The 72,089-nt window shown below is 43.6% G+C and overlaps 1 protein-coding gene across 5 annotated transcripts; it reads left to right on the top strand.

Moving 5' to 3' along the window:
* Positions 1–21,085: 21,085 nt before the first annotated feature.
* On the top strand, positions 21,086–68,629 carry OPN4 (opsin 4). 5 transcript variants are annotated; one of them, XR_012803431.1, is made up of 13 exons: positions 21,089–21,197; positions 22,608–23,204; positions 37,676–37,887; positions 38,933–39,066; positions 41,398–41,601; positions 42,413–42,584; positions 42,724–42,885; positions 44,567–44,674; positions 50,139–50,328; positions 51,541–51,693; positions 52,608–52,676; positions 63,821–65,857; positions 65,947–68,629. XR_012803431.1 is itself a non-coding variant. In XM_075610560.1 (12 exons), the coding sequence occupies exons 2-12, from the start codon at positions 23,061–23,063 to the stop codon at positions 64,097–64,099; spliced, it is 1,770 nt and encodes a 589-aa protein (XP_075466675.1). In that variant the 5' UTR covers positions 21,086–21,197; positions 22,608–23,060; the 3' UTR covers positions 64,100–68,629. The 5 variants fall into 5 exon arrangements, 4 of the variants coding, with proteins under 4 accessions (XP_075466675.1, XP_075466677.1, XP_075466674.1 ...); XM_075610560.1 differs by having other exon boundaries at positions 21,086–21,197; positions 50,139–50,271; positions 63,821–68,629; XM_075610559.1 differs by having other exon boundaries at positions 63,821–68,629.
* The last annotated feature ends 3,460 nt before the right edge of the window (positions 68,630–72,089 follow it).

Raw genomic sequence — 72,089 nt, 5'->3', positions numbered from 1 at the left:
CATGGCGTGCGGGTGAGTACATTTGTTGTGTGTGCGTCTATCTATCTATCTATTTAACTATATATATATATATATATATATATATATATATAACATTTATATACATACACTCACACACACACACTGTATATACAGAATGTATATGAAACCAGGGCAAGGTAGAAGCTGGTGGAGATAATACATGAATAGAAGCACCTTTATAAATAAACATATATTCTATTTGAAATGTCAGGCTTGTGATCTATTTTCTCTGTTATTTTTGCGGCATCTTCTTTCCACTGCCTGGTCATCTCATGGTGTTTTAAAGCGTGTGACCTTTGAGAATAAATTCAGTGGTTTTTTTTCCTGTGTGCCCTGGATCACCTTGGTCTGTTTGCTGGGAGTTTCACACTTCTCATATCTGAAAGTGTTCTCCCACTATCCATGTAGGGGAAGACGTTTTATTTATTTTTAAATTGAGTTTCTTTCCAAGTCGCCTGGTGTTTCTCCTTCAACTCAAGTTTTATGTCATTTGAAAAAATGTCACCACCTTTCTGCACGCTCAACTCCCATAATATTGAGTGACTGCAAAATCCACCTCTTATCAAATGTCTTAAAAGCAACTTGTAAGGCCTGGGCCATAGAGGGGGGGAGCCGTGCTGAGGCGCGCGGACGCTGAGGCTCGCCTGCAGAAGCTGGGCGATTTCATGCCCATACAGGCGAGCCAGCATCCGCGATCATAGGGGGGGGGGAGACTTAGGGAGGCGGGGCAGTGACATCGCTGGGCCAATCGCCCGCGACGCACTGACGTCGACATCACGGCGCCGACGTCACGCCGCCGTGACGTTGACGCAGCCCCACTCTCGTTGGAGGTTTTCAGCCGACAGCGCGCTGAAAAACAGCTTGGCGCTCGGCTGAAAACTCCAACTCCTCCGCACGCCTGCGGACGCTCGCGCGAGCCCCCTCTCAAGTCATCCTCATTGAGGATGCAGGGGCTCAGCGCGGAGCATCCGCACGCCTCAGCACGGCCTGTCCATCTATGTACATGGCCTAAGACCTTTGTGCATCTGTAGGGGTTATGTAGGGTTGCATGACTTTAGTTTTGATTTGGATAAACAGTCTTAGCACATCCTAAGCCCTAATGAGTAGTGTAACGTTATATCAAGATGTATAAAATCCTATTATTTACCTATGCCCTCTCAGGACATACAATCTCCTTTGTATCGCAATACAGGAGTGCTCAACTCCAATGCCCAAGCCCCCATAGCAGGTAAGCTTTTCAGGATATTCCTGATTCAACACAGGTGGCTCAATCAGTCCCTGCTTCAGCACAGATGACTCAGCCTCTGATTGAACCACCTGTGCTGAAGCTGGGATAACCTGAAAACCAGACCTGTTGGGGGGGAAGTGGAGTTGAGCACCCCTGTCTGAATACAGGAGTCCTAGGGAACTCTCTTGATTTAACCATACTTTGCTTAAAAATCATAACACTATACAGTAGGCAGTTCACACCCAGAATTGAAATACTTCTTTTTATTTATATAAATGTACAACTTCAGTTCCTTTCTGTTTAGTTTTTTTTAGCAGCATCAATGACATTATACTTTCTGGGACTGCCCAGCTTGTCCCACTGTTTCAATATTTATTGATCTTTCTATTTAACGTGAGACAGTGTCACTACTTTTGCTAAATCCCTTTAACTACTGATTGTTTTGCTGAATACTGTTGTTCTGTGGTGAAAACATTGGCATTAAATGACATACCTGACTTCATTAAAAACTAATAGCAGTAAAGTGTTGTTCCATCCTTTCGATGAGCTGGTTAAGGTAACTAATGCTTGTACAATATAAATAAACCACGCTGCTTAAAATGTTTTGTTTCTCTCTGGCAATTTAACCTTTCCACATAATCTGTTCATTTACTGTTAATTGGCAAACCCTAATTTAATTATTCTAATCCAAATTCTCTCCATTTTATAATACTGAGCAGTTTCCGGTGTTGCATGACACCTTGTGGCCTCTTCGGTATACTGCAAAGTGGATGCCTATGGACGATGTTTTAGTTTTTATGGCTTTTCTGGCCAATATGTCAAAGCTACTAACAAGGAGATGTCTTCCTGGTGCATTGGCTTGCATTGGGATGGGAGATTCTTTTACTGGGAAAGAGGATGGTACCCTGTAATCCCGTATCCCGTAGCGTAGACAGAATGAAAGTAAGGTAGAAGTAATACTTTTTATTGGCTAACTACAAAAGAGTGTAAGCTTTCAGGACCAATCATGTCTCTTCTCTAGGCGGATTATTTACCTGATACTTTAATTGGCTAACTAATGGTTAAAACAAGGGCAAGCTTTTGGGACCACTCAGAAGATGCCTGAGCAGTGCTAAATACTTGCACTCTTTTTAAAAATTATATAGGAAATAAAGTTATTTTTTCTACCTAGGGTTGACAGGTGTCCAGTATTGAACTGGGCTGACCTGTATTTGGACATAGTATGGCATGGGGGGCCGCGGGATTTCCCCGAGCAGGGAGAGAGCAAGGCTGTTGTTAGGGAGCTGGGCAGCTTCCTCCATCCTTATTGGCTGCTATTGGGTAATGCAACCAATCAGCATGGAGAGATGTTTGTGTGTCTCGAGTGCGCTCGCCTTTCACCATTGTGTCCACTATTTTTGGAGAAGCCGTCTGGCAACCCTACTTCTTCTACCTAACTTTTATCCTGGGGGGGGAAGAAAAACATGCTATGGTATCATCTAAATATCAGGAATTTCTTTCATGTGAAAAAAAGGAAGCGGAACAAATAGGTAGTATAATACCTTTCATTGAGCCAATGATAGTTTACAGTGTACAAGCTTTCCAATCTCACAGGGTTCTTCTTCAGGGGTGTAGCAGTAGTACAGCAAGTCAGAGATTGTATACAGTTTGTAGCCTGATGAATTGCTGTGGGAGTTGGGAGAGGACATGGAATTATCACACATCTGCTGTTAGTAGTTATGTGAAGAGTGTCAGAGGAGGAATAAGTGACCAATCCTATTGCAATTTAATTAAAATACAGACAAACTGGAGTCAGGATAGACAGAAATTAAGAAGTCTGAAACATCAACATCCAGAAGTATACATACCAGATACACCCACACAAACCCATACATATATATGCCCATACATACACACCAATAAATATGCACATACATATATACACATATACAAATGTGTCCATATATACACACATACTGTATATATGCACATAGATCTATTTCTCTTCTGACACTTCCCACACATATAAATACTGGTAACAAATATACATCAATTCCATATCCTCTCCCAACCCCCACTATAAACCATCATAATGCTAACGGTATACAATCTCTGACTTGTCATATACAGTAACTGCTACACCTGAAGAAGAACCCTGTGAGATTGGAAAGTTTGTACACTTTAATAAACTATTGATGGTCCCATAAAAGCCATCATGCTATCTAGTTTCTCCTTTAACTGTTTTCACATAAAATAAAGGACCAATATCCATACAATTATTTTTTGTCTGCAGTGGAGTGGCTTTCATGTAAAGGAAGAGTAGCGATAATGACCTAATGGTGAACATTGAGAGCACGGCTTCTTTTATAGGTAGCGATTGTGCAATGTCAAACTTCTGGATTCACTGCTCACTCCTGAAGACTCTCTTGGAACCTCTTGCACATTCTTTCAGGTTATACTACCCTTTTGGGGCAATGATTGGGAGAGGAGAATTGGCATTAATAGGATCTTTGGAGTGGGAGAGCTTGGTTTGTGTAAGTCACTTTGGGTGAAATATTGGGACCTGCACAACCCTCAGACGCACAAGTGAAACTGTTGCCTGCAAAATTCCTTAGTGCTATATTCCTGGACCCTGCGATACAATACTACGCCACCCCATAGCACCTGACATAAGTCTACAAAGCAATGTATTGCTGGCGCTCCTGGCAGTAAAGTGGTTAATACAGTCTTTTTACTTTTCCTGCCCTAGTGTACTTATAGCAGCTTTAAATGAAGCATGGAACAGCATGTAGATGGCAAAGTTAACATTTTAAGATGGAAAAAAACACCTCCAATTCTCAGAAAGCCTCATCTTGAGTGCTCCATAGATTAACAAACGTGTCATTAGGGAACGGTTCCATATGATTTACAGCGGTGCAATGTTCCATTCTGTGCCTTGACCTGAGAACGGCACTAGCACAGCCAATTATACGTCTGAGCACAATGTACGGCTCATGCTAAGCACGTGTAAAGACCGAGCGAGCAGTGACTGCGAACCTTTTTTGTCCGGTAAAACCTACAAAATGAACACACCTTACATTAGAAGACTTAAAGGAATAGTAATTGCTTGACCATATGTAGGGCTGATCAGATGTAGGGATTCCGATCATTCCGGCTTTAGGGGTTCATTTATTTTTTGTAAAGCAGTGCTTATTTTTTTGTTTTTCCCGGTGTTTCATTTTCTTGATTGAAATCTGTGTTTATTAGTGTTAACGACTGGGAAAAAATGGACACATTTGAATTTGGTGTGTATCCGGCAAGGTGTTTGTTTCCATGCTTGCGTTGCCTTTGTATCCTATGAGTGGTTGGGTTGTCACAAGAGATCTAATTCAATAACAAAAATGATGCTTCATTTCCAGTTAAAACCAATAAAAACTGGAAGTGTGAGAGGATCCGTGTGACAGGGTGAATGAACGTCACAGCCATATACCTGGCAAACCTATGTTTAGGCTTGCAGTGCAGCAGTGACGAGGTTAAGTTTCAGTTGAGAAGGGCTGCTTAATTAGTCTGACCCTAGCTGCATAATCAAGGTGTTTTAAAAACCCCAGGCTGTACACACATGCAAGCTAGCTGGTCAGTAGACAGGACTGAAATACTGAAGAGATTACTGCTATAAGGTCTGTTTTTCAAAGTACATGGGTGATGAACTGTCTGTGTCCTGCATGCTGAAGAGAAGCTGCCTTGTTTTCTATGCTGAAGTGAAGCTATTTTGTTTTTGTCTGCTGAAGAGAAGCTATTTTGTTTTTGTATGCTGAAGAGAAGCTATTTTGTTTTTGTATGCTGAAGAGAAGCTATTTTGTTTTGTGTGCTGTATGTTTTTAAGGCTCAATAAAGAAGCCTTATCAAGAGAACCCGTGTGTGGTTGCATGTACCCTGCAACAATCCGTCTGTGGGGTTTTTCTATTTTTCGGTTAAAACCTAAAACCAGAATCCCTAATCGTTTTATTGCATTGGGAATGTCCTTGACAAAATCAGAGTAATTCCATTTAAAAACAGTCCCCTGATAATGAGATATCGTGGAACCTACTTCTGTATAATGTCATTAATATCAGAGTTTCTTAAAGCAGCAATGCCCAACCTCCCATTTGTTTTTAACAAAATGGGATCCCGGAGAGTTCCCCAGAACTGAACCGTGCTATTTATAACTCCATGGACCCCGCTTCCCAAAATACTTACCGAAGAAGTTTCAGGTACTTCCTGGGTTCGTGGAGGGGAATTTAAATGGCCGTCCAACAGGAAGCTGTAACCAATGACATTGCGGCTTCCTATTGGCCCACATTTTACCGGCCATTTTGCGTCCCCTGGATTGAGCTTTAAACCCGGTAACTTCAACACCAAGTATGTCTGGAAACGAGGAATCCCCGGAGCTCAAAATAGCGTGGTTCAGTTCCTGGGGCCTCCCACCCATTCCAAACCTGTATAAAATAAGGGGGTAAAAACCACAAATACCAGCACAGTGAGGGCCAAATTTATTACGCCTCCTGATTTAGTTTAGTTTATTGCAGTAAAACGGATTTGGGCCTCACATGCTGTGACCCTGAGTGGAGTCTGCTCTGCCTAGTGTTAGCATGAGGGCGTTATACATACATTTTCATGCTCCCATAATGGTTGTTCTGAAGGAATAGCTCAGTGCTAATGTTACCGCCTTTGTGACTGAGGGGACCCTTTTGGAATCTCAGTGTCCTCTCTCCTCGTGACTTTGTGCAAGTAACTTTGTCACCAAAATTAGATTGGGAGCTCTTCGGGCCAGGGAGTCATATGGCTGGCAAAATGCTATGTACAGTACTGCATACACTGCAAAACATATTGTTATTAATTATTATATAACACCTGCAATTTTCTACATATTGTCTTTTTCCACCCCAGAAACAGTACAGATTCGCATTGCTATGGTAAAATAGTGGAAAATAATAATAATAATAATAATAATAATAATAATAATAATAAGTAATAGCTTTAGTTGTATGCACTTGGACAGGTTGTGATATTGTGTCTGAGAAAGGGACATATATGGTATTGAAAGCCCCTGAATAGCAATGTCTATGCATAACTTTCATGTTGGTCCAAGTAAGTAAAACCTGCAAATAATCCAGCTTTAGCTAGAAACAATACTACATAAACTATGTACTACACCCGACTTCAACTGAGCCTCTGATTGAGCCACATGTGCTGAAGCAGGGACTGACAGCCATCCGTGCTGAAGCAGGGACTGATTGAGCCACATGTGCTGGAGGAGGGAAAAATTGAGGCACCTGTGCTGAAGCAGGGACTGAGCCATCTGTGCTGAAGCAGGGACTGATTGAACCACCTGTGTCAAAGCAGAAACTGATTGAGGCACCTGTGCTGAAGCAGGGATATCCTTAAAACCTGACCTGTTGGGGGCCTTGAGGACTGAAGTTGAGCACCCCTGTATTACAGAGCTGAGACAGGCAAGAGTCTTCCAGTGTGTTTCTCGGAGGGAGCGTTTCACTAAGCGCTGATGCTGTTATGGCAGCGCAGTCCGGCGATCGGGATGCAATATGAATCCCGACCAGTGTGTCACCATTTAGGTATAGGGGAAATGGGATGTCGGAAAAGTCAAAGGGATGAAATAGTTGGCATTTTTCTCTCTTAAAAAAAGCCAATAAGGTAGATGAACTTTTAAATATAGACGCTCTTTTTAAGCAATGCTCATCATAATTGGTTAAACAGCTGAGTGAATGGGGGTTAGGGTCCATATTTACTAAACTATGCTTTGCCATAAGGCACCTTCTGGCACTGGCAAACACCTGACTGCCCATTCAATTGAATGAGCTGTAAGATGTCTTTATGTATAACTCCACTTAGTAAACATGGGCCACAGTGTACCGTCCCATTTCTGCCAGTGATTATATGTAGTAAGTGATAAATTCCTGTTACTGTAACAACTCCTTACTGTTGTGGTGGGTAATATTCAGATATAACACACGATAAGTATACAAGAGCTTTCTTTACAACCAGAACATCTACTGCTAAATATCCCTTGAAACGCTTCTAGGAACAAGACTTCCTCTTCATGAGTCATCAGCAGAAAATGATGAAAAGATATTCACATGGCAGAATAATACGGCTCTTTGGAAATGTTTCTTTATGTGTGTCAGAAGGGACAGGACAGGTCCTGGATTCTCACAGGCAGCAACAGCCATAAAATATTAATCGGTTAAGAATTAGAACTGCAGAACTGTACAGAACACGTGTTCAGCCCATTGGTGGTCCGTGTTCTGTCACGCACATGGACCTTTTATAGCACTTGAACTGTAACTAGCTCTATGGCTGCTTTCGGAGTCACTGAGCACGGCTAGATTTGAATAATCCCTTTGCTGCCTAGGGTGTTAGAAAAGCGTTGGGTAATAATAAGCCACAAGTGGGCAATAAAGAAGCGCACCTTACTATGCAAATCTAAAGGCAAAGTCATTTCTGATTGGTTCATCCCTGGTCATCCTGGTCATGTGCACACACACTGACACTGCGGCTTCAGAAATATCAAGATACAGGCACACAGAACTGTAAATACTTCAAAATAATGAGCAGATCACAAAGATCCAGGAAATCCCAGCACAATTTAATATAAAACGCAAAGCTCTTCACACAATCGGGATTGAGAATTCCCAGATGTGACCCTGTGACCCACGAGAGCCGTACTGCTCTCCAACGACAAGATATGGAAGAGCCAGGAGGCAGAGTCTTCACTGCCCACAACATAGTGTTTGCATCAAGTTTCTTTCAGGTTTCAAAGGCTCTTAGGCTGCTTATAGTGGGCAATAAAGCCTTAAAGCATATTCCCCACTTATCCTAAAATATATAACATCAATCTATAGAACTATAGGCAATCACTTTATTTATATAGCACTTTTCTCCCAATGGGACTCAAAGCACTTCACAGTTGCAAAAGGAAAAAAGAAGAAAAGACAGCAGTGAGCGGGTATTTGCGCCCGAGGTAAAACTTCAGCTGTGCGCCCTCCCCCCCCTCTCCTGCCCTTTGCCAAAAATGTCTGAATCTTTTCTTTTCTATGTTGTCTGGACTTGTCCCGACCAACACAATCCTCTATCTCCCCCCCCCCCCACCCCCTCATTTTCATTCCCTCACTTCCCTTCCATCCTCTTACCCCTGTTAATCCCCCTTTCCTCCTCTCTCTCCCCCTTTTCCCCTCCTTGCCTGGCTCTGGAGGTCCTCCCCGGCACCGTATGTTCTCACTTTCTTCCAGGTCGCCGAGGTCGGAGCGCTGGAGCGATCTCTGCCACAGATGTGTGACGGGTCAGGGGATTCCTTCCCCTTTTTTCACTCCCTCTGTCCCTTCCCTGGCCAACCTCCCTGCGCTTACCCACTCCTGTCCCGCTCTGGCTACCTCTGATGCTGTCCCTTTGCCTCAGCGCACACCCCGCAAGTCTCGCGCACCTCCGCGCGGTCCCCGAGCCCCTGCGGCAACACTCCCCGCTCCCAGACCTCCTCAGTGCCCACTACCATTCCCTCACCTCCGGTGGCGGTCCCCTCCGTCCCTCCGTTTCCCTCCGCTGGTGTGTCCGCGGCGCTCCGCGCGTCTCGTGACGCAACCTGTGCGCACGCACTCTCAGTTTACAGAGGGCGCGCGCACACGCTCCTCTTCTAAGGCCTGTCAGTCTCTTGACTCCTCCCATGCCCTGCAAGCTATCTCTCTGTCTGACCCCTCTGTCTCCTCCTCTTCTCCTCCTGACCTATCCCTGTTGTCTCCCACTTCTCTCTCTGCTCCTCCTCTCTCTCCCATTGGTGTTCCCTCCTTTATAATCCCTGTCTGTCCTCTCTATCATCGCTCTGCATAGTTCCTGTTATCCCTGTGTGTGCAGTCCTATGCTTTGCTCTCTCTGTGTTCCAGCCTGTACCTGCTCCTGTGTATCTTTGGATTTCCCTGGCTTTGACCCATGCTCGTCCTGGCCTACCCTGCTCTCTGTACCCCTGGCTCCTTGCTACGAACTCTACTTTGCTGACCTCTGGAACCCTTGGACTTGGCTTACGAACTTTGACTACTCTGCTTTCTGTACCCCTGGACTTTCTTTGGCGCACGGACACGACCATTCTTACGTTTACCATCAAGGACGTTGCAAGTATAATACTATTTTTCTACAGGCCCAGCAACACATACCACACTCCGGGCTTGCCCCCACTGCTGTGGGTGTGTGGTAATACCATTCCCACCTCAGTATTGGGGTATTGCCAGGTCTGCGGGCATACAGGCGTGACAAGATGCCGCTGCCCTCCTCCTCTGCAGTGCACACTCCCTCCTTCGTTCTGCGACTGGTCCCGGCCTCCAGCGAGTCACACTGCCCCCATCACCCACCTCACCCTCTGCCTCCCAAAAAATGTGCCACCCCAGGCCGCCTTGTGGTTGCACCGGCCCTGCCTCTCCCCAGCATCTCTCTAACTTCCCACCCAACCCTCTCTCTCTTACTCCCTCCCATCCCTCTCTCTCTTGTGCCCCCCACCCCTCTCTCTTACTCCCCCATCCCTCTCTCTCTTACTCCCCATCCCTCTCTCTTTTACTCCCCCCCCACCCCTCTCTTTCTTACTCCCCCCCACCCCTCTCTCTCTTACTCCCCCCACCCCTCTCTTCTCTTACTCCCCCCCACCCCTCTCTCTCTTACTCCCCCCCACCCCTCTCTCTCTTACTCCCCCCCACCCCTCTCTCTCTTACTCCCCCCCACCCCTCTCTCTCTTACTCCCCCCCACCCCTCTCTCTCTTACTCCCCCCCAACCCTCTCTCTCTTACTCCCCCATCCCTCTCTCTTTTACTCCCCCCACCCCTCTCTCTCTTACTCCCCCCACCCCTCTCTCTCTTACTCCCCCCCACCACTCTCTCTCTTACTCCCCCCTCCCCTCTCTCTTTTACTCCCCCCTTTCTCTTTACTCCCTCCTCCCTCTCTCTTTTACTCCCCCCCTCCCTCTCTCTTTTACTCCCCCCTCCCCTCTCTCTCTTACTCCCCCCCCCACCCCTCTCTCTCTTACTCCCCCCCACCCCTCTCTCTCTTACTCCCCCCCCACCCCTCTCTCTCTTAGCTCCCCCCCACAGCCTCTCTCTCTTACTACCCCCCACCCCTCTCTCTCTTACTCCCCCCTACCCCTCTCTCTCTTACTCCCCCTACCCCTCTCTCACCACTCTCTCACTCCCCCAATCCCCTCCGTTTGGGCCCCCCCCTACCATTTTTCACCCCTTTGCCCTGTTTTTGCACCCCCCCCCCCCCCTTACCCTGAATAGCACAAAAAGCATGTTGTAGCTGCTCAGCAGTGGGGTATGACAGCAGCATGGGAAAGCAGCCTGCTCAGCTCCTGGCCTACCACACTCTGCTGCCTCCCCCCGCCCCCCCCCCCCCAAAATGTGCCGCCACTGAAAAGAGACCAAACACAAGGAAAGGTACAATACAGAATGGGACATTACTGTAGCTATTAAATACAGGTAATTATTTAAATACCTGGATAAACAGGTAAATATTGAGCTTGTTTTAATGCTCATTCAAAGATTTCTCAAACTGTACGAGACAGACTGTTCCAGAGAGTGGAACCAGCGCGGCTAAAAGCTCGGACCACAGACGAAAAGGAGATTCTGGGAACGTGAGCGAATGGGAGCGCAGGGAACTAGAAGCTCTCAGATAACTGGGACCCTGGGCATGCAGGGCTTTGAATGTCAACAAGCCAGTCTTCAAATAAATTCGACATTTTGCAGGCAAGCCAGTGCAGAGAGGTACCAAATTATTAAAAGGTCTTTCAAATGTATTATCAAAGTCTCCTAGTTTAAAAACTAGAGCAAAACAAGTGTCAAAAATCTACACTAGATTTTTCAAAGATTACTTTATATCAAATTTATAAACATTTTAAAAATGGGAATGTTAAAAATGCACGTGCCATATGTTTTTCCCTGTTATAGAGCCGGGAGCTACAGTGTGTGTGCGTGCGTGCGTGCGTGCGTGCGTGCGTGCGTGCGTGTGTGCGTGTGTGTGTGTGTGTGTGTGAAAAAAGTCCTAAATAAGATTTTTTAAAGAAAAAAAAAGTTTAATAAATATTTTTTTGTTTTTATTTGTGCAATCATTGACACACAGACGCACACACACACACACACATCCATACAAACACACATCCACACACACATCCACACATACACACATACACACATACACACACACACACATACATTTGAGCGGTAGCGGCGCAAAATCATCCTTCCACCGTCTTCGCCGCTGTCCGTCGGCTCCCCGCTCCCTGCCGTGCGCGCGCGCGGCCCTTGTATAGAAGGGCTGGCTAACCTCAGCCATCTATAACTGCCGTGCTCGCGCACTATAGAACCAGCCTAAGAGAACTAATGAACAAACTTATTATATTTGACTCTTTAATGCATCAAAAAGCATTTGTGTGAGTTTATACATAGACTATATATGGACATTATTTAATAAACGGCAATACAGACGTAACATGCTTTATTTTACCGGCTGGTAGCGCAGAATATCACAAAGTTTCCATAGGCTTCAATGGCAGGAATATCAGAATATCTAATGCACCAGCAGGAGTCATAGCCTTTGCTACATCTGTACTTCTCATTGTAAAGCGAACGCAAGATAATCGCCATGGCAGATTTCCTGTGATCTCGCTGCAATAACACAGATTAGGCCCAGATCCACACAACGGTGCTAAACTTTAGCCCGCCTTTACTCCCATGCAGACAAATGCGAGCTGAGGGGTGCAACAGCTTAGCACCCTTTTGTAGACCTGAGCTTATAGAAGAATTATGCCAATACAATTATTTTTAAAGAAAACACATATTTTTGGGGTGACCTCTGGGCATTGGTCTTCATGAATAAGCTGTGCATTTCCAGCTATTTCTACTGCATTCACATAGAAAAGAAAACGATGAACAATTCTGAGGAAATGCAGAGGTTTCAGTCCGTCATACCCAGCACTGATACTTTGTATTTGCTGCGCACAGACCGAATTTGACATTGATTACTGTCCTGCTTTGTGGCAGCTGTCTCGTGGCTGACTGGCTGGCCGGTAATGTGTATCACATGGAGAGAGATATGGGTCACGGCTGGTTTGTTGTTCATAAAGAAGGTCTTTATTGGGATTGTACAGAAGCTAAATAAAAAGGATTGCTTCAGTCATTAGGACCAACGAGAGGGCAATATCAATGTAATCAGGATTCATGCGGAAGGACATCCCTTATAGTACATTTCATGTGTTTCTTTTCCTAATGGATTGATCCAGGGGTTCTCAACCCTAGTCCTCAAGACAACCCCCCCCCCAACCCTAACAGGTCAGGTTTTTAAAGTTATCCCAGCTTCAGCACAGGTGGCTCAATCCGTCCCTGCTTCAGCACAGGTGACTCAATCAGTAGCTCAGTCTTTGACTTTGAGCCACCTGTAATGAAGCAGGGATATCCTGGAAACTTGACCTGAGAGGGGGGTCTTGAGGACGAGTTCAGCACCCCTGGATTAAGCACAGGCTACATACCACATTGTGTGGGGAAATTAGAGATTTACGAATATCTTGAATTTTGCTTTGCAACATTTTTCTTACATTCTGTCTTTTCACAAAAGTGCACCGTATTCCAAATGTTGCCAATTTCACTGATTTCACCAGATTTTAGAGACAAACGGGCGTATATAAAGGGCCATGTGACTTTGCACATTGACGTTTATTGTAGAGCAATATTTTTGTTTTTGTAAAGTTGTGTTTGCTGCATTTTCTGAGAGGAAAAGAAAATGGCAGATTTTGCCTAATTCTTGAATTTCAGCTACAAATTCCCACATCTTTAATGACAAAATGAAACATGCTGAGTGTTCTGAACGGTCTCGCAGGATTCCAAATAGCTTTAAAGATCATTGAGGCAAGGTTCATTTTTAGATGTGTACTTTTAAAATTATCAATGCAACTATTGTATTACAGACCCTTTTATTTGTTATGCCTCTACTTTAATGCTCAATGTGGTTTGCACTACATGAATATAATAATAATAATAATAATATATATATATCCATGTAGAGGTATCAGTACCGTGTTAGCCGAGCTTCAATAATCAAAAAATAAATAAATAGATGATACCGTTCTGTGGCTAACGAAATGCTTTTATTTGTGCGAGCTTTCGAGATACACTGATCACTTCTTCTGGCGATGTTACAATGCCGGAAGAAGAGATCAGTGTATCTCGAAAGCTCGCACAAATAAAAGCATTTCGTTAGCCACAGAACGGTATCATCTATTTATTTATTTTTTGATTTTATATATATATATATATATATATATATATATATATATATATATATATATATATATATATATATATATATATATATATATATATACACACAGCAAAACCAACAAGAATCTTTTATCAGCATTGTGACTTTTTACAGATCAATCTATTATTTTAAGTCTTCTTGCTATTACTATAAAATAGTAATAATATAATAAATTAATAATCAGAATAACATTTGTAGTAATACAGTAGTATTTTTTTTACTGATGGATTTGTTCCTTGTGATACATTTGAGGGTATTAACATGAGAGTTCTTCATAGATAAAGTTATTGTGTACAGAGCCTTAAAACATTCTCTGCTACAGGTGTAGTTTGAGAAAAGTAGATTGTTGTTGTTGTTGCACAGACTACTGTATAAGGTTTCACAATCTGAACCAGAACTTTAAACAACATCATATTGTAAAATGCATGCAGCCAATTGGGGTGGGGAGTCCTGGCACTCAATTACAACAAGATAAACTGAGGTGGAGGCCCATGGGGAGGTGGAGGAGGAGTTACTATAGGATGGACTAATTCTTTGCATATGTTTTAAGCTTAGGACCGTAGCCCTGGGGCTTAGGGAAGTGGCACATTAGATCGAGGTCAGAGTTGGCCCTGGGGGGAGTAGAAAGAAAACCACCTGTAGGTGAGGTAGAGGAGGGTTTAGGTAAATGTGGGTAGAGTATTTAGGGTATTCGGAAGGAAGGTAGGGTGGAATATTAGGAGGATATTTTGGGTTAGATTTGGGGAATTTAAAAAAAATACAAAAAAGGATGAACTGACAAAGAAAAAGCAGAGGTTCATATTGTCGCATTGGCCTGTGGTAGGGGATTGATGGTCACTATATCAGCCATGGTTTCTTGTGGGCCAGGTTTTGGTGATCGCTGGTGGAATGTTGATGGCATGTTTGGCCAGGACAGCAGTCATGTTGGGTGGAGGCAGTGCCGGATTGAGTCTTTGGGAGGCCCTTAAGCAGGGGTGGCTAACTCCTGTCCTCAAGGGCCAGGTTGACTGAGTCACTGATTGAGCCACCTGTGCTGGAGCAGGGATATCCTTAAAACCTGACCTGTTGATGGACCGTGCGGACTGGAGTTGCCCACCCCTGCCCTAAGCTATGATAAACATGAGGCCCCTAGAAAACCTTTAAACAAATATTGTAAAAAGAATGATGAATAAAACGTAAGATTTTTATTTGGAATAATTACATGAGCAGGCTTTTTCAAGACAGAAAATAATTTGATTGTAAACTTACTAAAAAAAACTGATTTTAAAATATAACACATTTTTGGAAAGCAAATGTATCGATGATATAATGAAATGATCGGCTAAGAGGCTCGTCGCTTCCTATGCACAGAACGCTAAGGGCATTAATCTTTTCTTGCTGCATGGTCCTCCTTAGCTCATTTTTTATCCTCAAAAAAAAGCCCTGTTCTGAGCAATTGGCCATCATCAAACTTAAAAATAGATGCAGTATTGGTTCAGTACTGGGGAAAGCGGAGTCAATCTTCTCCCGGGCAATAATATTGATGATGTTTATATTGAGCCACTTGTGCTGAAGCAGGGATATCCTGAAAACCTGACCTGTTGATGGCCCTTGAGGACTGAAGTTGACCACTCCTGATTTAGCTCATACGTAAGGCTTAAGAGCAGCTGAATGCCCTATGAAGACAGATCATGGGGGAACCGATGATCTGAACAGGTGGTGGAATCAGGTATTCTTGGTGTCTTGTACCTACCTTTGCCAATAAAGCCACAACCTCTGTAAGGCAGAAGTTGCTTTGGTTATTCTATCGAAGAACGTCTGCAATAACAGAATTCCTAAATGAACCTGCTTTTTCTAATCCACATGTGTTCCTAAAAGAAAGGCCGAGGCTGTGTTGTAAAAGAACTAAACATAGACACTTTAGTGAATTGAGCTTAGAAACGCTAGATGAAGACGACTTGGCTATTTAAAATATTCATGTTAGTGGTGGCGGTTTATGGAGATCAGTGACTGAGACTCCGTAAGCTGGACCATCATCCTCTATCATTCTTTCCATGGCATGGAAAATGTGATTGCTTCGGCCCTGCGTGTCATGAAATGCAATAACTTCCAAGTAAATCAGATGGGCAAGCAGTAAGAATGAAAAGTAAACTTGTATCTGCGTTAAAGGGAAATTACTTGTCTAAGTGGAAGAGCCTGATCTGTTTTTAATAACTTTAAAAATGTTGGAACAATGTCGCTAGTGAACAGCAAAATAGCAAAGGCCAGGGAAGTCTCCAACTCCGGCAATTTCTTCCCAAACACCAGAGCAGGAGTGGCCAACAGGTCCGGTTTTTAGGATATCCCTGCTTCAGCACAGGTGGCTCAATCAGTTGCTCAGTCGAAGTTATCAAGAGGTTCTGCTTGATGAAAATAATGCCAACACATTTTTATTTTACATAATTTCCCCAAAAAGTAATCATTGTTTGTAAAATAATATACTTTTTACTTTAAGTTCCCAGTTTCATTGTCTTAGATGTTATCTTATTTAAACCCCTCCCCCTGTTATAGGTGCAAACAGGCCCCCCTAGCAGCAAAGGGGTTAACCCTTTGTTTTACAATGCATTGCAATTCGCTCCGACTGGGAATGGGTTGCTAAACAATGCGACAGGAATGCATAGTTTGCTGCAACTTAACTATAACACCCACAGTCCTGTATTTGTATTCATTATCTGACGGCTTATAAACATTATTTATTTCCCATATGATAATCGTGACTTTAAAAAAAAAAAGGTAAAAATTGTAGTTTTTAGATGATTCCTCACATTCCTGAAAAACAAGAAAAAAAAAACATACATTTGGCATTCACAGCAGTGTGAGAAGGAAGAGTCATTACATACTGTATTAAATCAGTTTATTTTGCCTCATCGTCAATACAGTATGAATAGAACAATGATACTTAGTTGCATACAGCAATAGTTTTGTAAGCTACTCAATGGTAGAACCAGGCACACAGTTTCACCCTCGCTGAATCCAGGCACGAGGTAAATTACTTGGTGAGGGTCCCCCTGCTGCTCCAAATCCTCCCGCGATTAACGGGGGCAATACTTAGAGCAGGGGAGCGCAAACTTTTGGAGCTGCGCCCCCCTGCCAGCTCGCCCTCGCGGCCCCCCCTTCGCTTGTGTGCAGCATCAAATCACGCCGCAGGGTCATGTGATCCCGTTTCCACGGAGACGGCCTTGCGACGTCACCCCACATGATACCGCGGCGTCATTTGATGCCGCGTTGCCATGGCGACGTGTCACAGCGTCTGAATCAAGGTAAGATTTATTGTTGCAGAGGCCTCTAGTGAAACCCCGGCATTTAATTGAAATGCCTCAGGGAAGAGCACGGGGTCTCTGCAAGCGTCCGCACCCCCCATCCCCAAAAAAAATCCTGCGCCCCCCACTTTGCACACCGCTGACTTAGAGAACAAAAACAAGAAGGTAGAACTACATTGATTTATTTTATTGTTGCAGAAGCTCATGTGTAGCACTGTACTATAATCAATGTTATATTCAGTTATTTATAAGACTTATATAACTTATACAGGTTTACGTGACCAACTTGATAGCTCCAGAGTTATTAAAGAACAACATTGTCCCTTTTTGCTTGAATTTTGGACCAGTTTTATGCTGTGAGACAGATTAGCTCCCATTGTTTTACAGAGCTTAATGTAAGTCCATTTTCAGCCAAAATTACCAAGGTGGCTCAAAATGATGATGATACAAATATAGTATCTTGTAATATGTTTTGTTATAATAGTCAGCAGACATTGCATTGAATTATAGGCAATATGTATATGACGTATATATGTAGCAGAACCAGCACAGTAATAGTGAAACACTGCACATCTATATTATTAGCTGAAAACATGCAGAAGAAACTGATCTATGGTTTTGTTGCAAATAGCTGGATGAACTTGTTGCCCTTAGACCATAATTGGTCTAATTATATACTGCTCGCGGCAAGAATCCATTTGCCTGGATTTCACCATACATACTAATACTGTGATAAAGAAAGGAAAGCAATAGTTATGTCAATTATCAATACAAATGGAAACATTCTGAAAGTAAAACCTGTTATTGTTTTTAATAAAGGATGAAATACTGAAGAAAGACCTGATACACAGACAGCTGTTCTTCCTTAGTGACAGTGTTATCCCCTCTGAAGTTTTACTTAATGTGCCAGGTGGTCATACAGTACGATATCTGTATTTGTTGCAGGTTACACAGGAGGTGATGTTGTTTGTTCAATAACTGTCCAGGGCATGATATCCCTGCCCACAATCTGCTTGATACGGCCAGTCTGCCGTTCATTTATCAGTCTTTGCGGGTCAGACCAATTATCATGAGATGAGAAGAATTGTCAATATAATTATAATGCTGGAAATGACTTCCAGCAGTGGTCACCAACAGGACAGGTTTTAAGGATACTCCTGCTTCAGCACAGGGGGCTCAATCAATGGCACCATGTTAGCCAGAAGCAAGAGCTATATTCCATCAGCTGGTTTAGCTAAGATACTTCCATAATTGGCTAACGAACGGCCTTACCTATATCTCATCTTTTTACTTTCACAAGTTGTCATACAGACAAAAAGCATATTATTTGTGTACCTTTCGTGCCACTGTATTCAATTGTTTTCAATGAATCACTCGTTTGTAACCATAAATTATCATTCATATTTAATATTAACTGCGCAGTTCTACCCTGGACCAGATGTCAGCTAAACACATCATATGAGAAAGTGGTCCATGGTAAATACTACCAGAATTTTCTTCTGAAAAAACCCTCAAAATCTATCATTTACTTTTAAGTATTGTCACAGTGTCACTGAGAATGAGCTATTTCCTCTCCCAGAACCCCCTGCTTCTCTTATGGTTTATTCGCTTCTCTCACCCAAGTGAGAGCACTGACATTATCAGACTTAATTGAAGCTTCATCTGATTATTTCTTCCATGTTGTTCTATCGCAGGAACAGGGGATTTTAGAGACAACTTCTGCCACTTAAGCAAGATCCAAGAAAACGTAGAAGGATCCTGCAGGGATGTGGAGTGATGCTGTGACAAAACGCCCACGACTACTGGCATACAACATGGCAGGTAACCGGTGAACTGAGCCTTTACATGGACTTTGCCCGTGTGATAGCATCCCTGTTCTGGCTGCACACAAAAAAACAACATACAAAAGTTAACGTGCCACCACCCAGCATGGCCTACAAGGATTCCCAAGAGCTTAGACCTCTGCTGTAGTAGTAGTAGTGCCTGCTCCGATCACAGGCTATTTCATCAGTAACGGACTCTCCAGGAGATGTGACTGAATACAAAGATATACAGCGGTCCCTGGGGACGATGGGTCCTGCTGGCCAAAAAAGTACACACCAAGCAAAACCTTACAATGAAAATGCAGTACAGCGAGAGCCATTTAACCAAAGGGTTTCATATTACAAGGTGCAGTACGGAAAAGCATAGCATACAAACAGTTACAGGTAAATAAAGAGGAAGGCACTAAGAAATCCTAACCTTACTGGGAGGCTACGTGACAGAAAGCACACCTCGTTGTGCTACGTAGTATCTTGCCTCTCCTATTTTTAAGTTTGTCTATATATCCTCAAGTCATCAGCCTATGAGCTTCATCAATTCATCAGTCTGGAATGGAATGGGATGGCACAGTACAGCCAGTGCTCATGAGGTAAGGAGACACATGATTTGCAAGTTTGTTTGGATGACCTTTGAGGATTACTCCTGCATTTGATCATTCTGCCAATCATATCATAGGCATCCTCAAAGGGAGACATCATAGGTGCTTCGTTGACTTTAAAGAACAAACTGTTGAACTGGGAATGAACCAACAGTAATCCCATGAAATGAATGTGGAAATGCAAGCAGATATCGTAACAGTGATCACTGTCACACAATCGTTCTTGTAGGTTTACGGGGCACAAAATAGAAGACAATGAAAACCCAGGCAGATTTAGGATCATTTTTTGGAGATGTTAATAAAATACTGTCATTTTTGTACTGTAACTGCTGCACTGGATCTGCTATATAGTGAGAGACACTCACCCGCTTCTATTCTTATTTTTATATGTGGAATATGGGGAGATATCACATTTTTAAGGTCAGCAACTTCAATAGTAAAATGACATAATTAAATAACTTAAATATTACCTATATAGTTGATACATTCATTAATTAATTACTACAAGGACAGATAAAAAGGAGGGATGGGTGGCCTGTTTTGATCCGGTCCGTGGATTTCCGCTGCTCATTTTACCGAAGAGGAAGAGGAGGAGGAGGAGTTCCATTTAGTAGTATCTCCAGTTGTATACATCCCCTCAAACCTGCCTCCAAATAAATTAGGGAGAGATGGCTGTGGTAAAAAAGGAGCACACCTGAGGTACACTGGGAGATACGCTATTGGCTATGCAAAGTATATTTAAATAAGTCACATCCCACACTTCCTAAAAGGATTTCCATAATAACTATATAAGCCTAAAGCACATAGTGACTGGAATGGTGTACTGGTGTCAGGCCCAACACAACTAGGACCCGCAACCACTGCTTTTCAGGCAGCCGCTCTAGGAGTGTGAGCTAAACCAGCTGCTGGGTAGCAGCATTGTAACTGTCTAATAGCATATCTCTAAGGGATATTTATTTTGTTGATTGTAACCTTGAAAGGACTTCAAGCACATAATAGTATGTACTGAGGGCTATGAGTTACTGAGGCCAGGGGAGATTACATTAAACACAGGTTTTCTGACACACAAGTAAAAACAAGGTGTAGCACAGCAAATAAATCAGGTTAGAGAGAAAATTACCTGTTGACTTGAGTTAGTACTTCTAATCTTATAAAGGATAAAGACTGGGCCATATTTACTAAGCAGTGTTCTGCCATCAGGCACCTTCGGTGCTGGAATACATTACAGGCTATTCAAATCAATGGACTGTACGGTGTCTTCCCGCGACAGGTTGTCTCGTGGCAGAAGACTGCTTATTAGATATGCTTCTCTGTCCTGGAAGAGGGCCAAGTGCTTTGCACAGGTCTGTGCACTCTGAAAATTCTCCTACCTCCACTAAAGATCTGCCGTTGTAGTTATGATTGTATATATTCATACATCCACCTCTGTATATATCTGCCTATTTTGTATTTGCATGTATTCGTACATCTGCCTATAGTGTACATTTTATTTACTTGGCAAGGCTTGAATTCCAATCCCCTTTCTTACCCCTGTTTTGAAATTCATTGATAGGAATAAAAAGGCACTGTTTCATCGGTATAGGTATACTTGTGTTGAAGCTAGTGACTGGCACATTAAGTGCTTGCTAGGGCTTCTAGTGTGAAGGTCACTGCTCATTCAGGGCATGTTTAGTAACACACATCTGAGTTTGTATTGTGTGCATTGATTGTTGAAAGAACGAGCTGGATATGTGATGTATAAACATGGTAATGCAGCTATTTCTCTGCATAATGAGCTCAAGTGGCGGTCCCATAAAAAGTATCACAACATACTGTACAATGCATCATTAATAGAAACATGTTACAGGGACACAGAGCTGCAGCAGCGACTTGCAGCGGTGCCGCTGTTTCTGGGTTAAACATCTGGGAATTCACCCAACTACAGGAAAGTTTCCTCTTGCCCTGAAAGATCTGCAGGGTACGTTCTCTCGCTATGATCATACCATGCGAGACCAACACCGGGTAACCTGCCCCCTTCTTATATACATTGCCAGTTTTTTACTTATGTCTTGTAAGTGGGCATTTGTCACTTCTGTTATCTTTTTACACTATGGAGCGTGCGCTTCTCATTTTTGTCTTTTAGGATGTCTCCTGGATGTGGTCCATCTTAGGGAAAGCAGCCATAGACTCCTCAACATACGATGGCTTTTCCCTACAGACTCTGAATTGTTTAAAGCAGGGGGGCTTAACTCCACGCCCCTGAACCCCCCCCCCCCCCACCACCCCTTCAACCTCCCCCACAGGTCAGTTTTTCAGGATATTCCAGTTTCAGCACAGGTGGCTCAATCAGTCTCTGCTTCAGCACTGTTGGCCCAATCAGTCCCTGCTTCGGCACATGTGGCTATATCAGTTCCTGCTTCAGCACAGGTGCCTCAATCTTCAACTGAGCCTCTGATTGTGCCACCTGTGCTGAAGCTTGGATATCCTGAAAACCTGACCTGTTGGGGGTGGGGTGGGGGGGCTTGATGACTGGAGTTGAGCACACCTGGTTTAAAGGAACGTTTTTGGATCCTTATCCAGTTACCACTTGCACCCTGATTTTCTACTAGGGCAATTATGTGAACAAATTATCTGTTCATGTGATCTATAGGGCAACATGTTTTTCTATTTTTGATAGTTGATTCACAGTCAAATACATTTGGTTTGATATCATTTTTGCACATAAGTCTAATTTGCACATATATTTATATAATATCTTTTTATTGTTTATCACCATTGTATTTTTACATCATTACATAGAAACACACAGTATACCACTACATTGAAAACACTGCGAGCGCAGAATTTGTATATTTTTCTCATGTTCAAATGTTAGTTTGAACGGAAACTGAGAAGATTGAAAATTAAAAGACATTTTTTATAAGTATATTGAAAATTAGAAAATGTTACTGAATTAGAAAAATATACTGAAAATGAGAAATGAGGTGATATTGTCATATGGCTGTGAATTGAAACACAGGAATTATACACACACACACACACATGAAAGTGTGGCATATATCAATAACAATGTACTGTAATATCTTGTATTGATTAACGTATTTTCTTTTCCAAAGGACTTTGCAGCTACAGTATGCGGGCTCCCATCATTTTCTTATCATTAACCTCTTTGCTGCCATTACCGTGTGGGACCACTCTCGCAAGGGATTCATTTACATCTTTAAGCATCTTTACTGATCCCTTCCCCCCGTCTGTTCAACTTATTAGGTTCTGAGTCCTCGTGGAGATGCTGCCAACAATGACTTAATTATTGGTTTTTAAACAAGAATCTGTTCATTGGCCTACATGTTTGGGATCCCCATAAAGATACATTATTATCTCATTGCAGATCATGACAACTAATTTCACCAAGGTGGCAAAGAAAAAAGAATATTGACTCATAACCAGGTCAGCTTGTGTTATGCATCTCACTTTCTGAGCATATTAGGTAAATGCATTCTAATACTAATTCAATTTGCCAAGATCAAGAAGGCTGCACTGTTGCAGTGGTCATCGCTGGTGTAATGTAATTAAAGTTTGAATGAGGCAAGACCATTACTGAGCATGTGCGTACAATACATGCTCTTATATTTAAAGGGAGGCTGCTTCTTTAGCTTTTTAGCATGAGCTACACATCAAAGCAGCTACACAGAGCAGCATTGCACAGGGGCATTCACATCTCTGTAAGAGACAAGACATTTCTGAATTAGCAAAGAAAGGTTGGCTGACAGTTTCCATTGAGAACAATCCTTGCTTGACCAGGTCCTTTCTGTTTTTGTTCGAGTCAGTGTATTTAATAAGTATGGATTACCAGTCTCTAAGAAGGGGAATCACTTGTCCACCTGAAGATGCCAATTGCTCCAGGATACTGGATTCTCTGAGCATCTGGAATAACTCTGAAGTCAATGCTTATAAACTAGTGGAACTCCCACCTATTCCGACCACGGTAAGTTCTCGTACCCTAATCCATATTATCCCTCTATTGTAAAGGAATTATTTATAAAGGTAAACTCTCTAACAAATTGCAAAGTATCAGAAAACCAAAGGACCCTTAAATATGTTCCGTCCTTTCTTTAATTCTCATCCACCTTTAATTTATCAGGAGACAATACTATTTCAATATTTTGCATACGCCACAAAAACGTAAAGCATACCAGCATATAGCCCTAGTTAAGTGGTAAAAAGTTTATGTAACATTAAAGCATTTAATGGCTTGAGAATAGTGATGTCAGCATAATCGTGCATTTTGTTAATGAGAGTTTATAGGAATGTCAACCTCGAGGCATCGAAATCAGTGAGATTTCTGGTTCTACAACTAAAAATGTAATTTTAACGGAAAAAAAGGGCAGAATTTTAATGGTAAATCCACTTAAGTCTACATTGCCACTTGTGCTAAAAATCAGTTAGACTGAAAATGTGTGAGCAGACATTCACGAGTATCGCATGTTACACTTTGAAGAAGCTGCGAGCTGTATATTCTGCTTGAATGCATCTTATATACAGTATGCTCATTGGTATTCTAATGCAACACATATATAAGGAGAGAAATCATATTCTTTAATAATGCGATGATATAAACGACCGCATAGTAGGAATAGACACACAAGAATAATATTGTTCAATGAAATGCTAAATTTGATCTATTATCCAAAGGATTTATTATCACTTTGTTATTCATTTCCTTTTTTACTTGTGTTTCAAAGTAGATTTATTTTGTATGATGCTGGTGGACTGCTGGGTGTTGTACATGAAATGTACACAATTATGTTTTGCTCTGAAGAGCTTACAATTAAATGTTTGATAAAAAGCAAGTAATGTTGTTCTAAAATAATTATTACAAAAACTTTACTGTGAGAGAAACTTTTTGTACTGTATGTAATACAAATGAAATGAGAGCAGAAAGACATTACCAGTGTACACAGTAGAATTGTTTGTCTATGCTGTGTGTGGTCCGGGTCTAACTATCTCTCACCAGTTAGATACCAGAAAGGGAATAACCCTAAGTGCAGCTCAGTTGAGGGAGGTTTGCGAAGAACATGTCTCCAACATGTCTCCAACTTTATAACCTTGAAAGACCATTAAAAGATGTCGTTATTTCAAGGTCTGATCAGGACACAGGAAAGAAAATTACAAGCAACCTTAGAAACCATAGTAATGTATAGTAAGGTTGCTTGCAATAAACAGTTATTTCCAATGAGAGAATACAACAGCATAAAGGTAAGGATCATTGAAGACAGCACACGCAGTCATTCCAACATGACACAGGCAGGAAGATGTGTTACTCGGGGTATCACAGGTTGCATCTTTGCACGTTTGCAGTTTGCAACCGTAAAACTTTGTTGTTTCTTTGTTCCTCAGAAAGATACTGAGCTGTGCAACGGAGCTCTTACCTAGATCATTGTCTTACTTTAATAACTACATACACAATTATTGTCCTTTGGTAGACCCTACACAATGCAATTATATAGTTTACCACCTGGTGCACTGTATGTATATCAGTGGTTCTCAACTCTAGTTCCCAAGACAACCCAACAGGTCAGGGTTTCAGGATAATCCTGTTTCAGCACAGGTGGCTCAATCAGTGGTTCAGTCTCTGACTGAGCCACTGATTGAGCCACCTGTGCTGAAGCAGGGCTAACCCGAAACCCTGACCTGTTGGTGGCCTTTGAGGAGTGGAGGTGGCCACCCCTGATCTAGTCTACTAGATCTTATCCAGTCTATCTAGCTACTGAGCCACTGATTGCAGAATGGAACCTTTGGCAGCGGCCATTTAACCGTGACCAAATCGCCACTGGCACTCCACCGCCATAACTACTGACTGCAGGGCGAGTTGCTGTAGGTCACTTCGCCATCACCACCTTCCGCATGTCCTCAGCGCCTCCCCCATCCGGGCACCTCCACCCCAGCATGTCCACATTGCAGAAGCCATTGAGCTGTATGCTAGATGTTTAAATGTGTAACAGGATTATAATGCGAGTACTGGTACAATGCAAATCATTATCCACATCATAAAGGAACTTGTACATGAGTTTAAAGGTAATAGTTACCTAGGTAGGTATCTCCTACCTACGGCAAAGGTAAAACAACCAGCACAGAAGAGTTCCTAACACCCGTTTGCCAATCCATCGTCTTCTCCTACTGACCAACCTGCACCGTTATAATACACAAGAGCCTGACACAAAATAGCAGGTGTGAAAAGGTGACAGACACTGTACAGTGTGCAACAAATACCACTTGTGAGTACGTCTGACAGCTCTGCAACTCGCAAGAGCAAAACTTCAACTGAGTTTTGTGTCCTTGAATGCATAAGTTAAAAATGGTCCAGTATGTGAAAGTATTTTGTTGTGAAACGTTTACAATTTCTGAACGCTGCATGTACACCGTGAGCATATTACTCCTAACCCAATTAAATTTCGTTTTTGTTTGATCGCATTAACCTGATCCCACATCTCCGTCACTTTCATTCATTGTTAATTTCCTTCCTTTCCTTTTCATATAACAGCTGTGCCTGAGTAAATGTGGTTATTGCCTTATTCACTCTAATTATAGTACGCAAATCAACAGAAGCCATTAATTAACTGGCGTTTTGTACACTACATTAAAGTTTCATGTCACAACAAAGACACACAGTAATATAAATGAACATACTTTATATTCCCAGATTTTCTGGTGCTCAGTGTAATAGTTACAGAGGAAAAAAAGCAGCATCACAGCTGTGAAGTTAATTTACATAACACAATTTGGGTGCTACGTAGCCCTGACAATTGTTTAATCTCATTTGTGACAAAAGTATGAAACTTGAACAGTGGCTAACACAGTCCATACTGCATGTCAAAAGTCCCCCGGCTTCCAAACTGGGGTAAAACCAATGGCAAAACAGTACCATATTAATCAAACAAAAGGGAATCCCATTGAAAGCAGCTGGTGTTTATTTTAAGATAAATAATGTGCCATTCTTCTGTGCTGGTTTTGCCCAAGTTTTGTATCCGGTAGACCTTAGTAAATAAACCCTGTATCTGAGGCTCCACTTTTCAAGACAATAACTTAAGTAAGAAGGATAAAGCACCTAATAGGTGTGAAACGCGTTGGAGGGTCTCTTTACCTTTTTTTTTTTATGGACTAATCAATAAATATATGTGAAAAAGAGACTACTGAGTCTCTCCCAGGGCTCAAACCACCAGTACCCAACCTACGCCCCTGACGTCAGCAGGCCGTTCATTGGCGGAGGTTACGCAACGTCGGGGGCGGAGCTAAGTGCCTGCCTATATACAGGAAGTGTTCACTCGAGTATTTTATTCTTTGATAAAGCACTGGAAGAGAGCGAAACGCGTAAGAGGGATACCTTACCTTCTCCTGTGTATGCTGCTGTATTTTCCACATGAATAAACCTCATTTTTAATAGCTCACGCTTTGCTTGGTCCCCGCTTTTTGACCTGCTGTGCTTTCCTGGTTCCTTACCTTCGTGGACGTCGTGGAACTTCACTGCCTAATCAATAAATATATATTTTTACTATCATTTTGCCTGGCTCTCTTGGCTGTGCGCTGCTGAATTTTTATATCTCACAATAACTTAAGTAAGACTCGCTAAATAAGGCGCAAATGTAACAAATAGCAAGAAGAATGAGAAACTTTGGTATGACCTTGGGATTATGATTATGGCTAATTGGAACAGTACATCCACAAGTCCTAGAGAAGGAGGGAGGGAAATTAAAACCAAACAGAAAGGAAGAGGAACAGAAAGTTGTATTCATGATTTAGGAGCTGATTCTATATGTGCCAAAAATGCTCTGATCAGAGGTTTGAGAACATGTAGAATCAGCCCTTTAATCTTTGTCCAATATGTTTACATTTCACCCAAATCCTATTTATTAAAGAATCAAATTCCAACTGAGACAAACCACAAGAAATCAATGTAATTGACAGGCTTAAAAAACCAAACATATTTATGAATTCGTATAACACTCCCAATGAGAGGAAGTATATGCTATTTTTACAATCCAGTCAAAACGAACATATTTAATATGTACATATATTAGAAACATATTTCTAACACGGTGTAGCATAAAACTGAAGAAAGGAATTGTAGAAAGCAAGGAAAAGACTGCTTCAAATTAGCAAATGTGTTTATGCTTAAATACTGAATTAGGGTCACCAGGTGTCCGGTATTGAACCGGACACTCCTGTATTTGGACTCTCTGCCCAGTTTAAAATTAGAGGTAATACTGGACACATGTGTCCGGTATTATCTCTCTGGAAATAGTGACCTGAATGACTTGGGGGGCTGCGGGATTTCCCTGAGCAGGGCTGGTGCTAGCAGTCTGGGCAGCTTCCTCCATCCTGATTGGCTGCATTACCAGGTGTCAGGAGCCTGAGGGTTTGGGGCCAAAGAGAGGAGGAAACAGCATTGAGCAGAGAAAGGTGTGTGTGTCTGAGGTGTGTGGTATGTGTGATCTGTGGGGGTGAGAATGACAAGGAGGGGGGTGAGAATGACAGGGAGGGAGGCGAGAATAACAGGGAGGGGGTGAGAATGACAGGGAGGGGGGCGAGAATGACAGGGAGGGGGGCGAGAATGACAGGGAGGGAGGTGAGAATGACAGGGAGGGGGCGAGAATGATAGGGAGGGGGGCGAGAATGACAGGGAGGGGGTGAGAATGACAGGGACAGGGGCGAGAATGACAGGGAGGGAGGTGAGGTGAGAATCACAAGGAGCAGGGGTGAGAATAACCGGGAGGGGGTGAGAATGAAAGGGAGGGGGTGAGAATGACAGGGAGGGGGCGAGAATAACAGGGAGGGGGGCGAGAATAACAGGGAGGGGGTGAGAATGACAGGGAGGGGGGTGAGAATGACAGGGAGGGGGTGAGAATGACAGGGACGGGGGCGAGAATAACAGGGAGGGGGGTGAGAATGACAGGGAGGGGGTGAGAATAACAGGGAGGGGGGTGAGAATGACAGGGAGGGGGTGAGAATGACAGGGAGGGGGAAGGTGAGTGACAGGGTGAGGATGACGGATGGGGAGGTGAGAATGACAGGGAGGGGGTGAGAATAACAGGGAGGGGGGTGAGAATGACAGGGAGGGGGAAGGTGAGTGACAGGGTGAGGATGACGGATGGGGAGGTGAGAATGACAGGGAGGGGGTGAGAATAACAGGGAGGGGGGTGAGAATGACAGGGAGGGGTGAGAATGACAGGGAGGGGGAAGGTGAGTGACAGGGTGAGGATGACGGATGGGGAGGTGAGGATGACAGAGAGGGGGTGAGAATGACGAGGAGGGGGGTGAGAATGACAGGGATGGGGGTGGGGGCGAGAATGACAGAGTGGGAGTGGAAGGCCAGGGAGGGGTGAGAATGACAGGGGTGAGGTGAGAATCACAAGGAGCGGGTGAGAATGACAGGGAGGGGGGCGAGAATAACAGGGAGGGGGTGAGAATGACAGGGAGGGGGGTGAGAATGACAGGGAGGGGGGTGAGAATGACAGGGAGGGGGGTGAGAATGACAGGGAGGGGTTGAGAATGACAGGAAGGGGGAAGGTGAGTGACAGGGTGAGGATGATGGATGGGGGGGTGAGAATGACAGGGAGGAGGGGGGGCGAGGATGACAGAGAGAGGGGTGAGAATGACAGGGGGGAGGAGGGGTGATAGAGGATATGGGGAGGGTGGTGATAGGGTGAGGGGTGGGGTGAGGGGGTGAGAGGATGAAGAATGGTGCAGCAATCTTGGAAATGTGTAGTAGAGAAGCATGAAGATGAGAATTGCTCCCCATGGACCTGTATGACTGCAGGTATGTTATCTATAAATGATCTGACCGTTGCGTCATCTTCTCTAAATTTCACTCCACGCACCAATTTGCACCATTTCATATTCTATTGCGTAAAAAAATTCTGGGGAGGGAGTAATTTTTTTCCGAAATAAAATATGAGATGATGCAAATTGTTGCACAAAGTGAAATTTAGAAAACATTACATAATGGTCAGATCATTTCTAGATTATATCTGTAAATGGGAGAAGGATCGGCTCAGTGAGTAAAGGCGCAGACTGGCACTGAGAGGGGAACCTGGTTCAATTCCCGGTGTCAACTCCTTGTGACCTTCATATCCCTGTGCCTCAGGCGCCAAAAACATAGATTGTAAGCTCCAAGGGGCAGGGACTGTCTGCAACATGTCTATATTAGCAGCGCTATACAAGAACATGTACACCGACTTTATTCGAGCACGTCACACCTTTAGCCTTTGTGTCCAGTATTTTTGGAGAAGCCACCTGGGAACCCTAATTATACTGTGTGTCACGGTTTGTGCCTTTAACCAAGTCACTATCTGTTACAGGCTCTCAAAACATTAAAGAGTTTTAGCTTCCTTTGAATGAACATAAGTATCATGCGACTGAACAGTCCTGGCTACATTTAGAGCAGGGGAGCGCAAACTTTTCCAGCTGCGCCCCCCCTGTCTGGCCTGTGCCGAAGCTGCGCCAACCCTTCTACCTTACAGTCATGTCACGGGGTCACGTGACGTCAGGTCACATGACCCGTGGTGTCATTTGACGCCGGTGACGTCACATCACATGACTCCACTTGCCATGGAAACGCATCTGAATCCCGGTAAGTTTTTTTTTGGCCTCACGTGATCCCCCCCCGGCATTAATTTAAATGCCTGGGGAAGAGCGCGGGACCTCTGCCACAGCCCGCGCCTCCCCTGGGGGACTTGCCCCCCAGTTTGCGCACTGATGATTTAGAGGACTCTTAATTCTCTCAGTTCACATTTTCACTTAGCATTTGAAATAATTTCTATTTTGTTAATTTCACTTTTTTTCATCTGTTCCACTTTATATAATGGAACATATCCCTTTATCTGCCTACATTGCTGCACTTATTAATATGTTGTGAAGATACATAATAGGCAGTTGTTTGCTTCTGAATGGATCCTCTTTTTACAGTATCACAAACACAGCGTCTCAATTCAATGTCCTATTTATTTCCAGGAAGTTTTTACTTAAGCAGCGGGGCATGTAAGGCGGGAGCAGATATCATAAGATAATCACATCAGCGGGACACAACAACAAAGTGTTGGCAGACATGTATTGGCAAAAAAAATAATTTAAGCAAATTCATGTATTTTGGGATCTTTGAATAAAGACAAAATAGGTGGAATTGTGGGACAGAAAAGCTGTGTCATACCATACGTATCACTGGAAAAAACCTCAATGAAACAGGATTTTCTCTTCATGCATTTGTTTGGCCAATTATTCCACCACTTTTGCCTTGATACCTTCAGTAGACTCCCTAAATGTTTAAGGTATGTACTTTCTGTGCACTGTCCAGTGTTCACCTATAGGGAGCATGTACACATTTTATACAGAGGCACTAATGCTGAACATTTGGGTACTAAACACCATTGGGTAAATAAGGGCTTTTGTATTACTTTTAGTACCTGCCATTGGCAATATTTTCTTATTGTGACTATAGGTTTCCTCAGGGCCACCAACAGGAAGGGGTCTGCCGGGGTTGGCGTCCCGGGCCCGGTGGGTCAGGGGGCCCGGCCGCTCAGTGTAATAATAAAAAAGGCAGAAACAAAATGCCGTGGGGTATGGCAGCGGCACGCTCGGGTCCTCGGGCTTGTTGCACAAAAAAAAAGCCAGCCGGCGATCCCCGTGCGCATGCGCAGAGGTCTCGGCGCACATGTGTAGTGAAGCACGGTGGACCCGCTCCCAACGTGGGATGGAGGGAAGGCACCTGGGCGAGCCCGCGCCTGCCAACCCAGCTTCCCTCATGCCCACCAACCCAGCTCCCCTTGCGCCAGCCTCCTGCCCTAGGCAGCAGCCGCGGGGACCAGGGGCCGGGGGGGGGGGGGAGAAACTAAATGCTCCCGCGGGAAATAGCCGTCCAATCTCACCATCCCCCCGCCCCTACCTCCTGTGCCCCCCCGAGCCAACCTCCTGTGATCCCCCTCCCTGAACCTACCTCCCGTGACCACACCCCCTGAACCTACCTCCCGTGACCCCCCCCAAGTCTACCTCCCACACACCCCCACCCACAGGTATGCTGCGGGGGGGTGGGAAGGTAGGCTGCGGGGGGGGCAGGAGGTAGGCTGCAAGTGGGGGTGTCGCTGGAGGTAGGCTCGTGGGGGGGAGGGGTGAGACTGGCGGGCCAATTCCTGCCAAGGCAGTCACCCACCCATCCAGGCAGTCACCCACCCAGGAAGTCACCCACTCAGACAGTCAAGGCAGTCACCCACCCAGGCAGTTAGTCAAGGGCAGTCAGTCACCCACCCACCCAGGCAGTCAGTCAAGGGTAGTTAGTCACCCACCCATCCAAGCAGTCAGTCAACCACCCACCAAGGCTGTCACCCACCCACCCAGGCAGTCAGTCACCCACCCAGGCAGTCAGTCACTCACCCACCCAGGCAGTCAGTCAGTCACCAACCCAGGCAGTCAGTCACCAACCCAGGCACTCAGTCACCCACCCAGGCACTCAGTCACCCTCCCAGCCAGTCACTCACCCACCAAGGCAGTAAGTTAAGGCAGTCAATTACTTACCCACCAAGGCAGTCAGTCAATCCCCAGGTAGTCAGTCTCCCACCCACACAGGCAGTCAGTCAATCCCCAGGTAGTCAGTCTCCCACCCACCCAGGCAGTCACCCACCCAGGCAGTCAGTTACCCAGGCATTCAGTCAGTCACCAACCCAGGCAGTCAGTAAGTCACCCACCCAGGCAGCCAGTCAGTCACCTACCCAGGCACTCAGTCACCCACCCAGGCACTCAGTCACCCACCCAGGCACTCAGTCACCCACCCAGGCAGCCAGTCAGTCACCTACCCAGGCAGTCAGTCATCCAACCAGGCACTCAGTCACCCACCCAGGCAGTCAGTCACTTACCCACCCAGGCAGTCACTCACCCACCCAGACAGTCACTCACCCACCCAGGCATTCAGTCACCCACCCCACAGGCAGTCAGTTAACCACCCACCCATCCACATGCCTTCCATCTCCCCTCCAAAACCAGTCCCACCACCTGCCAATTGAAGGACCCCCCTCCGGCCTGTTGAAGGCACCCGCCCCTCCCCCCAGGCCCATACTGAATCCCCCCAGGCCTTTTGTCACAATGGATGTAGCATTGGGTATCTTTTGTTGAAAATATTAAAATAAACAGACTGCATTGTAATGTTTTTTTCTGTATTACAATAAGAAAACAGTTAAGTAAAAGTTGTGCGCTAAAAAAAAAATTGTGGTACAGTAGGTGCGCTATGGGTTGGCGGGGGGGCCGGCTCCTTCCATTTGTCCTGCCCCCCATGATTTCTGTTGGCAAATGACCGAAAAGGGGCTGTGTGTTACGCAGATTTAGACACTCACTCAGTGCAACAATTACACGCGAGTTATATTACTTATGCGACAGGTTTGCTTCTTCTTTGGAGTTTGGAATGGTGAATCAAGCAGCCTCACTCACCATGTGCACATAAGCAGCCTCACTCACCATGTGCACATAAGCAGCCTCACTCACCATGTGTACATAAGCATCCTCACTCACCATATGTACATAAGCATCCTCACTGACCATGTGTGCATAAGCAGCCTCACTGACCATGTGTACATAAGCAGCCTCACTGATCATGTGTGCATAATCAGCCTCACTCACCATGTTTACATAAGCAGCCTCACTCACCATGTGTACATAAGTAGCCTCACTCACCATGTGTACATAAGCAGCCTCACTGACCATGTGTGCATAAGCAGCCTCACTGACCATGTGTACATAAGCAGCCTCACTCACAATATGTACATAAGCAGCCTCACTGACCATGTGTGCATAAGCAGCCTCACTGACCATGTGTGCATAAGCAGCCTCACTGACCATGTGTGCATAAGCAGCCTCACTGACCATGTGTACATAAGCAGCCTCACTCACCATGTGCACATAAGCATCCTCACTCACCATGTGTACATAAGCATCCTCACTCACCATATGTACATACGCATCCTCACTCACCATGTGTATATAAGCAGCCTCACTGACCATGTGTGCATAAGCAGCCTCACAGACCATGTGTACATAAGCAGCCTCACAGACCATGTGTACATAAGCAGCCTCACTCACAATATGTACATAAGCAGCCTCACTGACCATGTGTGCATAAGCATCCTCACTGACCATGTGCACATAAGCAGCCTCACTCACCATGTGTACATAAGCAGCCTCACTCACCATGTGTACATAAGCATCCTCACTGACCATGTGTGCATAAGCAGCCTCACTGACCATGTGTACATAAGCAGCCTCACTGATCATGTGTGCATAATCAGCCTCACTCACCATGTTTACATAAGCAGCCTCACTCACCATGTGTACATAAGTAGCCTCACTCACCATGTGTACATAAGCAGCCTCACTGACCATGTGTGCATAAGCAGCCTCACTGACCATGTGTACATAAGCAGCCTCACTCACAATATGTACATAAGCAGCCTCACTGACCATGTGTGCATAAGCAGCCTCACTGACCATGTGTGCATAAGCAGCCTCACTGACCATGTGTACATAAGCAGCCTCACTCACCATGTGCACATAAGCATCCTCACTCACCATGTGTACATAAGCATCCTCACTCACCATATGTACATAAGCATCCTCACTCACCATGTGTATATAAGCAGCCTCACTGACCATGTGTGCATAAGCAGCCTCACAGACCATGTGTACATAAGCAGCCTCACTCACAATATGTACATAAGCAGCCTCACTGACCATGTGTGCATAAGCATCCTCACTGACCATGTGCACATAAGCAGCCTCACTCACCATGTGTACATAAGCAGCCTCACTCACCATGTGTACATAAGCAGCCTCACTGACCATGTGCACATAAGCAGCCTCACTCACCATGTGCACATAAGCAGCCTCCCTCACCATGTGTACATAAGCAGCCTCACTCACCATATGTACATAAGCAGCCTCACTCACCATGTGTACATAAGCAGCCTCCATCACCATGTGTACATAAGCAGCCTCACTCACCATGTGTACATAAGCAGCCTCACTCACCATGTGTACATAAGTGCCTCCCTCACCATGTGTACATAAGCAGCCTCACTCACCATGTGTACATAAGCAGCCTCCCTCATCATGTGCACATAAGCAGCCGCACTCACCATGTGTATATAAGCAGCCTCACTGACCATGTGTACATAAGCATCCTCACTCACCATGTGTACATAATCAGCCTCACTCACCATGTGTACATAAGCAGCCTCGCTCACCATGTAGCCATACCTGTAGTTTTTCCATCCGCAACATTGCAAAGATACGCCCTTTCCTCTGTTGCTCTACTGCTAAATCTCTAATGCAGGCCCTCATTCTCTCCCATCTCGACTATTGTAACTTTCTGCTGCCTGACCTTCCTGCCTCTCACCTGTCTCCCCTTCAATCTATCCTAAACGCTGGTAGAATCACTTTACTCTTTCCTAAATCTGTCTAAGCATCTCCCCTGCTGAAATCCCTCTCCTGGCTTCCTATCAAATCCCGTATCACAACCAAATTTTCCTCCTCACTTTTAAAGCTTTACACTCTTCTGCCCCTCCTTACATCTCAGCCCCAATTTCTCGCTATACACCATCCCGACTCTTGCGTTCTGCTCAAGGATGTCTTCTATCTATCCTTTTTGTATTTAAAGCCGTCTCCCACCTTAAACACTTCGCACTCACTGCCCCACACCTTTGTAATGCCCTTCCCCTCAATATTCAACTAGCACCCTCTCTATCCACCTTTAAGACCCACCTTAAAACCCACCTCCTTAATGAAGCATATAGGTAGCTCCGTGGCTGATACTATTTATTTATTTATTTATAAAATATTTTACCAGGAAGTAATACATTGAGAGTTACCTCTCGTTTTCAAGTATGTCCTGGGCACAGAGTAAAACAAATAATACATGGTTACAAATACAGTTACATAAATGAACAGGGCATACATTATATACAAGACATTGCGTGCACAATTAAAGAAAATATATATTATGAGCGTATGAAACAGTTACAGACCAGGTTAAAATGTGAGACAGCCTTAGATTTGAAAGAACTTAGACTGGTGGTGGATGTGAGAGTCTCTGGTAGGTTGTTCCAGTTTTGGGGTGCACGGAAGGAGAAGGAGGAACGTCCGGATACTTTGTTGAGCCTTGGGACCATGAATAGTCTTTTGGAGTCTGATCTCAGGTGATAAGTGCTGCAGGTGGTAGGGGTGAGGAGCTTGTTCAGGTCGCTGGGTAGCTTGCCCATGAAGAATTTAAAGGCAAGACAGGAAAGGTGAACTTTTCGCCTAGACTCTAGTGTTGACCAATCTAGTTCTTTGAGCATTTCGCAGTGATGTGTGTTATAGATGCATTGGAGAACAAAACAACAAATTGAATTGTAGAGGGTGTCAAGTTTGCTAAGGTGGGTTTGAGGAGCCGAGCCATATACTATGTCTCCATAGTCAATAATTGGCATTAGCATCTGCTGTGCGATACGCTTTCTGACCAGGAGACTTAGGGAGGATTTGTTCCTGTAAAGTACCCCTAGTTTGGCATAGGTCTTGGTTGTCAGGGTATCAATGTGCATCCCGAATGTTAAGTGGGAGTCAAACCATAAGCCCAGGTATTTAAAACTAGTGACAGGTGTTAGGGTGGTGTTAGCTTTGGTTCTAATCAGGAGCTCAGTCACTGGAAGCTTTACAAATTTAGTCTTGGTCCCAAATACCATTGTTACAGTCTAGTCAGTGTTTAAAAACAATTTGTTTTGGGAAATCCAGTTTTCGAGTTTCAAAAAGTCAGACTGAAGTATGTGTTGAAGGTCAGAGAGGCTATGGCTGTGTGCATATAGGATTGTGTCATCTGCATACATGTGTATTGAGGCTTCCTGACAAGCTGTGGGGAGATCATTAATGATCACTGAGAAGAGTAGGGGCCCCAGAACAGAGCCTTGTGGGACGCCACAGGTGATAGGCAGGGGGTTAGAGTTAGAGCCAGAGATGGACACATGTTGGGATCTACCTGATAGGTAGGACTGAAACCAGTTTAAAGCATGTTTCCCTATTCCAGAGCTCTGGAGTTTGTTAAGCAGGATAGCATGATCAACTGTGTCAAAAGCCTTTGTATACACTTCATACATCGACCGTGGCTGCAGACACACTTACCAGAACACCTTCCTACTGTGTCTGTACGTTCTTCCTACTTACCAATTCTATTGTAAGCTCTTCGGGGCAGGAACTCCTTTTCTTAATGTTATTTTTATGCCTGAAGCGCTTATTCCCATTATGCGTTATTTGTATTATTTGATATTTATATGATTATGTCACATGTATTACTTCTGTGAAGCGCTTATTATAAATGGCAATATATAAATAAAGCTATAAACACACATACACACATACACACATACACACATACATACATACATACAAACATACATACATACAGTAGGGTCGTTGTTTTTACTGTACATCTTATGGGGAAGTTTTGTTTTTTACATTCCCACCATAGCCGTATCATATCTGTCCTTAAGTTCTTTTAAAATATAATGAACAAAACAAATAGGTTGTGCTAAATCTATAAATAATATATATTATGTATATATATAATATGTATAAGTTTATGGTGAACATAAGTGTGTGTGAGTGTAACCTAATATTCTATGTGTGCGAGAATAAGAGGCGGCTGCCTAAGATGAGACTCCGACCACCTGGTCAGAGAATAGTGTAATGAGTGAAAAAGAAATAATCTCTGGCGCCTATAACATGTACAAGCGGTGTCCAAGCGGAGAGTCACTTGGACACCACTTGCCAGTAACCGAGACACCATGCACACCGAATAGACGAGCCTGGAGCATCTGTGCCACAGTTGAGAGGGGATACTCTTTGATTTATCCACTGGCTACTACCACTTTCCATCTGGTAAGTGGGCATTTCATCTACAGTAGTGGAGTCTATTGTGGGACTTATTCCATTGAGAGATAATATATAATTTTAGTGGATTACTATTTTTAGTGTTGTTTTAATAAATGTTTTTTTATTCATTGCAGTTCACCTGTTGTACGTTTTAGCTTCCAGTAGATATTTTTTGTTAGTTATGTTTTCTGTTATTATTATCTCAGTCTTGCAGTATTACGCTATGTATTTTGTTTGTTTTTGTATTCCATGCGTATGAAATCATCACCTCTGGGATCTCATCCTGGATTTTGATACATCTGCCAGTCCTGGTGGTATATTTATTATTTATTTTGTTATGCTACATATATTGTACATGTCGTAGGCGCCAGAGATTATTTATTTTTCCCTCTTTAAAATATAATGGTCGCACTGAACAGTAGTAGAAATATACATGAACAGTTATTATTGTGCTAAATATATTCACCTTTTAATGAATTCGATTATACGACTGATTTTATCTCATCATTTGGCGTTGCTTAGGAAACACCTAGGACTGACGCCCGCCATGTCTATCCTACTGCCGATGTCCCAGACCACGTACACTATACAATTGGGGCCGTTATCCTTGCGGTGGGAATCACAGGCATGCTGGGTAATTTCCTGGTCATGTATGCTTTCAGCAGGTACCTTCATATTCCTTTCTATATACATTTCAAGGGAATAGACCATAAGTTGTCTTGCAGCGCTGGCAGGTGAGTGACACTGCTTACTTAATATGGACCAGCAAACATGCAAGAAGAATGCTTGCACTATGAATTTCTAATTAAACTTATGGTTGAAAACCAGCTGTTTCCTACTTAAAATCCAAAGCTGGAGATTGGATTGTCTTAGACAGTTGTTAATGAAAGTAAGTAATGCGTTATCAAGTCAGTACGCTTAATCTCCATATTTGGAAGTCAATGTTAATCTCATCAACTGTAAGAAATGCTCCCTCCTCCGCTCCCCAAGCATGGCATGACCTAAATCCAGGAAATCAATGGCGTAGATCAGCGCTAATTTACTGCTTAGCATGGAGGAAAGGGTGCTTCAGGTCAATAGCTAAAACCATGCTAGAAAATTCAAGTTTGCTGGATCTTGGAAGCTAAATGAAAGTTAACTCAGCTTCTGTGATATAAATTGGCAATTAGGTAATACAGGTTGTTGCTAGTAGGTAATATGGGCAGAACAAAGGACTCGGGGCCATCCCTTAAGGTTGGAGGGGAGGAGATTTCACCAGCAACAAAGGAAAGGGTTCTTTACAGTAAGGGCAGTTAAAATGTGGAATTCATTACCCATGGAGACTGTGATGGCAGATACAATAGATTTGTTCAAAAAAAGGTTGGACATCTTTTTAGAAAGGAAAGGTATACAGGGATATACCAAATAAGTAAACATGGGAAGGATGTTGATCCAGGGATTAATCCGATTGCCAATTCTTTGGAGTCAGGAAGGAATTTATTTTTCCCTTTAATGAGGTTTTTTGATTGCCTTCCTCTGGATCAATAAGTAAGTATAGATATAGGATAAAGTATCTGTTGTCTAAATTTAGCATAGGTTGAACTTGAAGGACGTACGTCTTTTTTCAACCTTATCTACTATGTAACTATGTAACAGGTTGTTGTTGCCAGTTAGGTAATACAGGCTGTTGTTGCCAGTTAGGTAATACAGGTTGTTGCCAGTTAGGTAATACAGGTTGTTGCCAGTTGAACCAACTCTCAAATGACGAGATGTTATTTCTTTCTCCTCGCACACTTGCAGAAGTAGAAGTCTCAGGACCCCCGCCAACACGTTCATTATCAACCTCGCTCTCACTGATTTCTTAATGTGCATAACTCAGGCGCCGGTGTTTTTCACGACAAGCCTTCACAAAAGATGGGTCTTTGGAGAGAAAGGTACGTACATGAGATAATAATAAAAAAGTGTATTGCAGAGCACGACACATGGACTTTTCCAAGCATGAGGCCCCTGTCCCACAGAGCTTACATTCAAATGTTGGTACCTGAGGCACAGGGAGATAAAGGGGGATGTGAATACAAAATGGTGCAATTTGCTCCAAACACGTAGCAAATATTTGTATTTGCGTCAACTGGCCAGTAGCGACCTATGCATGAATCTTGATCACTTTGCTTCTTGCATTTGGCGCAGAGGCTAACGCCACATAATCTCAGTGGGTTTATTTGGCACAAAGAGAAAGGAATCCTGCACCAGTTAAAGGTGTAACTTTTGATACATCTCATTATAATAATACTCTGAATATATACTCCTCCCATAATGTCTCCTGTAACTCCTCTCCAAAACGATCATGGCACAAGTGCAGCAAAAAATGGGCCATACATATCCCCCCCATAGTCACATATTCACTAAGCAGTCTTCTGCCATAATATACGTTTCTGCGCCTGAGAGCCCATTGACTTGAAATGACTGTAAGGTGTATTCCATCATCGACGTCTTATGGTAGAAGGCTGCTTAGTAAATATGACCTTAAGTTAGTTTGACAAGGTCGCAGGGAGAGCTGACGAGCTTTGAAGGCTGTGAAATGACCACTTAGCTAGTCCTTCAGCGAATAACACTGTAAAAATGATAAAACATTGTTCAAAAACAGTACTTGGTCAAGTTTTTAGTAGAAAGTAGAAAAATACTGCTGCCTCGTAAGCAAACACACGGGGGGTTATTTACTGAGGTCTCCTAGCTCTACAACTGCAATAAAATCAGTGCAACAAAAAAAGAACAGCACCTTATTTAGCAAAGAAAACACTAAACGTTCATTGCCAACTTTCTTACTAGTTATTAGTTCATGCACATCATTTATTAGTGGACTTTATTACAGCTTCACGTTATTATAAAGACTTTATTTTAACACGTGATGTATTGTTTTGCAAAGTCAATTAAGTAGGAAAACATCTTCATTAAGCTCCACATCTGCACATCCTAAAACCACCACTGGCCATAATGCTATTCAAATAGTCAATGTTCAGAAATTTATCTCAAAGGTTTGGGGATATACAGTATGTATAATAACATTGGCAGAAATAGTGTAGCACTAGTGTGTGAAGTGAATCGACTTAGATCATGTCCTTTTTACGAATCAGTCTACAGAGGAGGCCCCATTAAAGCGGTATGGGGGCTTTAATTAGAGGCAGTTTTAGCGTTGGAACATACAGGCTGCGTAATGCGCCTTTGTAACGTAACATAAGCCAGCAATAAACAGCTGTCAACATTAATTATTTTTTTAATTGCTGCAGCAGAGAAAAACTGTAGACACGCCCATATACACGTCACTTACCATGATGTAAATACGTTGATGATGCTAGGAGCGCTGTCTGACGCACTGCACGCAAACGCAGAAGTCAATGTATCACAAATGGCAAGCGACGGCCGCACAAGGTACTCTAGGACAGGGGTGCGCAGACTTTTTCATCTGCGTCCCCCTGCCTGCTCTGCACCCCTGCTTGCACCCCCTCCCCCCATTACTCTGTTACCGGCCTTTCTGACATCACAACGTCATGTGAAGTTGCATTCCCATGGCAACTTGGCGTCATTTGATGCCACGTTGCCATGGTGGCGCGTCACCAGAAGTCATCGGAGACAAGGTACAGAGGCCTTGCACGCTCACCCGGCATTTAATTTAAATGCTTTAGGAAGAGCGGAGCCTCTGTAAGCACCGCCCCCTCGCGCCCCCAATTTGCGTACCCCTGTTCTAGGAGTTTTTGACAGTTTTCAAAGATTTCGCCCTTTTTTCCCTCTCGTAAACAGCTCCCTAAATCTTTACAACACCCCATGATCATGAATGGTAGAGTATAATAGAGCTGCAAGAGGTTCATGGTGAGCGGAGGTCTATAGTAAGGATAGCGAATTTAACGTTGTTCATCTTGTTACCCCCCCCCCGTATGCCTTTTAATTATGCAGAATTAATTTCTTAAGTCTGTTTCTGATGTCTCTGAAGTTTGTTCATAGCTAGTAAAAGAGTTCCATTGGACATGCCATACACATAGGTTTTTATATATGTTTTTTTTAATGATGTGCCTGTTTAATGCAATGTTTTTAGATAATAAGGCAACTGTACTATAACCTTCCATTTAATGATCTGTGGATGCACTTATAAGTTATACATCTACTTGTCTATTCCAACCGGCATACATATATGGACTTCATATCTCACAGAGTTGTGACGAGCAGTGCTTAATTCACCTGTTTTATAATCCACTTGTGTTCTGTTTTGATAGGCTGTGAGTTATATGCTTTCTGCGGCGCTCTCTTTGGAATCACGTCCATGATTACATTGATGGTGATTGCTCTGGATAGGTATTTCGTAATCACACGACCACTTGCCTCCATTCGAGGGATATCCAAGAAAAAGGCTGTGCTAATCCTTTTAGGTGTTTGGCTGTATTCTTTGGCATGGAGCCTTCCTCCCTTCTTTGGTTGGAGTAAGTTAGATGATTTAACAATAATGATGTGTCGTTTGATAGATGCCCTGAAATAGGAGTTAGACAGTGGGCTCTCTCTCAGACTCAAATGGGATTTAGATGTCAAGCCAGAGCTCAGAGACAGAAAGATTATTGGCTTGTAATGAATCTTCAGTTATTTAACCAACAAGGATAACACTCCATGCATCTTCAAAAAAATGTAATTGCTCAAACACTTTTGCCTGAATCACATTAGCGCAATAACAAAACTAAACGAAAAACTGATTAAACCAGGAACATCTAAAAATGCACAAAAAAAGATTATGCAACCTTATATAGTCCTATAGACCTGTAAATACATTGGATTAATTGAGGCTATGTCAGGTTACAGGACAAACACAAGAAATATCTATACACACTATATGCTTGAATGCATTTTACACATTCACATTATTGGATCAGCATTACAATGTTGTATTAACATCATTGTACTAGTTCAGGAGTGGCCAACTCCAGTCCACAAGAGCCACCAGCAGCTCAGGTTGAGCCACCTGTGCTGAAGCAGGGATATTCTTAAAACCTGATCTGCTGGTGGCCCTTGAGGACTGGAGTTGGCCACCCCTGTATAAGAGACCCATCAACCACTTTTTCTGGTATTAGATTGTTTTCGTATGGACGTTACGCTTATTCGCTTTCAAGACACATGGGTTAATTCAGATTAAATCCTGCCCACCACAACAGCCTCGTCCAATTTTCTAACAGACCTGAAAAAAAAGTTCTTCATAGAAAAGCAGTTAAATGAAATTCATGCCACTTCTTCTGTCTTTTGAAGGTGCTTACGTTCCTGAAGGTCTCCTTACCTCCTGCTCCTGGGACTACATGACCTTCACTCCTTCAGTTAGAGCCTACACTATGCTTCTCTTCTGCTTTGTCTTCTTCATCCCCCTCTTTGTCATCATATACTGCTACATCTTCATCTTCAAGGCCATAAAGAATACAAACAGGTGAATCATTATTCTACACTAATGGTTACTTTTCACATTGCAATTCCTATCTTGTGTGACATCAGCATAAGTGATAGAGTGAAGGCGCAATATGAATCCCCATATGTTTGGTAACCATTTTCACTTCTCTTATAAACAGGGCGGTTCAGAAAATAGGTTCAGATGCCAACAAAGAATCTCAGAAACAATATCAAAAAATGAAGAATGAATGGAAAATGGCAAAAATCGCCCTGATTGTCATACTCCTTTATGTCATTTCATGGTCCCCGTATTCTACAGTAGCGCTGGTGGCTTTTGCTGGGTAATTATCAGTGTGATGGTATATTAGCGTTACACAGTGATAATTGTGTGTCTATAGTTATATGCAAATTGGAAAAGGTATTGTGATTAAAGAATTCAAAGTAGGGTCCAAAGATCAGTCTGTGGGTCTGATCTTCAAAGGTCTAAACCAGTGGTTTCCAACCTTTTTTGGTTAAGGAACCCTGTGTGAAATTCTGCGGAACCCCAACCCGCTCTAATAGCGCGCCTGAGATCAGGTACGCTGTAAGGAACCCCAACCCTCTCTAATAGCGTTTCTGAGATCAGATGCATTGTAAGGAACCCCAACCCTCTCCAATAGCGTGTCTGAGATCAATTGCATTGTAAGGAACCCAACCCTCTCTAATAGTGTGTCTGAGATCAGATGCATTGTAAGGAACCCCAACCCTCTCTAATAGCGCGTCTGAGATCAGATGCATTGTAAGTTCTTCTGTATTTGGTACAGTTTTCAAATGATCTGAAAATTTTAGGGGACCCTTTAGGGATGCCCAGGGAACTCAAGGGTTCCTAAGAACCCCTGTTGAAAAACACTGGTCCAAACTGTAAATTGCCATGTGTACAAGAACAAAGGAAACAGTGGCCCTTAATCAGTAAATTGCAAAAACGGCGACCATAATGGGGCGTTCTGTGCGAAATCTGGGCCATATCGCAGTTAACAGAATAAGGGCCAGTGTTACCATATATACCTGCCTAAATATATTTGACAATGCACAATAAACATGCAGAATGGTGGGAGAATATAACTAATGGTCCAGTTCAGCTTCTTGGGACCTTGTGTAAGTAAATTTATTGCCCGGTCCCTCCGATATCAAAACTAGATTGTAAGCTCTGTGATACAGTATTCCTTAGTCCCATAAATCCTGCTATGTACAGTGATGATTATACTGGAATAATATTATTTAAAAAGAGGATTCACCAGGTAAATTGGGGAAACAATACAGGTGCCACGTTTTTGGTCTGGCTCCAGCAGCCAATAGAAAAGCTGCAACCTTACCGGGAAATGGGAAAAAAACAGAGCAGCTGCTGTTATTATTATCTTTGTTCGTATGTATATATATATGTGCTGCTGTTTCATCAGTACATCAGTTTAACTCAAGAAATCAAGTCCACAAAAGTTTACGACACTTGATTAATTTGTTGCATTGCTGCTTTAAATAAACAGGGACACTTGCAAATTTCAGTTGCTATACAGGGAAATCCCTCACACAAGCGACACCTTCTCTGGAAAGTACAGTAGGTGTGGGAAAATTCACAATGATAGCCATATTACATGAGAAAACAATTAGTACAACCTGGGCACGCTGCAAACAAATATTCATTGAGCTCCCAAGTCTGACATTTGGGTCCATCAGGGCATATCTTATAAAAATACATATAGGCCAAGTATTTATACACTTACATAAAATAAGTAATTATTTTATAAACGTATTTAATGAGAGCCATCAATATCTCACACAAAGTTTTCTACAGTACTGATAACTTCTAAAGAGTTTCACAACTGTGCATATTGAATGGAAAAGAAAATGTGAAGGCCATTTGCTCAACATTAACACAATACAAGGACTCTGATTATATTTTTCTACTGTAAATAGAAATTGTGAACTTTAACTTCAACATGCCTTTTATTAATGATTTTCTCTGATCTCCATATGCTTCTATCATAGGTATGCAAATGTATTAACACCCTACATGAACTCAGTACCTGCTGTGATCGCTAAGGCATCCGCTATCCACAATCCTATTATCTACGCCATTACTCACCCGAAATATCGGTATGTTTAGCAAAATGTTTCCAGTGGCTTTAGCTAAAATGAGTGCATTACAACTGTTTGGACAAAAAAAATGCAAAATTTGTAGAAAAGACAAGAAAGTATTTATCAAAATGATAACTGCTCCATAGAGGGAAATAAAGCATCTATCCATGGGGGATTATACAATGCAGATTTCAGTAGTGAAATTGTAGTCTTTGGGCTAGATCCACCAAGCTCCATTAAATCAGGGCTCATAACGAGACATTGTCTAACACAGGAACGGACGTTTTTTTCCTTTAGGATAACACGTATCTTCAAACCCAACTGCATGTACAAAAACGGCAGTTCTACATCTCATTAGTACAAGCTTAACGTTAACTTAGGTTAATGTCACCTTAAGTCACCTAACAGAGGTTTGGAGATCTTGGTGTTGGTATTAAGCGAAAAGTTCCATTCTTCTCAATCCAACTAGCGTTTTAAGCTATGTCTTTGCTAATTGGATATTTTGTAGTGTGTGATACCTACCATTGGACCAGAGAGTTTGTCTAGATGAGTTTTTTTTTTTCATATGACCTTCCGATGTTTTCCAAATTTCTTATTTCAGTAACAATTGAAGGAGAGATTTGTGAGATTGTGAAAGCTCATGTTAAACTTCATCTACACAGGACATCCATGAAGAACTCATACATTGGTCCAATTAAAATTCAAATAAATATCAGTGGTGATATTTATAACTTTTATTGGTATCAAAATATGCATATTACAATACTTGTGAGAAAAGCAGTACCAGATTTATCATTGACAATTAATCCCTATTACATTCAATGATACCCTTTTGTATCTTTGATAACTGGATACATCCCCTCTCTGTCCTACCTGATCATGTGTATGGTACCAAAGAGTTTTACAGGTAGCCTGTCAAAGAAGACATGGGGCATTTAATTAGCTTGTGTTTTGGAAGTCTCTTTTAGTTCACTTCTTTGGTGAATAGTTGTGGGCCCAGAATACAAGGGAGTTTTAGAGGACAGGCAATTTGCATTAGAACCACTGCCCCTGATGCTTTCAAATTCAGATAATAACAAGCAATTTAGAGGAACTATTACCATAGAAGTAAATTGCATCTCAGGCTAAGAATGAGGAATGAAAAAGTAGTTTTGGCCACAGCGATTTGTTCCCAATTTTTACAGAACTGCAGTTCACAGCAGGCGTCCATCTTAGTGTCTGCTTATCGCTCTGTAAATCTCTCTTGGCGTCACATGCTGAGAGGAGAAGAACGCTTGTATTTTTTCCTGCCTAACAGAGTGAGAAATGAAAGGTTAACTATCATGCAATATAATTGGAGTCTATGGGTTTTTGTTACCTTCTTAGGATAATTTTCTCTGTCTCTATCTGATCTAAAAATACTAAGCTTTTTTGGACTACAAAACAAAGTATTATGTAAGTAGCCAGATTGTAGCAAGTTCTCTACAATGCTAAATACATTTGCAAAGCTTTATCTTGGCAGTCCCTCTCACATGTATTCTGGAATTCTATATGAAGATAAATATTCTACATCTAGATAAGATAAATATAATACATATGCTGATGCATTTTCAACATGAATAAGGGGGCACTTTCAATTGCCGCATCTAAATGTTTGATCGGAGCTTGGGTGTCTCCATTTTAATCACCGTTGTGTTGAAGATTATGAAGCAGGATGACGTGTTTATTGTCCCCATAGAAAACATTTTTCATGAAACGCATGTGAATTTGGAACAAAACGCAGGTTGGAATAATAGCTGCATACAATGAAAATTTGTTTGTATAGTCCAGGGGTGGGGAACCTTAATTCTGCCAAGGGCCATTTGGATATTTATAACATCGTTCGCGGGCCATACAGACACAGACATGCAGGCACATGGCAGGCATGCAGAACCCCGCCCCCCTGCCTCTGGTAGTTGCTGCTGCTGCTGCTGCTGCTGCTGCTGCTGGGGGGATCGAGTAGGGCGGATGCTGGGGTAAGTGCAGGGGGAACTGCTGGAGAAGCATGGGGGAAGTGCGGGGAATGCTGCGGGGACTGCTGCGGGGGAAGTACGGTGGCTGCTGGAGGATTGCTGGGGCTAGTATGGTGGCTGCTGGGGATCGTATAGGGCTGCCGGCGCCTCACACCACCTCCTCCCTCCTCCCGATCGGGCGCACAGCGGGCATTTTTTTTTTAATTAGCGCAACCCCAGTTATAGCCGTTGCCTTAGCAGGGCCAGACCAAATGATATAAGGCCCTCGGGCCTGACGTTCCCCACCCCTGGTATAGTCTATAGCAGGAATGCGCAAACTGGGGGGGGGGGGCGCAAACTGGGGGGGTACAAACTGGGGGGGGGGGGTGCGCTAGCTGGGGGACACGAGATTTTTCAGGGGGGGAGTGGAACAGCGATTGCAGAGGCCTCATGCTCTTCCCCAAGGCATTTCAATTCAATGCCGGGGGATCGCGTGAGGCCTCTGTAACTTCACTTACCTTGTCTTCGGCAATGCGTCCCCATGGCAACATGGCGGGGGTCACGTGACGTCATGTTACCATGGCAACGAGACGTCCATGATCCCGCGGCGTCATTTGCTGCCGGAGACATGGTAAGGAGGGGGGCGCAAGCATGAGGGCAGTGCAGACAGGGGGCTGCAGGGGGGGAAGTTTACACACCCCTGGTCTATAGCAGGGGTGCTCATCTCCTGTCCTCAAGACCCCCCAACAGGTCAGGTTTTCAGAATATCCCAGCTTCAGCACAGGTGGCTCAATCAGTCCCTGCTTCAGCACATGTGGCTCAATCAGTACCTGCTTCAGCACAGGTGGCTCAATCAAAGGCTCCGTTGAAGACAGAGCCTTTGATTGAGCCACCCGTGCTGAAACCGGGCTATCCTGAAAACCTGACCTGTTGGGGGGGGCTGAGGGCTACAGTTGAGCACCCCTGGTCTATCTGAGTCTTAAAGTGCAATATCTGATGCTCTTCTTGACTATTTGAAGATATTTACCGACCATGGAACTGCAGGTGATGGTAGATAAGAGACCCATGGTGGTCTGGCCTTTCCATTGTCCATAATAACTGTGGTACCACAGACCTAATGTCATCCTGTACAGCAGCATTGTACATTTAAGGTTATTTAGTGAAAAGGAAAAGAGAAACCTGAATCATATGATATCATTTGAATGCTCACTCTCTGAATTTAATGTTCTATACTCTTTATGTGTTACATTTTTGTTCTCAACTTTATATTATTACATTTCTGTACTATGATTGATACATGGTAATTTATCTTGTATTTGTTTGTTTCTGATTTCAGATAGGATCTATATATAATGGATTGTTTATATAGAATACAACTGAGATATACAGTAATTAATTACATAAATATTTTTTTATGTTTTGACGATGATATGGCATGTGATTTTATTCATTATGTCATTAATTAGTCGTTAATTCAATAACTTTATTTCACATTTTGATATGTGTGCTTATACACTCTCAATGTGGGATGATATCTGCATATGCATAAATACCATCCATAGGTGCATATATGTACAAATCACATCTTTATCTGAAATCAGATTCATGACATATTTTTTGTCATCATTTTTTGCCATTATTATTATTATTTCTCTTGTTGATTTTATCCATTTCTGATTGACCAGTTTCTTTATTTCTTTTTCTTTGTCATGTTTGGTCCTCCTGTGATTTTTTCTCCCTTTTCTTTGTGTTCATGTCATTAGTACTAATTGACACCAGTTGTCTCATTTTCATGGGGGAGGTATATTTTGCACCTTATTCTCCCAACTGCACACTCCTCGAAAAACGCCACAGTGGGCGTGAAACACGTGGGCGGAGGAGTTATGTTCTATTCTTGTCCGGTTTTTATGTAGCTCAATAAATGGATTTTAACTTCTACTCGCTGGTGTTTCCACTATATTTTCTCTTGGAGCGGCAGTCACATCGATCTTTTTTGTTTGCTCTATTTAGTGAAAAGGTTGTCGAACCTCCTCTATGTGCCCTAAGCCAGGCTGGGTTTCTGAGGCCTCCACCCAACATTCTGTCCATTCTGTTCATATGTATAATTTGGTGCGTGTACCTGTGTGAGAGGCCAGTGCTACTGGTGCAATGCTGATAGCCCTCGAGGAAAGGTTTGAGAACACAAACTTATGTCTATCAAATGCATTTCTGAATTTTCTTGCTGCATTTGCTACCAGCACCACCACTCTTACTTACAATATATTTGCTGAAGGATTTTGCTGTATTTTTTCTGTACAGCAACTTTGGTTTCTTTCTCTATAGCCTCTCTTTGCTAAATGCGTCCCTACTGCACATTATAGTATCCATATGTCACGCCTGTATGCCCGCAGACCTGGCAAGACCCCAATACTGAGGTGGGAACGGTATTACCACACACCCACAGTAGTGGGGGCAAGCCCGGAGTGTGGTATGGCGTTGCTGGGCCTGTAGGAAAATTGTTGTTATACTTGCAACTTCCTTGAAGGGTAAACGTAAGAATGGTCGTGTCCGTGCGCCAAAGTCCAGGGGTACAGAAAGCAGAGTAGTCAAAGTTCGTAAGCCAAGTCCAAGGGTTCCAGAGGTCAGCAAAGTAGAGTTCGTAGCAAGGTTCAAGGGGTACAGAGAGCAGGGTAGTCCAGGACGAGCAGGGGTCAAAGCCAGGGAAATCCAAAGATACACAGGAGCAGGTACAGGCTGGAACACAGAGAGAGCAAAGCATAGGACTGCACACACAGGGATAACAGGAACTATGCAGAGCGATGATAGAGAGGATAGACATGGATTATAAAGGAGGGAACACCAATGGGAGAGAGAGGAGGAGCAGAGAGAGAAGTGGGAGACAACAGGGATAGGTCAGGAGGAGAGGAGGAGGAGACGACAGAGAGGTCGGACAAAGAGATAGCTTGCAGGGCATGGGAGGAGTCAAGAGACTGACAGGCCTTAGAAGGGGAGCGTGTGCGTGCACCCTCTGTAAGCTGAGAGTGCGCGCGCACAGGCTGCGTCACGAGACGCGCGGAGCGCCGCGCCGTGGGCTTACCAGCGGAGGGAAACGGAGGGAACCGCCACCGGAGGTGAGGGAATGGCAGTGGGCACTGAGGAAGTCTGGGAGCGGGGAGTGTTGCCGCAGGGGCTCGGGGACCGCGCGGGTGCGCGAGACTTGCGGGGCGTGCGCTGAGGCAAAGGGACAGCCTGAGAGGTAGCCGGAGCGGGACAAGAGTGGGTAAGCGCAGGGAGGTTGGCAAGGGAAGGGACAGAGGGAGTGAAAGAAGGGGAAGGAATCCCCTGAACCGTCACACCATATCTCTTATGTATTCAACGTTTCTGTGATTTCCCCATTTTCCTGCATCCGTCCAGCATGGAAATGTTGAGGTCCTTATATTATTTAAGTGCAAATCCTATAATGTATTTTGTTACAAGTTAGTCTTAGAAATTATCCTCGTTGGATTAATATGGTCTGTTTTTCTCTTTCCTAGAATGGCGATTGCAAAGTATATCCCCTGTCTGAGATCTTTGTTGAGAGTGAAACGCAAAGACTCCAGGTCCTACAGCAGCTATGCTTCTTCTCGACGTTCTACTGTTACCAGCCATTGCAGCCAAACGTCTGACGTGAGTGGGCATCCCAGACTGAGAGGTCGTCTGCCGTCTGTTTCCGATAGTGAATCTGTAAGAAAAACAATATTACAGATATATATGGTTATTTTAATGTATGACATTAATGGTGCCTGTAAAGTCCTTTATAAAGGAGCAGCCCCCCTCTACACACTGGGAGGTCAGGGGTGAGGGGAGGTAAGGCCTTGGGGAAGAGGAGGGGCAGACGGTATGTGCCAGGGTGGGGAGGAGGTATGGGCCTGGGGGGTAGAGAAGGTATGGCGCTGGAAGGGAAAGAAGGTATGGGCATGGGGGGAGGAAAGGAATGGGCCTGAGAGGTGGGAGAGAAGGACCTGGGGAAGTGAGTGGGGGAAGCGAGAAGGTTTGGGTTTGGGAGGGAAGGTTGGGGAAGGGACAAGGTATGGTGCCTGGGGAAGAGGGTGGGGAGGAGAAGTAGGTATGGGCCTGGGGGGGTGGAGAAGATATGGACTTGATGGGTGGGCGAGAAGGTATCGGCCTGGGGAGTATGGGGGAGGGGAAATTGTATGGGTCTGGGGAGAAGGGTGGGGCTGCGGGAGAAGGATGTATGGGCCTGGGTGGATAGGTTTGGGCCTAGAGGAATAAGTATGGGCATGCAGGAGAGGGGGGAGATGGCGGTATGGTCCTGGGGGAGTAGATATTAACCTGGAGGGATAAAAATGGCCCTGAGAGAAGAGAGAGGTATGGGGGAGAGGAGATAGGTATGGGCATGGGGGTCAGGGAGGGAGCGCAGACGAGGAAGGACGCAAGTGTGGAGGGTGGCGGGACCACGCGGGATGGCACAGAGGCGTTTATACATAATTGGATGTATAAAAGTCAGTGCGTCCATGCATCACTTTTTTAGCTTTCATTTGTATCAGAATCTCTCTGGTGTCATAAACCTCTCTGCCTGACAATATGGTTCAGGTATACTAACAAGTTTATCACATTTGACACAACCTCAAGAAGAACATGGTGCAGGGCATCAAAGCACATTCTTCTTGATACACAGACCCCCTATATCTGGCAATTGAAATGATCTCTCTGTGCCTTTCAGGACACGCTTACAAACAATGTATGGTTTCTGGTGACATTGTTATTAATAATTAAAAAAAAGGAAAGTGAGACATTTCAGGCTATTCCATTCCATCTTTCCCTCACATTTTTCCCTGTTGATGACTCATCCCCATGTAGATTGATCTTATCATAGTAAAAAAAAACTGCGTACCCAGCATCCTTTGGTGACTCTTTCTGATGTATTCCTTACAGGGCTGGACTGATACTGAAGCTGATATCAGTAGGGTGAACTCCAGACCAGCCAGTAGGCAGGTTTCGTGTGAAATGGGCAAAGACACCACTGAGACCAGTGACATAATATCTAAAGCTAGAATGAAAAGTCATGATTCTGGGATTTTTGAGAAGGTAACTCAACATTTTGTACAACTGAACTAAAAGTCAATAAAGCAGAAATAACAATTATATTTACATTAACATCTAAAAGTAGATGTTTGCTCTCCGCACTGGTTCTTCCTAATATCTATGGTGTAGCCCATTTAATTTCTTTAATTAGAGGGAATATATTTTTTAATTTCTTTTAATTTATAACCGATTCAAAATATGAATGGTAATAAGTTGGTATTTCAAAACGAAAGAATGGAGACCTCAACTTACCTGTGTTTGGAATTTCTGTGCCTGTCTTTCTTTCTTTAATTGCGATTTAATTTCCTTGTGTTGTCCGTTATTGAAAAGTTTTTTTCCCTCATACAGAAAGGGATAATAATCCACATGTGTGCTCAACAATAGGAATCCTAGTCTCTGACAATTAAGAGTGGGTGCTTTCATTCATCTTTTGGTTTTGCTCTAGAAACAAAAATTGTATTTTTGGTTTTGCCAAAACATTATTATCTTTGGTTTTAGGATTTTTACCAAATTATGGAGTGAAAAAAGTAGAAATAAGTGGGAAACTGCTAAAATAAAAGAATTCTTAAATCCTAAAAATTATGGCGACTAAAATACTGTAATATAACTGGAAAACTGAACATAATAATGTAACTATATATATATAAAGAAAAGATATGTAAAGAAAAACTAGAGATGGCCTGATAATTTAGTTTTGATTCTAAATACTGTATGGGTTTGGGTTCTAAAAATATTATGGGTTTTGGACTATATATATATGTAGTATATAATATTCCGTATACAATGTTTATGAATAGAAATTAATTCCAATTATTTAAAATAGTTACAATGTGTCTTCAATGGTTTTGTCTTGTTTTCAATGTTCCTTTTTTCTTGTAGCAAATAATAATAGGTTGTCTAATTTTCATGTCTCCTAGACTTCAATGAACGCAGAGGATATTTCAATGGTAGAAGTTGGCCCCGCTGATCGGTATTCTCCACTTTCTGTAAGTAGGTACAAAATTAAAAAAGTGGCTCGGAAAATGTTCTAGATTGCACACCACGTCAATGCTAATACTGCTGCGGCCAGCTTTAAACTAACAAATGCCCGTAATTTTCCGGGGCTTTTTTCGGCTCGGCTTCGGCTTGGCCGTGCACCAGCCGCATCTTCCCTTCCTCCGGTCCGCGACCCCTGGCTGCTCCGCCTCTGCTTCCCCTGATCCCCCACATCCCCCACACATGCAGCGTGATCCCCAGTGTCACGGATGCCTTCGGGATGCCGGCGGAACGGAGGCAACGGAGGCACAGTGCCGCGCGGCACGCATCGAGGAAAAACCGCGCCTACACGCGGTTTTAAATTACCCACGGTGGCGGCCGCTTTAGACTCAGGGCGGCCGCCAGTGTACTTAACTGAAAATCAATCTCTCTCTTCTCTTTCTCTCCATCTCTCTCTCTCCATCTCTCTCTCCATCTCTCTCTCTCATCTCTCTCTCATCTCTCTCTCATCTCTTTCTCATCTCTTTCTCTCATCTCTTTCTCTCATCTCTCTCTCATCTCTTTCTCTCATCTCTCATCTCTCCCTCTCATCTCTCTCTCTCCATCTCTCTCGTCATCTCCCTCTATCATCTCTCTCTCTCATCTCTCTCTCTCATCTCTCTCTCTCATCTCTTTCTCTCATCTCTCATCTCTCCCTCTCATCTCTCTCTCTCTCTCATCTCTCTCATCTCTCTCTCATCTTCTTCAGCCCTTGTCGATTCACTTCTGGATAAAGACCTCTCCAATCATCTTCATCGGGTTCTTCAGTTGCAAGCCTCTCTTCTCCATTTTGCGTCAAAAATTTCCTAATTTCATCCTTCCCCCAACCCCCCCTCCAACTTCTGACCATGTTCTTGGTATTTTAATATTCCCTGGAATCTAGTTGAGTATGGCAACTGCCATTTTCATTTCTTCGCCCTTGTGATGACGTCACAGAATTTCGTTTCCCAATCCATTCATTTTTTCCTGTCTCTTCGGGTAACACTAAACATACATCCCTCCATACTATTTTGCGTTGTGTAAAGATTCTGAATTATTTTTGCTTTTAGGGGCGAAGTTTGACTTTTAACTGTGAGCACAGGCAGGAAACACTGGTCGAACACTTTCTCCTTATGCAAAGATAGGGTTGCCAGGTGTCCGGTATTGAACCGGACAGTCCGGTATTGAACCGGACAGCCCGGTATTTTTTTTACTCTGTCCGGTAAAAAATGAGAGATAATACTGGACATGTATGTGTGCAGGGGGGGAGGGGACATGTATGTGTCCGGTATTACCTCTCTGTACATGTATACCGGTATTACCTCTTCGGACTTAGTAACCAATCATGGGATTTCCCCTGAGAAGTGATAGAGCAGGGCTGCTGCTAGGGGGCTGGGCAGCTTCCTCCATCCTGACTGGTTGCTGCTGTGAAATGCAGCCAATCAGGAGGTGGTGGCAGGAGCCTGGGGTTGGGGCCAAAGAGCGAGGAAAAAGAATGGAGCAGAGAGAGGTGTGGATGTGTCCTGCCTGCCTGTCCTGTGTGTATTTGTTCTGTTTTGTCCTGGTGTGTGTGTGTGTATTTGTACTTGTACTGTTGTGTGTGTGTGTGTGTGTGTGTGCTTGTGTGTTTTCTCTTTCAGTTCTGTGGGATTGCTAATGACAGGGAGGGGGGAGGTGAGAGAGGATGAAGGGAGGGGGTGAGAGAATGGAGGAGGGGTGAGAGAGGAAGAAGGGAGGGGGGTGAGAGAGGATGAAGGGAGGGGGGTGAGAGAGGATGAAGGGAGGGGGTGAGAGGATGAAGGGAGGGGGGAATGAGAGAGGATGAAAGGAGGGGGGTGAGAGGACGAGGGGGGTGAGATGGGAGAGGATAAGGGGGAAGAGAGAGAGGATGAGGAGGGGTGCAACAATCTTGGAATTTGTGGGAGGAGCATTAAGATTAGTATTGTTCGCCATGTACAGAATGACTGCAGGTCAGTTATTTATAAATGATCTGACCATTACGTCATTTGTTCTAAATTTCACTCCAAGCATGCACCAATTTGCATCTATTTGCACTATTTCATATTCTATTTCCTAAAAAAAACCTCGGAAGGGCGCTCCCTCTCAAGACCCCTCCCCAGATTTTTTACAAAATAGAATATAAAGTGGTGAAAATTGGTGAACACGTAGTGAAATTTAGAAAAAAAATGACGTAACTGTCAGGTCATTTATAAATAACATTCTTCCCCACCAACGATTCTGGCGTGTCGCACCTTTCACCATTGTGTCCTGTATTTTTGGACAAGCCACCTGGCAACCCTATGCACAGTGGAAGGTTCCCTAGATAGACTGTTGAGTTCCTTTCAAATCCGCTCTATCCCATCTTCATTCTCCTATTGATTAATTAAAAAACGTTTTCTATCCATTATACTTACTAGTCAATATCGTTTTCATCTTCTCCGGGTTCTATTCCATTTATTTTGACCATTGTAGAGTTGATATATCACTTTGATCTTGCTGAGATTCACTTACATTGTAATTTCTGTGGGCAGGGACTCCCTTTTACTAATGTCACTTTTATGTCTCAAGCGCTTATTCCCATTATCTGTTATATTATAATGTCACGTGTATCGCTGCTGTGAAGCGCTATGCACATGGATGGTACTATATAAATAAAGATATACAGACATACATACATTCATATGGACGCCCACCTACTTAATTGCTGCAGCAAGTTCCCTGATTTGTTGCTGGAGGACTTTTGGACTTGTGGAAAAAATCACATTGCAATAGAGATATGCAAAGGTGCCAACGTTCGTTTCGCCTGCAGTTCAATCAAACTTTTCAAAAAACTTTTGAAAATTTGATTTAAACTTTTAACCTCAAAAGTTCGGCCAAACTTGACAAATTCAAAAAGAAATGTTTGATCAAATATTTATTCTTCCTTAAACGTTTGTTATTTTTTATAGTCTTTTTCACCAGTGAAGACTAAGACGACCAAAATTAAGATGGAATGAAATCAGAACATTTGTTGCAACAACAAGGAGAAGAGAGGCCTGCAACTGTAGTACCTGGAAGATCATTGGGGAGGCCTCTATCTATCTATCTATCCATCCATCCATCCATCCATCCATCCATTAAACAAGGCAGCCAGCACTCCACTAGTAAGCATATGTAGGCAGGTGCACATCCAATAAGTATTGCATAGAAGTACGATACCGTGAAACATGAAATGAGGAGACAGCACTAAGGCATATGCAGATGAAGCAGTTGTATTAACAACAAGGCACAAGATACCAACGTTTCGGTCCCCAAACAGGACCTTTCTCAGGGTGGTGCGACACGCTGGTGGTGCACCACCCTGAGGAAGGTCCCGTTTGGGACATGGGAATGTGCTCACAAGTGATATTTTTATTTGCTATATGCTTTACGGTGGAGGGTTTTTCGTCACCTTTTTCCCCCACCATAACTTTTATATATAACTTTTATTTGTTTATAAAAAACAAAAAGATAAATTACAGTGCCGCAGTATAGAGAACAACAATATTATATATCCCAGTGTATTATAGGACTGTAAAGGTAGATTAAGTGCAATAAAAATACAATAGATAAAAAGACAAACATAATGATAGGTAATGTGCTATAGATATATACCTAATTAAGACAGAAAACAAAAGACCACAAAACACTACATATACAAAACAAAACAACAGACATACGGAGAAAAGGGGGAATAAATGGGATAGGATTGGGATAGGTAAGGGAATGAACAAAAGGGAATAGTGTGCCAAATAATAGATACAAATAAACCAAGTAGACGATAACGACGGAGACTCCACACAGCTCTTCTCAGGGAAAACCAACTCCTTCAACAATCTATAAAGCAAAAATAGAAAGTGAGGGCTCCATAGCATTAATCTGTAAAATAGGTTTATTAGTGAACAATATAAAAATGCAACTCACACAGGTCACTTGAACTTGCGCATAGAAGATACTGTGGCCAGGACCGTGGGTAGAAGTAGAAGTCACTGTTTGTGGGCTGGTACCGGGTCCTTGTGGAACTGTTGGTGACATAGTTCCACTTCCGGGTGCGTGTCGCGGTTCCCCCAGAAACTGGTGCTCAAGTTAACTGCAGTCCCACACTTTTAGATCACAGTATGGATGAATACCGGGTCCTTGTGGACCTCCTAGTGATGCAGTTGCGCTTCCGAGTACGCGTAGAAATTCCTGCAGGAAACTAGTACTGCAATTACCACGGTCCCACAGCACTCTTCATTTACAGCATCAACCGATAACTGTCAAACAGACCTCCAGCAGAGAGAGACCCTACGCGTTTCATCACGTGAACGTAATGTGACTTCATCAGGGGTGAACTTATGCAGGACCACAGTGGTCCTTTATAGTCTAAAGTCAATTAACCAAATATGAACCCCTAATGGGTTGACGATCTGAATTTGGGTTGCTTGTAAAACATGGCACACAGTAAACATGGGGTATACAATACAATATGCATAAACCAAACAACAAAAGCACATGAGTAAAACTTGGAGAAGCGGGGATATAACTGCCAGTGGACATAAAATTCCTATGTGTATATAATTGTTTTTTAAAATGTGGTTATTATATATGATAAAAATCAATGTAAAAGAAATACAAATATGCCATATATATATTTAAATAATAAAAGAGAAGGATAGGGTTTTTAATGATCACTAAAAAGTATCTGATAGTCATGAATATTCACAGGAAGGGGATAAAACACTTGTACAGTACATAGGTGAATAAACTAGTGAGGGACAAATAACACCCAAATAAAATTTGTACACTATACCAATGTATACATAAATAATTATGTGATATAATCCAAGAGTATATGTGTAAATGTTGGGATGCTAGAGGAAACAATGCATACAAATTCCAAATACAATGGGAACAATAAAAGAACAACTAAAAGGTTGGGACTAACATCCAACACCCAGCGCCTGAATATAGGGACTGGCAGAAAAACACAGGACCAATATTTCTAAATGAGCGTACTTGTGTCTAGACAATCATTAAATCCCCCTGGAGACAAGGTACCCAGGGTATAGATCCAATAGGTCTCCCGGAGGCATTACCTCTTGAATCTATCCCTCCTAATAGAGAGGGAGAGATGTGTTCTAACCCTATAATAGTTAAGGATGCTGGATCCCTATTGTGATTAATAGAAAAATGTCAAGATAAACTGTGCGCCTGATTTCCATGGCTCACATTGCTTCTATGCTCCAAGAATCTAGTGCTAAGTGCACGAATAGTACGGCCCACATATTGTGGCCCGCAGGAGCATGAGATCATGTAAATAAAGTATGTTGACAAACAGTTTATAGTGCCCCTAACCATATGTGTAGAGTGATTCGCGAATGATGAAAAGCAATCATTGGATATAAGGTGCTTACAGGTAAGACACCGTCCTCTACCACAAGTAAAATTACCATGGGCTCCTTAATTCACCTTCGCCTATATTCTCTATAGTTCTCAGTCTTCTCTGTGCTAACATGTTTTTAATATTTTTAGCCCATCTATACGTATGTAACGGGTAGCCCTTCTATATGTAACGGGTACCATAGGGGGAAGTGTAGGCCCCAACACTGGGTCACTCAAAAGAATACTCCAGAACAGCTCTGACAGAGGATGCTGCCTGTTATACCTAGTGATAAAACGGAGGATGTTATCTTCAATAGACCCAACTGATTTTTAGTCACACGTTTGTTTTTAGATTGAGTCAATAGATCAGCCCTATTGACAGATCTGACCTCTTCAAAAGCCTTCTGAACCTGTTCCCTACTGTAACATTTAACCACAAATGTGTCCACTAACATATGACCCTGTTTAACAAAATCCTCTTGTGAGGTACAGTTCCTCTTGATCCTGAAGAACTGACTTCTAGGGATATTGTCCAACCATTTCCGATGGTGATTACTGGAGGCGTGTAGAAAACTATTTACCACTACCTCCTTAAAACGTGTTTTTCGTATGAATATTCGCAGTGTTCGACAAATCACCCAAAAATCTACTCGCCCAACCAAAAAATCTACTCGCCACCTAGTCCCGCCCCCAACCCCGCCCCTAGTCCCGCCCCCAACCCTAGTCCCGCCCCAACCCCGCTTTAAAATAAATATATAAATAAAATACATTTAATAAATTCCTAGTCAGAACAACATTCATTTTTGACATAAATGTATTTATTGTATTACATTATACTACAATTAGGCCTTGTTACGTGTGTGTGTGCGTAAATTTCAGATCTAGAAATAAAAGCCAGGTGTGAATGACTAGTTTCCTGAACCCCTTAACCAGTGCCTGGACGCCCCCGCTTCACAATATCTAAAGCAGTAATTCCGCCTGGGATCTTACCTGATCCGTAGTCCCTCAATGTCCAGGTGACCTCATTCCCGCAATGTTACACATTGGAGGGGATGTGTTCCCTACCTGTCTTCTGGGTTAGGGGGGGATTCCGATATCTTCCGTGTGAAGCTTGAGTCAGATCTGGAAGACAGCAGTATAGGTTATTTCGTGTAGTATAGGGCAGTAAGATATATAGGTAAATAAGCGATCCAGAGGGTGGGGGGGTTAGAGAGATAGAGGGAGAGAGAGAGTGGGGGGGAGAGAGAGAGAGTGTGTGGGGGGGGGAGAGAGAGTGTGGGGGGGAGAGAGAGAGTGTGTGGGGGGGAGAGAGAGAGAGTGTGGGGGGGGAGAGAGAGTGTGGGGGGGAGAAAGAGAGAGTGGGGGGGAGAAAGAGAGAGTGGGGGAGAGAGAGAAGAGAGAGAGAGTGGGGGGAGAGAGAGAGTGGGGCAGAGAGAGAGAGAGAGTGGGGGCAGAGAGAGAGAGAGTGGTGGCAGAGAGAGAGAGAGAGTGGGGGGGGAGAGAGAGAGAGTGGGGGGAGAGAGAGAGAGAGAGAGAGTGAGGGGGGAGAGAGAGAGAGAGAGAGTGGGGGGAGAGAGAGAGAGTGGGGGGAGAGAGAGAGAGAGTGGGGGGAGAGAGAGAGAGAGTGGGGGGAGAGAGAGAGAGAGTGGGGGAGAGAGAGAGAGTGGGGGAGAGAGAGAGAGAGTGGGGGGAGAGAGAGAGAGTGGGGGGGGGAGAGAGAGAGTGTGGGGGGGGAGAGAGAGAGTGGGGGGAGAGAGAGAGAGTGTGGGGGGGGAGAGAGAGTGTGAGGGGGAGAGAGAGAGAGAGTGTGGGGGGGAGAGAGAGAGTGTGGGGGGGGAGAGAGAGGAGTGTGGGGGGAGAGAGAGAGAGTGTGGGGGGGAGAGAGAGAGAGTGGGGGGAGAGAGAGAGAAGAGAGAGAGAGAGTGGGGCAGAGAGAGAGAGTGTGGCAGAGAGAGAGAGAGAGTGGGGGCAGAGAGGAGAGAAGAGTGGGGGCAGAGAGAGAGAGTGGGGGGGGAGAGAGAGAGAGTGGGGGGGGGGGAGAGAGAGAGTGGGGGGGGGAGAGAGAGAGTGGTGGCAGAGAGAGAGAGAGAGTGGGGGAGAGAGAGAGAGAGAGTGGGGAGGAGAGAGAGAGAGAGAGAGAGTGGGGGGAGAGAGAGAGAGTGGGGGAGAGAGAGAGAGGTGGGGGGAGAGAGAGAGAGTGGGGGGAGAGAGAGAGAGTGAGGGAGAGAGAGAGAGTGGGGGAGGAGAGAGGAGAGAGTGGGGGGAGAGAGAGAGAGTGGGGGAGAGAGAGAGAGTGGGGGGAGAGAGAGGAGAGTGGGGGAGAGAGAGAGTGGGGGAGAGAGAGAGGTGGGGGGAGAGAGAGAGAGTGGGGGGAGAGAGAGGGTGTGGGGGGAGAGAGAGTGTGTGGGGGAGAGAGAGAGGGTGTGGGGGAGAGAGAGAGGGTGTGGGGGAGAGAGAGGGTGTGGGGGAGAGAGAGGGTGTGGGGGAGAGAGATGGAGGGTGGTGCGGGAGAGAGAGAGGGAGTGGGGAGAGAGAGAGGGTGTGGGGGAGAGAGAGAGGTGTGTGGGGAGAGAGAGAGGGTTGTGGGGGAGCAGGAGAGAGGGTGTGGCGGGAGAGAGAGAGGGCCTGTGGGGGAGAGAGAGGGCTGTGGGGGAGAGAGAGGGTGTGGGGGAAAGAGAGAGTGTGGGGGAGAGACACAGAGGGAGAAAACACACAGAGGGTGGGTGATACACAGAGAGAGGTGACTGACTGACTGGGGGGGGGGGGGTGACTGACTGGGGGGGGTGACTGACTGGGGGGGACTGACAGGGGGGTGACTGATGGGGGGGGGTGACTGACGGGGGGGGTGACTGACTGGGGGGGTGGTGACTGACTGGGGGGGTGGTGACTGACTGGGGGGGTGGTGACTGACTGGGGGGGTGGTGACTGATTGGGGGGGTACCTCTGGTGTCACACACATACACATGCTCCCATACACACATACACTTGCTCCCATACACATGCTCCCATACACACATACACTTGCTCCCATACACTTGCTCCCATACACATACACTTGCTCCCATACACATACACACATACACTTGCTCCCATACACATACACACATACACATGCTCCCATACACATACACACATACACATGCTCCCATACACATACACACATACACATGCTCCCATACACATACACATGCTCCCATACACATACACACATACACATGCTCCAATACACATACACACATACACATGCTCCCATACACATACACTTGCTCCCATACACTTGCTCACGCTCACACACACACACACGGGGGGGGGGGGAAGGAAAGGCCACGACCAGCACCACCACCACGCTCCTCCCCCACCCACCCCCTGCTCGTGGGGGGGGGGGGCAGGCCGACACCCACCCCCCCCCCCCCCCATACCTCACGCGGGCATATTGGAAGCTTTGGGGAGGCAGGGTGAGAGGCACGTGGCGAGGTATCCCCCAGGGGACAGTCATCCCCGCAGTGGCCGCCACTACCCTGCTCCCCTCGCCGGCATGTCTTCACAGTGCGCGGCCAAGCAGCTTTGCAGACTGCTTCTTCCCCCCAGCCCGCGGCGGCATGAAGCTAGCAGGCGGGGAGGCGGCAGGGTAGGTGGGAGTCACGTGGTTAGGGCCGAGTCCCCTCCCCCCCCCCGCACGCCAACCGGGCTGCCAGCAGTGGGGACCTCCCGCCCGGGGCAGCGATCGGTGGATCGAGGGGGAAGGGGACAGGAGCAAGGGACAGGAGGAGGGGAAGGGGACAGGAGCAGGGGACAGGCGGAGGGGAAGGGGACAGGAGCAGGGGACAGGAGGAGGGGAAGGGGACAGGAGCAGGGGAATGGAGGAGGGGAAGGGGACAGGAGCAGAAATGGGGACAGGAGGAGGGGAAGGGGACAGGAGCAGGGGACGGGGACAGGAGGAGGGGACAGGAGAGCTGCCGCGGTGGGGAGTAGGGAGCCATGTGGGGACCAGGGGGATCGCAGGGAAGGAGCAGAGGGGCCGCAGCATGGCGTGTACTTACTCTTGATGTCTGGGCAGAAAGAATGGCTGCTCGTTGGGGGCGGGCTCATATAGAGCCTGGCCCACAAAGCCTGGGAGCGCGCGCCAAACAGCAGTCAGGTAGGGAGTTTTTTTTGTTTTTTGTTTTTTAAGCGCGAGCAGGGAAATTTCAGCGCGAACAGGGGAAATTTAAAAAAAACCACGTGTGCTGCTTGGGCCAATGTTTACTCGCCTGGGGGTTAAATCCACCCGCCCGGGCGAGTAAATGTATAGGATTGTCGAACACTGAATATTCGGATCACCCGGACAGGTAGATAATTCAAGATCGAGAAAATTAATTTTCACAGGATCTATAACAAAAGTACATTTTAATCCCATATCATTGTTGTCAAATGCAGACAAAATCGGAAACAGATCTTCCTCTTCTCCATCCCATATTAAAATATCGTCGATGAAATGGCCATAGAAAACCAGGCCCAGCATTTGGCCCACACAGGGAGGTCCTCCCACAACCCCATGTAGAGGTTAGCATAATCTGAGGCCCTTCCAGATGAAAAGGTGTCAAGGGCCATTATTAATCCACAAGTACTCTTCTATCTGTGCACCTACCTGGGTTCATTGATCAGTCTAGGACATATGTAGTTAAAATGCAGAGCTGCTGCTACACACATTTCAAATGTTATATAACTGCTTGAACCATATGCAAAGCGCGTGCTGCCATTCGGCCTTGCATTTTCCAGAGAATGACAATCATTACAACAAAGGTGAAGATAGAGGCAGTGGGACAGGTGACACTGACACAGAAGGGAATATAGAGTACTTAATGGAGGTCCGAGTGGGAAGGTTTTGTAGGAGGTGATACATCAGAGATTCCCAGCTGTCAAACAGGTGCAAACCCAATGTAAAATAAAGGCACCAGATTATTAAATATACCATTAAAGTAGCATGACCTAAATGAAAAGTTTCCAGTGTATGTGAAATTCATGGTATTTCATAGAAAAAAGCTTTTATGCCTTTTCAAAAGCAAACTTTTAATTGGAGTAAGTTCCATGGGTATTATTATGATCATTTAGTTATAATGCACCAACCTATTCTGTAGCGCAGTACAATAGGGTTGGAGGATGACAAACTATAAGATAACCAATATTCCCATACATTGGTGTAGTAGGTAAGGACGGGCCTGCCCCAAGGAGCTAACAATCTACAAGGAAGGGTAAGTGGAAACCATAGGGTACAGGGTGGTGAGAAGGTTGGTGTGTTTCGGATTGTACAGAGCAGCTGCAACATTAGCAAACAGCTGACACCCTTTGGCCTTTTCCGTGACTCGGGTGGTATCATCTCCAAAAGAGTCTGGGGTAGAGTGATATCAGCTGCACAGCAAACAGACAACACCCATAGCAGAGGTGCAGGGGGAGGTGCTGACGAGCCCAAGCTCTTTTAAATTGTGTCTGTCTTTTCCTAATGATGTTAACCCTGTCCATGCTGGCTTAGTGGACAGGAGCAGTGAAGGGGAAGCATAGTGGGGTGACTCTTTTGGGGGGGGGGTGACTCTTTTGGGGGGGGGGCACCTTTGCCGCGACTCGGGTGGTACCATCGCCTAGAGAGTCCGGAGTAAAGTGATGCCAGCTGCACAGCAAACTTTGGTAACAACTTTTTCTTAAAGGTCAGTATTGCTGAAAATGAAGGTAATTGTAGATATTTATGTTGACATGTCATGATTCTCTTTGTATGCTTAAGATAAGTAAAAGCTTGAACAACTTTGGACAAAGGAAGGGAGACTCGTTCACCAGAGGAACAGCAGCCCGGATACCAAGTATTGTGGTGACATACAGCAACCTCCAGGGGAGCCAGGCAGCTTCTGAGCACAACTCGACCCTTCCCTGCCATAGGGTCAATAGCCAAGATTGTGACAAGGATACCAAAAAGCAAATGGATCAGATTAAGCAGAATACACCTACTGCAACAATCACGTCTGCAACTACACCCCAAACTAACACAGACGTGTTTCCAAAATAATCACCTCCTGGAAAACATTTATAAAATTGACAATGCTGTGAAAACAAGCTAATTCAGCACCTTATGCTTTTCCAAATCCTATATCTGTATTATCCATTGTTCCGATAGTAGTACACACATCATGTTAAAGTTATCCTGATGTCAGTAAAAGCTATCTTCCCATGCAAAATAAGCGTAATCATCACAGTCTCGTTAGCCGTGCAGCAGCATTTCTGGGATATTAATGGCAATTCAATTGTACCAAATCACTTTCAGTGCAAACATTTCAGAGCAGTTTCAGAGATGGGGTTGTAACACTCGGTGAACTGTGGAACTGAGCAAATATGACATTTCATGGCTTTGTTTATTTTAGGCAGTCATGAGACTTATCATTGGGGTTGAGGGAAAACAATCAAATATTTGAGAGGATGAATGGCTTGTGATCAACGTAAAATTCCGGGTTTCATCTTATTCTGTAAGCATCATGGGGTTAGCTGTATCAATCTCCAAAACCGACAGTTTGGTATGATGTTCAGGCACTTGTAATGCATTGTGAATGTGCAGTTTCTGTGTGTCATGTTAATGTGCTGTAATTATGCTCCTCTTGAGTGCAATCAAAAGGAGTTATATGGTAATTACATGATGTCAAAGGGAGTTAAAGGAAGAGTTAGCTGAAACAAACTCCATGTAGGAGTTACTAAAGCAAAAGGAGTTACTTACAATAATATAATGTATCCAATTATATACAAAGTATCCAATTGTGTCTAACATGAGTCAGAGATGTGCATTACGGCACATATTAACTAAGCAGTGCTATTCCATAAGAATGGATTTGGCTGTAAGGTGCCTTATGGACGAGCTGTGGCCCCACACGTATGTCACTTTATATACAGTGATGCTTCATGCGGAATGATGGATCACATCTGAGAGCTGTGAAAAAGTGAGTTATAGATATCTGGCCTAATTTGGAAGTTGGAAGTAGATTAGTTAGGCTATCATATAGTCTTACATCAACTACTTAAATAAAGTTGCAGAGTAAGTGGCGGGGATAATTTAAATGGCACAGAAAGGTGTAGCACAGATAAGTGCTTTAAGGGCAGGTCTCCGCGTAGTGCTATCAAAATCAGTATCCATTTGGTTTAAAAGTGTGTGTCAAAACATAATCTTTTTCTTAGGTCTTACTGAGACCTGGCAGACATAATATTGCAAGCAAATTCTTGAAATAGAAGTTCAGAAACAAGTCACACCTGAATGGTGATTTTTATTTTTTTTAGAGTGCAAATTATTTACAGACATTCGACTTGGCCACGAATACGGCGTTTATTCTCAGGATCGAATATTTGCGGCTCAATCTCCAAACGGGCATATTCGCCCCTCTTTGAAAAAAATAAAATATTAATGTTCGCGCGCAAAATATTGACGCATGGCGACCCCCAGGGATGTGCAAATGTCAGCATCATTTTGGACATTCACAATGGAATCGAATAAAACAAATATAATATTTTGTTTTAACGTATGCCAATCGAGTACGCCAATGACATTTGAAAATAGGGAAGGCAAATCAAATATGGCGGCAGGTTTCGGCACATTTTCCAAAACGTTTCCATGCCAAAGTCGAGGTGGAAAATTGAAAAGTGACAAAAACACGGTGAAGAATTTGCGGGTTGAATTTTGACACATTCCCCCCCCCCCCCCCCTCTAGGTTTCTCTCCCTTTGTAATGCGGTGAAATGTTTAGTGCTTGTGATTTATAGTTCTCAAGAGCCCCCCAACAGGTCAGGTGTGATGGATATCCCAGCTTCAGCACGGGTGGCTCAACCAGTGGCTCAGTCTTTGACTGAGCCACTGGTTGACCCACCTGTGCTGAAGCTGGGATATATGAAGCAGTGGCATATCTTCGACTGAGCCACTGGTTGACCCACCTGTACTGAAGCAGTGATATCGTCAAAGCAGACCTCTTGGGTTCTTGAGAACTGCAGTTGATCCGTTTTCCCACCTGTGCTGAAGCAGGGATATCCTTCAAACCTGACCTGATGGGGGGTCTTGAGGACAGGAGTTGAGCCCCGCTGAGCTCATTTAGCACCCACGAAGCACATTGACCGTCTTTTACATGTGTGTTGTTATATGTCTTCAAGTAAGCAATGCCAATAATATTCCAATTCTGCGGGTCTCTATCTGCATTCATAGCATGCTTGCTGATATTACCCCTGGAACTGTATAGACATGTACTGTATGTGCTGGGATCTGCAGAATACATTTACTTGGAACTCAAATAAAATCACTGCCTGGTTGAAAAGTAAAATATTTACCATCACAGACAGTTGTTACATAGAGTGATAGAAAACGTTAAGGGAGAGAACATTATACACACCTTATAATAGTCTATATTCATTCCTTACTAGTCCTTTTTTTCCCTTTTTTGTACATGAAATACATCCTCAGATCAAACCTCAGTTTTTTTAATTTTAAGAAGGTTTTAAAGTGGCAATCCAAGCTCTTTTTTTTAATATTTTTTTTTTTACAAGGCTTGAAGCAGGGGGTCTCTGGAACGGAACCCCGTTCATTTCAGATCCGGGGACCCCCTGCTTCCAGAGATATAGACCCCCCGTAGAAATCACTGGCACACGGTGCTGCAGATAGTCAGCATGATGTGTGTGTGTGTGTGTGTGTGTGTGTGTGTGTGTGTGTGTGTGTGTGTGTGTGTGTGTGTGTGTGTGTGTGTGTGTGTTTTAATAAATCAGTTCTGTACTACGAGAAAATACTTGTAGCATTTAATTAAAAAAACAACCATTTTTAAAGACATTTTTAATGTATTCTAATGTAACAAGCATTTTTGTTTCTCTAGCAACCATTTACAAAATCACATCCCCTTCCTCTTCTAAGACAGGCTCTGGCACACCCCTTTTGCCCTGTCTCTAGCAGTGCACCAATTGTATCTAGTGCCTGCCTGGTCACATGATCTTCCACACAGAACTTTGCATCTTGGGTAATCTTCTGCTGCCCTAACAGTGATTTAAAGAACCCCCGAGCTGAATCTTCAGCGATCGATTTCAGGAGAATGGATCAATTGGCAACTTAGCTAATCACTTATCAGTGTGTAGCTTGTATTGATGCACATATTGAATGGAAAAAAAATAATTTAATTAAAATGGCAGCTTGAACTGCAGCTTGAAAAACCTTGTCGGTCTTGAGGTAATAAACACAGATCTAGGAACAGCTCGATCAACTTATTGCATTAATACCTTTCCTAAGGGCTTCACTAATATTAGCATTGATTGTATTTAAATACACGGTATCTTTTTCCTATGTTACATAAACATGTGTCTAGCCATTGACATTAAACAAGTAAGAGCCCTGTGACTGATTACGAACGAGCACTGGTCTGTCTCATAACCGGGACAAGCTTTTAGTGACCTATCTTCAAATATTTATACTATTAGAACCATAAAGGAGAGATACTTGTATACATTAAAAGACATTCTACAGTATGTAACCCCTTCTCTGCTAAACAGACCAGTAAAACATTGGGGAGTCATGCGGTGAGGGAATCCAATACTGCTTTTGTAACATCCCAATTTGGGGAAGACTCACTAAGGGATGATAAGGTTATTGGAGTATGATCCCGTGTTTCCTGGTAAGTCAATGTCAGATCGAGCTATAAATGCCTGTTTTCTTAGCTTGCAGGATCTCAGCCTTTGATTTTTATTTGTAGCTTTTTCAGGCTCTGTTCTGTTCTCCAGCATTTTAAACTGTAACCATTAAGTGCTGGGCATTCAATATAGTCACTCTTTCAAAGAATTTTTATTTTCTATTAAAATTCTATTTTTGCACCTGACCCTTTACATTTTATTCCATTGAGCTTCTGTATCCTGACTGTTATATGAAACGGGCTTGCCCCTTCCTAACTTTATACATTTTTGGGTACACTTTACATCTTGCTAAGTGGGAGGATGATACATTTAAAGAGGCATGTACATAAAGTGTGAGATCTGAAGCATTTTCATGAGACGCAGAAGAAGAGCTTCAACAGCTTTTCAGTGAAGGGTCACAATATAGTCATAGGGGTTCATTAAAGTGAGATAACGCCATTGCGGCACCACTGCACAGATCTTCGAATTAAGTCCCGGGAGTTTTTGTGCCGAAACGCAACCATCGCACCTTAATGAAAAGCATGCATAGTAAACTGCAATTATTGGGCCTTGAATACACGGTGACTGTAAAATAATGAGGGCATCGTTGCCATCCCATGGCTGGAAGCTGCTTCATATTGTAACCATGCAGTGATCTATATATGCCTATAACAAATAATCATCAATCTGAGTACAGATCTTTGGAATGGAATAATGCAATGATAAATAATATATTATATATTTTACATGCACAATATAACAAAATGTAATACTTTCTGCTCTTTATCCATAAAACTCACTATACTGTAAACTGGAAAGCTTTATTGAACTATTCCATTTATAGTAGTACTTGATGTTCTTCTGTGAAATAAGATTTATTATATGTAGCATTTTCCAAATAAATATATAGTTATTTAATCAAATTGTCTCATGATTCTGTTTGCTTGTGTGTTTTTTGTTTGTTTTGTTTTTTCAACCAAAGTTTTAATTGAAATGTTCAAATATAGGGAAAACATTACTTGGAAAATTTGACAAGTCTTATACAACCAAATCATGCAATATAAACAGGGTGTGGGGTGTGGATCACTTGGGCAAGGAGAGGGGTAAGGGTGATAAGGGTACATTTCCCGCTATGCACCATCCAGACTCTTGCGTTCTGCTCAAGGATGTCTTCTTTCTACCCCCTTTGTATCTAAAGCCCTCTCCCGCCTTAAACCTTTTTCACTGACTGCCCCACACCTCTGGAATGCCCTTCCCCTAGTACCCGACTAGCACCCTCTCTATCCACCTTTAAGACCCACCTTAAGACACACTGGCTTAAAGAAGCATATGAATAGCACTGTGGATATTCTGAACACATGATACATAAAGCTTGGCCCCCTGCAGACACACTTACCAGAACTCCCTCCTACTGTCTCTGTACGTTCTCCCTACCTACCAATTAGACTGTAAGCTCCTCGGGGCAGGGACTCCTCTTCCTTATTGTTACGTTTATGTCTAAAGCACTTATTCCCATGATCTGTTATTTATATTATCTGTTATTTATTTGATTACCACATGTATTACTACTGTGAAGCGCTATGTACATTAATGGCGCTATATAAATAAAGACATACAATACAATACAATACAATACAGTTAGAATATGTGAAATCAGGCATTTGTGGGATAGTTGACATCTTCAACTGGTTTCGCCAGTAAATATATGAGGCTCAAGAGGGATTTTAATCTCTGTCGTTCCCTCAATAATCGTTTGGATTAAAGACCAATATTTTTGGATAGCCGAGCTGTTCCACCATATATGAACCATATCTCCAATCTGCCCACAACTTCTCCAACAGAGACCTCGGAGAAAATGTGTTTCAATCTCTTTGGCGTAAGATACCATTGAAACATAATTTTGTATATATTTTTGTTTGTCGTGGTACATATGGAAGTCTTAGAGGCATTGTCCCATATATCCTCCCAATCATCCCTATCTATATCTAAATGTAGATCCTCGGCCCGCTTTAGTATATAAATATGTTTAGGTCTTTTTCTGACTAATTCTAGTTCCAAGTACATCTTTGTTTTTAGTCCCTTCTGGTATGTCCTCTTTTTACAGATAATTTCGAAATTGGTAAGCTCTGGGAATTCAGTTTGCTTGTATTTTTTTGTATAGTATTTTTTTATTGAAAGTCTTGCATTACATATATTTGTCAACATTTGTTAAGATCATAAATGGTCAATATTTCTTTGGTCATAACAGGTTATTTTCCATTTACAGGTTTGCATGACTTTCGTCTTTTTATTTTATATAAAGCTAAACTATTAAACTTTTGTCAAAACATTGTTTCGATGTAACATTTCTTTATCTGCAATACAATTCCCTTCCTAGAACTTGTACAACAAATAAAAGGTGAGTTCAATGACTAATTAGTAATTAACAGCAACTCCTGCGACCCCGTTACCACCGTCACGCCACCGTTGACTTTCTCTCATCTCCTCCGTCCCTCCCAAGTTCCTAGTCTTTATGTGTTTGTATTGTTTGTTATTGTCCCCTTTTCCTATTTGGTTCTCCACTCTCTGGGTCATGGTTACTAGTCCGGATCTTTTTGCCTCTAGTTTGTGTATATTGCCTTTGCATAAACTCTATTACTGCTCTTGCCTTTTGGGTGCTCTAGTTGTTTAGGGATTTCCTGCAGAGGTGTATGTTATGCGATATGTGCATTTCTGTTTCCCTGAGATCTTTATTGTATTGTAACTGGTGGATCTCTTCTGAGCATCCGTGAAGCAGTGCATGCGTTTGTAATGGGTGTTGTTAAAGCGGCAATCCAAGCTGGGTTTTTTTTGTACATAGGATTGAAGCAGGGGGTCACCTGAGTTGAACCCCATTAATTTCATCCCTGGGGACTCCCTGTTTCCCGAGACACTTACCTCCAAAGGTGGTGCTGGTATCTTGGGAAAGTGTCATGCTCCCGGGTTATGTGGGCCAACAGGAAGCCGAACGTGATGATGTCACGGCTTCCTGTTGGTCCACAGAGTGCAGGAGCTTAGAAACTTCCACCGTTACGTGAACCCTGCTAGCGGAGCAGAGTGGCGACCAGCAGCCCCTACAGAGTTAAGTATCACTGGAGACAGGGGGTCCCGGAGCTGAAATTAATAGGGTTCACCTCTGGAGACCCCTGCGTCAATCCTATGTTAAAAATACAAATAATTTGATATAAACATTGCATGTTTGGATCGCCTCTTTAATGTTTATATATTGTACAACACTAGCTTCTGCAAATACTTACAGCTCCTACCTCCCACTGCTCATTTCTAATGCACTCCGACTTCCACCAGACACCAGCAGAGCATCTTATCATGGATAATCAGCCAGTGAGGTGGGAATAATGTACAGCGCATCACAACATGAGCTAATAAATAATACTGTGACTAATGGTGCAGGTTACATATTTCCATGTGGGCTACGAATTAAGCTCCAAAATTGGACAATCAAACATGTGGCATTGGAATATCCAATATAGAAAGTCAATATTTACAACTTTGTGTCACACAGGAAATTCATGGTTATTTAGTAGGCACTCAAAGCTATTTATTCAAACTCTTTTGTGCATTATACATTAGTACAAGGTGAGTTCCTAACCTTTGTTAATGGCTCCCTGCCCCGTAGTCCAGCGGTCACCAAGCTTTTACCTTAAGAGGACCGGCAAGAAAACGAAATAAAACTGGAGGACCGGTTAATACTAAAGGGTTGACATTTTAAACTCGCTACTATATGTGTAAATAAAACATTTAAAATGGCGTGAGAATATAATTTATTACTACAATGTCACAGAATACCAAATCAACATGAGAAGATATAGTTTGCGCAAGCAAGACAAAAAAAACAAGAAAAAGAAGGGAGCTAAAGGGGAAAAAATGATCACAAATAAAGAGAAAACACAAAAAATAGGGTAAACTATCCACTACCAAAATAAAATGACTAAATGGAGCATCTCCAAAAAAAATAGAAAGGGCCAAGGGGGTGGTACTTCCCTTTACGATGAGAAAAAAAATAAGTTGCTGTGAAGTCCTTCTCAAACCCCCCAGATCACCAGATCATCTGTTGTTGCGCGCACTGAAGATAGATTACTAGCACACGACGGATACTGCTGTAAAGGACAGTGCATTGGATAACGACGTGAATGGCCCAAAATCGGTCAAAATTCTGTCATGGATCACAATTTGGAGACCACTGCTCTAGAACACGTATTTACGTATTTCCCATGAGACCCCTGAGCTGGCACTTTCTTCCAGAAATGCTAGTAAAGATGAAACCTAATAATCGCTGTAGAAAAACACAGAAAGCCAAGAACCCTTCGCGGCCAGAGGTCAAACACGCATTCTTTTGCAATGCAT

This window comes from Ascaphus truei, chromosome 8, assembly GCF_040206685.1.
Source record: "Ascaphus truei isolate aAscTru1 chromosome 8, aAscTru1.hap1, whole genome shotgun sequence".
In the NCBI taxonomy this organism is placed as follows: Eukaryota; Metazoa; Chordata; class Amphibia; order Anura; family Ascaphidae; genus Ascaphus; species Ascaphus truei.
This window is presented reverse-complemented; position numbering and strand designations above follow the sequence as displayed.

Coding starts and splice junctions, on each gene's coding strand:
- OPN4 (XM_075610559.1), top strand. CDS start 23,061: ATGGATTACCAGTCTCTAAGAAGGGGAATCACTTGTCCACCTGAAGAT. Junction 39,067..41,397: donor ATGGGTCTTTGGAGAGAAAG/GTACGTACATGA, acceptor CTGTTTTGATAG/GCTGTGAGTTATATGCTTTC. Junction 51,694..52,607: donor ATTCTGGGATTTTTGAGAAG/GTAACTCAACAT, acceptor CATGTCTCCTAG/ACTTCAATGAACGCAGAGGA.